At 41.2% G+C, this 72,089-nt stretch overlaps 2 protein-coding genes across 3 annotated transcripts; both read right to left on the bottom strand.

Annotated features, from left to right (window-relative positions):
• Window positions 1–13,393: 13,393 nt before the first annotated feature.
• On the bottom strand, window positions 13,394–34,855 carry MS4A14 (membrane spanning 4-domains A14). The gene is made up of 8 exons (XM_047072084.1): window positions 34,721–34,855; window positions 33,283–33,411; window positions 27,321–27,371; window positions 25,351–25,500; window positions 22,657–22,755; window positions 14,339–15,613; window positions 14,145–14,278; window positions 13,394–14,084 (listed from the first exon to the last, which is right to left on the bottom strand). Exons 1-8 carry the CDS (start codon window positions 34,853–34,855, stop codon window positions 13,394–13,396), a joined length of 2,664 nt encoding a protein of 887 aa, XP_046928040.1.
• Window positions 34,856–41,428: 6,573 nt separating this feature from the next.
• On the bottom strand, window positions 41,429–65,074 carry MS4A7 (membrane spanning 4-domains A7). Of its 2 annotated transcripts, none has more exons than XM_047071082.1 (7): window positions 64,883–65,074; window positions 55,815–55,974; window positions 51,077–51,211; window positions 49,306–49,362; window positions 47,373–47,579; window positions 43,782–43,883; window positions 41,429–41,866 (listed from the first exon to the last, which is right to left on the bottom strand). In XM_047071082.1, exons 1-7 carry the CDS (start codon window positions 64,888–64,890, stop codon window positions 41,843–41,845), a joined length of 693 nt encoding a protein of 230 aa, XP_046927038.1. In that variant the 5' UTR covers window positions 64,891–65,074; the 3' UTR covers window positions 41,429–41,842. The 2 variants fall into 2 exon arrangements, with proteins under 2 accessions (XP_046927038.1, XP_046927037.1); XM_047071081.1 differs by lacking the exon at window positions 41,429–41,866 and adding an exon at window positions 42,406–42,696.
• Window positions 65,075–72,089: the final 7,015 nt, after the last annotated feature.

The raw sequence follows: 72,089 nt of genomic DNA, 5'->3' as shown, positions 1-72,089 counted from the left end.
AGAGAGAGAAAGGAGCTAAAGGTGTACTTGAACAAATCATAGCTGAGAACTTCCCTGATCTGGGGAAGGAAAAAGGCATTGAAATCCAAAAGGCACAGAGAACTCCCTTCAGACATAACTTGAACTGATCTTGTGCATGACATACCAAAGTGAAACTGGCAAAATACAAGGATAAAGAGAAAATTCTGAAAGCAGCTAGGGATAAACAGGCTCTAACTTATAAATGTAGACCCATAAGACTAGTGGGAGACCTATCTACTGAAACTTGGCAGGCCAGAAAGGAATGGCAGGAAATCTTCAATGTGATGAGCAGAAAAAAATATGCAGCCAAGAATCCTTTATCAAGCAAGTCTGTCATTCAGAATAGAAGGAGAGATAAACCTTTTCCAAACAAACAAAAACTGAAGGAATTCATCACCACTAAACCAGCCCTACAAGAGATCCTAAGGGGGATTCTGTGAGTGAAATGTTGCAAGGACCACAAAGTAGCAGAGACATCACTACCAGCATGAAACCTACAGACATCACAATGACTAAACCCATATCTTTCAATAACACTGAATTTAAATGGACTAAATGCTCCAACCAAAAGACATAGGGTGTCAGAATGGATAAAAAAAACAAGACCCATCTAATTGCTGTCTACAAGAGACTCATTTTAGAACTGAGGACACCTTCAGATTGAAAGTGAGGGGATGGAGAACTATCTATCATGCTACTGGAAGTCAAAAGAAAGCTGGTGTATCCATACTTATACCAGACAAACTAGACTTTAAATTAAAGGCTGTAACAAGAGATGAAGAAGGGCATTATATAATAATTACAGGGTCTATCCATCATGACAGCTAACAATTATAAATGTCTCTGCACCAAATATGGGAGCCCCAGAATATATAAAACAATTAATCACAAACATAAGCAAACTTATTGATAAGAATGTGGTAATTGCAGGGGACTTTAATACCCCACTTACAACAATGGATAGATCATCTAGACACAGTATCAATAAAGAAACAAGGGAATTCTGAAGGAAGATGGCGGCGTAGGAGGACGCTGGGCTCACCGCGCGTCCTGCTGATCACTTAGATTCCACCTACACCTGCCTAAATAACCCAGAAAACCGCCAGAGGATTAGCAGAACAGAGTCACCGGACCCAAGTGCAGACGAGAGGCCCACGGAAGAGGGTAGGAAGGGCGGCGAGGCGGTGCGCGCTCCACGGACTGGCGGGAGGGAGCCGGGGCGGAGGGGCGGCTCGCCGGCCAAGCAGAGCCCCCGAGTCCGGCTTGCAAAAGCGGAGGGGCCTGACGGACTGTGTTCCGACAGCAAGCGCGACTTAGCGTCTGGGAGGTCATAAGTTAACAGCTCTGCTCAGAAAGCGGGAAGGCTGGAGGACAAAGGGAGGGGGAGCTGCGGAGCCCCCGGACGACAGAGCTCAGTTTGGCGGGGAACAAAGGCGCTCTCCAGCGCCATCTCCCCCGCCCATCCCCCAGCCAAAATCCCAAAGGGAACCGGCTCCGGCCAGGGAAATTGCTCGCTCCGCGCGAACACCCAACTCTGTGCTTCTGCGGAGCCAAACCTCCGGCAGCGATCTGACTCCCTCCGGCTGCACAGGGCCCCTCCTGAAGTGGATCACCTAAGGAGAAGCGAGCTAAGCCTGCCCCCCCTGCCGCCGTGCACCTTGCCTTCCCACCCCAGCTAATACGCCAGATCCCCAGCATCACAAGCCTGGCAGTGTGCAAGTAGCCCAGACGGGCCACGCCACCCCACAGTGAATCCCGCCCCTAGGAGAGGGGAAGAGAAGGCACACACCAGTCTGACTGTGGCCCCAGCGGTGGGCTGGGGGCAGACATCAGGTCGGACTGCGGCCCCGCCCACCAACTCCAGTTATACACCACAGCACAGGGGAAGTGCCCTGCAGGCCCTCACCACACCAGGGACTATCCAAAATGACCAAGCGGAAGAATTCCCCCCAGAAGAATCTCCAGGAAATAACAACAGCTAATGAGCTGATCAAAAAGGATTTAAATAATATAACAGAAAGTGAATTTAGAATAATAGTCATAAAATTAATCGCTGGGCTGGAAAACAGCATACAGGACAGCAGAGAATCTCTTGCTACAGACATCAGGGGACTAATGAACAGTCACGAGGAGCTGAAAAACGCTTTAAAGGAAATGGAAAACAAAATGCAAACCGCCACAGCTCGGTTGGAAGAGGCAGAGGAGAGAATAGGTGAACTAGAAGATAAAGTTATGGAAAAAGAGGAAGCTGAGAAAAAGAGAGATAAAAAAATCCAGGAGTATGAGGGGAAAATTAGAGAACTAAGTGATACACTAAAAAGAAATAATTTACGCATAATTGGTATCCCAGAGGAGGAAGAGAGAGGGAAAGGTGCTGAAGGGGTACTTGAAGAAATCATAGCTGAGAACTTCCCTGAACTGGGGAAGGAAAAAGGCATTGAAATCCAAGAGGCACAGAGAACTCCCTTCAGACGTAACTTGAATCGATCTTCTGCACGACATATCATAGTGAAACTGGCAAAATACAAGGATAAAGAGAAAATTCTGAAAGCAGCAAGGGGTAAACGTGCCCTCACATATAAAGGGAGACCTATAAGACTCGTGACTGATCTCTCTTTTGAAACTTGGCAGGCCAGAAAGAATTGGCACGAGATTTTCAGGGTGCTAGACAGCAAAAATATGCAGCCAAGAATCCTTTATCCAGCAAGTCTGTCATTTAGAATAGAAGGAGAGATAAAGGTCTTCCCAAACAAACAAAAACTGAAGGAATTTGTCACCACTAAACCAGCCCTACAAGAGATCCTAAGGGGGACCCTGTGAGACAAAGTACCAGAGACATCACTACAAGCATAAAACATACAGACATCACAATGACTCTAAACCCGTATCTTTCTATAATAACACTGAATGTAAATGGATTAAATGCGCCAACCAAAAGACATAGGGTATCAGAATGGATAAAAAAACAAGACCCATCTATTTGCTGTCTACAAGAGACTCATTTTAGACCTGAGGACACCTTTAGATTCAGAGTGAGGGGATGGAGAACTATTTATCATGCTACTGGAAGCCAGAAGAAAGCTGGAGTAGCCATACTTATATCAGACAAACTAGACTTTAAATTAAAGGCTGTAACAAGAGATGAAGAAGGACATTATATAATAGTTACAGGGTCTATCCATCAGGAAGAGCTAACAATTATAAATGTCTATGCGCCGAATACCGGAGCCCCCAAATACATAAAACAATTACTCATAAACATAAGCAACCTTATTGATAAGAATGTGGTAATTGCTGGGGACTTTAACACCCCACTTACAGAAATGGATAGATCATCTAGACACACGGTCAATAAAGAAACAAGGGCCCTGAATGAGACTCTGGATCAGATGGACTTGACAGATATATTTAGAACTCTGCATCCCAAAGCAACAGAATATACTTTCTTCTCGAGTGCACATGGAACATTCTCCAAGATAGATCATATACTGGGTCACAAATCAGCCCTTCATAAGTTTACAAGAATTGAAATTATACCATGCATACTTTCAGACCACAATGCTATGAAGCTTGAAGTCAACCACAGGAAAAAGTCTGGAAAACCTCCAAAAGCATGGAGGTTAAAGAACACCCTACTCACGAATGAGTGGGTCAACCAGGCAATTAGAGAAGAAATCAAAAAATATATGGAAACAAACGAAAATGAAAATACAACAATCCAAACGCTTTGGGACGCAGCGAAGGCAGTCCTGAGAGGAAAATACATCGCAATCCAGGCCTATCTCAAGAAACAAGAAAAATCCCAAATACAAAATCTAACAGCACACCTAAAGGAAATAGAAGCAGAACAGCAAAGGCAGCCTAAACCCAGCAGAAGAAGAGAAATAATAAAGATCAGAGCAGAAATAAACAATATAGAATCTAAAAAAACTGTAGAGCAGATCAACGAAACCAAGAGTTGGTTTTTTGAAAAAATAAACAAAATTGACAAACCTCTAGCCAGGCTTCTCAAAAAGAAAAGGGAGATGACCCAAATAGATAAAATCATGAATGAAAATGGAATTATTACAACCAATCCCTCAGAGATACAAACAATTATCAGGGAATACTATGAAAAATTATATGCCAACAAATTGGACAACCTGGAAGAAATGGACAAATTCCTGAACACCCACACTCTTCCAAAACTCAATCAGGAGGAAATAGAAAGCTTGAACAGACCCATAACCAGCGAAGAAATTGAATCGGTTATCAAAAATCTCCCAACAAATAAGAGTCCAGGACCAGATGGCTTCCCAGGGGAGTTCTACCAGACGTTTAAAGCAGAGATAATACCTATCCTTCTCAAGCTATTCCAAGAAATAGAAAGGGAAGGAAAACTTCCAGACTCATTCTATGAAGCCAGTATTACTTTGATTCCTAAACCAGACAGAGACCCAGTAAAAAAAGAGAACTACAGGCCAATATCCCTGATGAATATGGATGCCAAAATTCTCAATAAGATACTAGCAAATCGAATTCAACAGCATATAAAAAGAATTATTCACCATGATCAAGTGGGATTCATTCCTGGGATGCAGGGCTGGTTCAACATTCGCAAATCAATCAACGTGATACATCACATTAACAAAAAAAAAGAGAAGAACCATATGATCCTGTCAATCGATGCAGAAAAGGCCTTTGATAAAATCCAGCACCCTTTCTTAATAAAAACCCTTGAGAAAGTCGGGATAGAAGGAACATACTTAAAGATCATAAAAGCCATTTATGAAAAGCCCACAGCTAACATCATCCTCAACGGGGAAAAACTGAGAGCTTTTTCCCTGAGATCAGGAACACGACAGGGATGCCCACTCTCACCGTTGTTATTTAACATAGTGCTGGAAGTTCTAGCATCAGCAATCAGACAACAAAAGGAAATCAAAGGCATCAAAATTGGCAAAGATGAAGTCAAGCTTTCGCTTTTTGCAGATGACATGATATTATACATGGAAAATCCGATAGACTCCACCAAAAGTCTGCTAGAACTGATACATGAATTCAGCAAAGTTGCAGGATACAAAATCAATGTACAGAAATCAGTTGCATTCTTATACACTAACAATGAAGCAACAGAAAGACAAATAAAGAAACTGATCCCATTCACAATTGCACCAAAAAGCATAAAATACCTAGGAATAAATCTAACCAAAGATGTAAAGGATCTGTATGCTGAAAATTATAGAAAGCTTATGAAGGTAATTGAAGAAGATTTAAAGAAATGGAAAGACATTCCCTGCTCATGGATTGGAAAAATAAATATTGTCAAAATGTCAATACTACCCAAAGCTATCTACACATTCAATGCAATCCCAATCAAAATTGCACCAGCATTCTTCTCGAAACTAGAACAAGCAATCCTAAAATTCATATGGAACCACAAAAGGCCCCGAATAGCCAAAGGAATTTTGAAGAAGAAGACCAAAGCAGGAGGCATCACAATCCCAGACTTCAGCCTCTACTACAAAGCTGTAATCATCAAGACAGCATGGTATTGGCACAAAAACAGACACACAGACCAATGGAATAGAATAGAAACCCCAGAACTAGACCCACAAACATATGGCCAACTCATCTTTGACAAAGCAGGAAAGAACATCCAATGGAAAAAAGACAGCCTCTTTAACAAATGGTGCTGGGAGAACTGGACAGCAACATGCAGAAGGTTGAAACTAGACCACTTTCTCACACCATTTACAAAAATAAACTCAAAATGGATAAAGGACCTAAATGTGAGACAGGAAACCATCAGAACCTTAGAGGAGAAAGCAGGAAAAGACCTCTCTGACCTCAGCCGTAGCAATCTCTTACTCGACACATCCCCAAAGGCAAGGGAATTAAAAGCAAAAGTGAATTACTGGGACCTTATGAAGATAAAAAGCTTCTGCACAGCAAAGGAAACAACCAACAAAACTAAAAGACAACCAACGGAATGGGAAAAGATATTTGCAAATGACATATCGGACAAAGGGCTAGTATCTAAAATCTATAAAGAGCTCACCAAACTCCACACCCGAAAAACAAATAACCCAGTGAAGAAATGGGCAGAAAACATGAATAGACACTTCTCTAAAGAAGACATCCAGATGGCCAACAGGCACATGAAAAGATGTTCAGCGTCGCTCCTTATCAGGGAAATACAAATCAAAACCACACTCAGGTATCACCTCACGCCAGTCAGAGTGGCCAAAATGAACAAATCAGGAGACTATAGATGCTGGAGAGGATGTGGAGAAACGGGAACCCTCTTGCACTGTTGGTGGGAATGCAAATTGGTGCAGCCGCTCTGGAAAACAGTGTGGAGGTTCCTCAGAAAATTAAAAATAGACCTACCCTATGACCCAGCAATAGCACTGCTAGGAATCTACCCAAGGGATACAGGAGTACTGATGCATAGGGGCACTTGTACCCCAATGTTCATAGCAGCACTCTCAACAATAGCCAAATTATGGAAAGAGCCTAAATGTCCATCAACTGATGAATGGATAAAGAAATTGTGGTTTATATACACAATGGAATACTACGTGGCAATGAGAAAAAATGAAATATGGCCTTTTGTAGCAACGTGGATGGAACTGGAGAGTGTGATGCTAAGTGAAATAAGCCATACAGAGAAAGACAGATACCATATGGTTTCACTCTTATGTGGATCCTGAGAAACTCAACAGGAACCCATGGGGGAGGGGAAGGGAGAAAAAAAAAAAAGACGTTAGAGTGGGAGAGAGCCAAAGCATAAGAGACTGTTAAAAACTGAGAACAAACTGAGGGTTGATGGGGGGTGGGAGGGAGGGGCGGGTGGGTGATGGGTATTGAGGAGGGCACCTTTTGGGATGAGCACTGGGTGTTGTATGGAAACCAATTTGTCAATAAACTTCATAAAAAAAAAAATATGATTCCTTCACTTCTTGGCTTGTACAAACTGGAAATTACTCCAGAGTCACTCAATAAACACATGCTGAATTTCCTTGAAAAAAAAAAAAAAAAAATAAAGAAACAAGGGCCCTGAATGATACATTGGATCAGATGGACTTGACAGATATATTTAGAACTCTGCATCCCAAAGCAACAGAATATACTTTCTTCTCGAGTGCACATGGAACATTCTCCAAGATAGATCACATACTGGGTCACAAAACAGCCCTTCATAAGTATACAAGAATTGAGATCATACCATGCATACTTTCGGACCACAATGCAATGAAGCTTGAAATCAACCACAGGAAAAAGTCTGGAAAACCTCCAAAAGCATGGAGGTTAAAGAACACCCTACTAAAGAATGAATGGGTCAATGAGGCAATTAGAGAAGAAATTAAAAAATATATGGAAACAAACGAAAATGAAAATACAACAATCCAAATGCTTTGGGACGCAGCGAAGGCAGTCCTGAGAGGAAAATACAGGGCAATCCAGGCCTATCTCCAGAAACAAGAAAAATCCCAAATATAAAATCTAACAGCACACCTAAAGGAAATAGAAGCAGAACAGCAAAGACACCCCAAATCCAGCAGAAGAAGAGAAATAATAAAGATCAGAGCAGAAATAAACAACATAGAATCTAAAAAAACTGTAGAGCAGATCAATGAAACCAAGAGTTGGTTTTTTGAAAAAATAAACAAAATTGATAAACCTCTAGCCAGGCTTCTCAAAAAGAAAAGGGAGATGACCCAAATAGATAAAATCATGAATGAAATTGGAATTATTACAACAAATACCTCAGAAATACAAGCAATTATCAGAGCGTACTATGAAAAATTATATGCCAGAAAACTGGACAACCTGGAAGAAATGGACAAATTCCTAAGCACCCACACACTTCCAGAACTCAAACAGGAAGAAATAGAAAACTTGAACAGACCCATAACCAGCGAAGAAATTGAATCAGTTATCAAAAATCTCCCAACCAGTAAGAGTCCAGGACCAGATGGCTTCCCTGTGGAATTCTACCAGACATTTAAAGCAGAGATAAAACCTATCCTTCTCAAGATTTTCCAAAAAATAGAAAGGGAAGGAAAACTTCCAGACTCATTCTCTGAAGCCAGCATTACTTTGATTCCCAAACCAGACAGTGACCCAACAAAAAAAAAAGAGAACTACAGGCCAATATCCCTGATGAATATGGATGCAAAAATTCCCAACAAGATACTAGCAAATCGAATTCAACAGGATATAAAAAGAATTATTCACCATGATCAAGTGGAATTCATTCCTGGGCTGCAGGGCTGGTTCAACATTCATTCACAAATCAATCAATGTGATACATCGAATTAATAAAAGAAAAGAGCCCTATGATCCTGTCAATCGATGCAGAAAAAGCATTTGACAAAATTCAGCATCCTTTCTTAATAAAAACCCTCAAGAAAGTCAGGATAGAAGGAACATACTTAAACATCATAAAAGCCATTTATGAAGAGCCCACAGCTAATACCATCCTCAATGGGAAAAAACTGAGAGCTTTCCCCCTGAGATCAGGAACACGACAGGGATGTCCACTGTCACCGCTGTTGTTTAACATAGTGTTGGAAGTGCTAGCATCAGCAATCAGACAACAAAAGGAAATAAGGAAATCAAAGGCATCAAAATTGGCAAAGATGAAGTCGAGCTTTCACTTTTTGCAGATGACATGATATTCTACATGGAAAACCCGACAGACTCCACCAAAAGTCTGCTAGAACTGATACATGAATTCAGCAAAGTCGCAGGATACAAAATTAATGTACGGAAGTCAGTTGCATTCTTATACACTAATAATGAAGCAACAGAAAGACAAATAAAGAAACTGATACCATTCACAATTGCACCAAGAATCATAAAATACCTAGCAATAAACCTAACCAAAGATGTAAAAGATCTGTATGTTGAAAACTATAGAAAGCTTATGAAGAAAATTGAAAAAGATACAAAGAAATGGAAAAACATTCCGTGCTCATGGATTGGAAGAATAAATATTGTTAAAGTGTCAATACTATCTAAAGCAATCTACACATTCAATGTAATCCCAATCAAAATTGCACCAGCATTCTTCTCAAAGCTAGAACAAACAGTCCTAAAATCTGTATGGAACCACAAAAGACCCCGAATAGCCAAAGTAATTTTGAAAAAACACCAAAGCAGGAGGCATCACAATCCCAGACTTTAGCCTCTACTACAAAGCTGTAATCATCAAGACAGCATGGTATTGGCACAAAAACAGACAATAGACCAATGGAATAGAATAGAAACCCCAGAATTAGACCCACAAAAGTATGGCCAACTAATCTTTGACAAAGCAAGAAAGAATATCCAATGGAAAAAAGACGGTTTCTTTAACAAATGGTGCTGGGAGAACTGGACAGCAACATGCAGAAGAATAAAACTAGACCACTTTCTTATACCATTCACAAAAATAAACTCAAAATGGGTGAAGGACCTGAATGTGAGACAGGAACCATCAAAACCCTAGAGGAGAAAGCAGGAAAAGACCTCTCTGACCTCAGCCGCAGCAATTTCTTACTTGACACATCCCCAAAGGCAAGGGAATTAAAAGCAAAAATGAACTACTGGGACCTCATGAAGATAAAAAGCTTCTGCACAACAAAGGAAACAATCAACAAAACTAAAACGCAACCAACGGAATGGGAAAGGATATTTTCAAATGACATATCGGACAAAGGGCTAGTATCCAAAATCTATAAAGAACTCACCAAACTCCACACCCGAAAAACAAATAATCCAGTGAAGAAGTGGGCAGAAGACATAAATAGACACTTCTCTAAAGAAGACATCCAGATGGCCAACAGGCACATGAAAAGATGATCGTCACTCCTCATCAGGGAAATACAAATCAAAACCACACTCAAATATCACCTCACTCCAGTCAGAGTGGCTAAAATGAACAAATCAGGAGACTATAGATGCTAGCGAGGATGTGGAGAAACGGGAACCCTCTTGCACCATTGGTGGGAATACAAACTGGTGCAGTCATTCTGGAAAACATTGTGGAGGTTCCTCAAAATATTAAGGATAGATCTACCCTATGACCCAGGAATAGCACTGCTAGGAATTTACCCAAGGGATACAGGAGTACTGATGCATAGGGGCACTTGTACCCCAATGTTTATAGCAGCACTTTCAACAATAGCCAAATTATGGAAAGGGCCTAAGTGTCCATCAACTGGTGAATGGATAAAGAAATTGTGGTTTATATACACCATGGAATACTACTTGGCAATGGAATACTACTTGGCAATGGGAAAGAATGAAATATGGCCTTTTGTAGCAACATGGATGGAACTGGACAGTGTTATGCTAAGTGAAATAAGTCATACAGAGAAAGACAGATACCATATGTTTTCACTCTTACGTGGATCCTGAGAAACTTAACAGAAAACCGTGGGGGAGGGGAAGGGGGAAAAAAAAGTTAGGGAGAGAACCAAACCATAAGAGACTCTTAAAAACTGAGAATAAACTGAGGGTTGGTGGGGGGGGAGGGTGGATGATGGGTATTGAGGAGGGCACCTGTTGGGATGAGCACTGGGTGTTGTATGCAAACCAATTTGACAATAAATTTCATATTGAAAAGAAAATCAACTCTTCCAATTTTATGAAAACCTAACCTAGGTTAGGTTTAGTAAGGTTTAGGTTTAGTAAGACAGTTAAAAAAAAAACAACAATTAGATTTCCTTTAAGTAAACCATCAGTGCTCTGGCTCCCTATAGCCTTTTCACCTGGTCTTATAAACAGCTCCTTCACACATTTATATTCCTTTATTGGCTCCTAAACACATTTGATTTTGTCAGCTCTAGACTCAAACTCATTGATGGGACAGTACAAGGTACCTCAAAAAGGGGAGCTGAGGGAGAGATTGCCTTTGAAAAGCAGAGAAAAGTGGAATTCTTGCAGATTGGAAAGTTGCTGTGGGCCCCAGGGGGCTTTAGGGGCCTCTGACTTACTCCCTAGAATCATTCTCAGTGGGACGGAAAAACCTCTCAGAAGATGGTTTTTATCTTTCTTACATTTTTACATTGTAAGTCCAGACCCTAGACACTGTATTTTTGCAATTCTGGAAAAAGATCCTGTATTCCAAGTGTGGTACAGAAGCATCAAATTCACAGGACACTTAGGGTCAATATGAACCAAAGCAATGAGTTTCTCAGTGGTAAGTGGTGTGGACTAGCCACAGGAATCACCTCTCCAAGGACTTGCACTATTTTAAGACCCCAAGACCTTATGGTACATGGTGCATCAATGTGTGTGTGTGAGTTTGTTGGATGGGTATGGAGGAAAATGGGCAGAACTGACTGCATGGGTTGGATTCTTAAAGAATATGATGAAGAATTACAAATATTTCAGTCCACACCCAAGTTTGTGGACTGAAACGCATCACATAAGCACCATGTAAACATGTGCTAATCTAGCTGAAGCAAAAGGGAGATTTATTACTCAGAGTCAGTTGAATACAATCCTACCCTTCCACAGCCTCTTTTTCTCTTCCCTTTGTCTCTCCACAGAAGGGGATCACTCCCCTCTGTGCCTACGCTGCCCGTTTTATCTCCCCCAGTTCACAATCATGCACCTGTGGTCCACCAGGTTGTCCCTGTGGGCCCCTGGAGACGTCTCTGTCACTCTGCAGCCCAGACTCTTGGAATTACAAATCCTCTGGCTGTGTTTGAGGGATGAGTTCAGGTCCCCCTACTTCTCTGCCATGTTGGATTCTTCTCCAGAGCCAGTTGAATACAAAGTGGCAACCATTTAGGAACTGGAGGCCAACTCATGTAGGGACCTAACCAAGGTTGAACCAACTTGGGAAGCTCAGGAGGCTAATCCTTACTACAGAGGCAAAGGCAACAAGGAGCAGATTACCAGTGTCTCTGGCTCTATGCCTCATTATTCTACTGCACATAACTTCACTCACCTCTAAGTGGAGAGTTTATGTTTTTAAAAATGACTGAATGCCTTTGAAAAAGACTTGAAAACAAGTTTTTGTGTGGGATTCTTGTGAAGACACAGATATGACCCAGTATGGGGTGACTCACAAGGATGTGAGAGAACTAAAAGAGTGTGAGATTTCAAAAAAGAAGGAGGTTGGAGAGAGATCCCTGGAAATACTTATCTTAGACTTTTTGAAATGGGAAGAAAAATGCAGAAGCCAACAAGCGAGATGAAGAGAAAGGAGGGTTACCAGGTCCAAATGTATCAGAGAAGTTGAGGAGAAAGAGGATTGAAAAAATGTTATTAAGCTTGGAGGATACAGGGTAACTGATGGCTTTTCACCAGAAAAATTTGACCATCAAAGGTCAATTTTCTTTGACCATTGAGGATGAAATTAGATGTGTGAGTGTAGTGAGTTAGGAGTGAGTGTAAGCATATGGAGGGGAGTAGAAGTTTGCTCAGTGTATCACAGTCTGTCCTACTTTCTGTTTTGACATCTGCATCCCTGCCCTCCCCTGCCTCCTACTTCCCTGTCTCTAAGTATGTTTTGTTCTCTCCCTGTCCACTACTTCTGTACTCATTGCCACATTATACCTCGTTAATAACTGGGCAAACTTAGAGTATATATCCTCCACGTAGATTTGCAGAGCAGGGAGTAAAGTGGGTGATTGGAATCGGCAAACCAGGGGAGTGGTGGGATTGATTTTTATTTCCCACAGACTCTTTTGGTTTTGCACCTTTTGAGAGCCTACACAGACTTCTTTCTGGTTGACTTACTGAGCCCCTGTAATACACAGAGTGAGAGGTGAGGAATATTAGCGCCATAGAAACCCAGGTCCATTAAGTATTAAGGTGTAAAACAGAAATAGACTCATAGAGAAGAAACCGTGGTTGAGGTGGGTGGTGTGAGAAATAGGTGAAGGGGATTAAGAGGTACAAACTTCTGGTTTTGAAATAAATAAGACGTGGGGGTGAAAAGTACAGCAGAGGGAATATAGTCAATAATATTGTAATAACTTTGCATGGTGATAGGTGGTGACCACACTTGGCTGTGGTGAGCATTTCATAATGTATAGAATTGTCAGATCACTATGATGTACACCCGCAGCCAGTATTGTATGTCAACTATACTTCGGTAAAAATGTATTAAGCTGTAAAATGAGTTGGCGATCATAACACCGACAACAAAGTTTAAATGTGAGTAACTCCTTCAAACCCAGAAAATTCTACTATGGTGTTAATGTTTGTTGTCATTTTATTTTAGTTAAGGGCAAATCCTTTTGAGTGTTTTGCAGGCCCTTTGTTTTCTGGCGAGTGAATAGGTAGCAACCATACTTGAGAACATAGGTTGGAGGAGACTATATTGTTTTTCCTTATTTTGGTTGCATGCTTGGGAGCATTGTGGCATTTGGGTAGATTTTCCATGTTAGTCAGAGTCCTCAGATTGCTGTTGGTCTTTTGGGGAACATGAGGTAGAAGTTAAAGTCATATCATCTTGGTATGAAGCTGAGCAAATTGAAATGTTTTTTTGCACATCTTGTTCTGAATTTATATCAGACAGATAGGCCAAATTTGTGTCTTGTACTGAGCTTTGGCAGGAGAAACAACAATCTGGATTTTTGTCTTCTGACTGCTGGTTGTGTAGGTTTTGGTATTTCATGCTTTCTGGTTTGTTGTCTCTTATTTGCACGGTTTCTGTTTGCATACCTTCTTTTTGGATATCTGTGGATTTAAGGTCTTGTTCCACATCTTGATACTGACTGTCGTTGAATGGAATGCTTTGTAATTGCTGACGTCGAGTTATGACGTGCACATTTTGGGCTTCTTGGTATAGAGCTTTCTGCTTTAGGGACTCTTTCTCTAGTAGATCTTGGGTTTGCCAGGCTTGGGATTCCCACCTCAGGGAATGTGGCATTTCAAGTGCCAATTCTTGTGCTTTCCACTCTTTGTTTCTCCAGCCTTGAATTCTCCGGTCTTGGAATTGTTGGCTTGAAGATTGCCAAGCTTGGTATTCCTGGATTTGGGATTGCCAGTTTTGATGTAGCTGCTTCAGGGATTTCTCCTCTTGGGCCTGCAGGTTTTCAACCTCCTCATACTGGGGTTGTTTCTTGGGGGATGTCTCCATATCAGTCTGTTGAGCTTTATCTTTTCTGTCTTTGGGTTGTTCCTTTGGGGATTTCTCCTCTCGGACTTGCAGATCTTTAGTGTGCTCCTGTTGGGTTTGCTTCTTGGGGGATTTCTCCATATCAGTCTGTTGAGCTTTATCTTGTCTGTCTTTGGGCTGTTCCTTTGGGGATTTTTCCTCTTTGTCCTCTTGATATTTACGTTGTCCACTTGGGGATCGCTGCCTTAGGGATTGTTCCTCTAAGACCAGCAGCTGGTCTTTAGTTCGCTGATCTGAGGACTTCTGTCTGGTTTGCTTAACTTGGGTTTGCTTATCTATGGAGTGCCTCTTTGGGGATAGCCAGTCCTTGATGTGCTGGTCTAGGGATTTCTTTCTTGGGGATTGCTGGCCTTGCATTTGCAAGTCCTGGGATTTCTGTTTTGGAGTTTGCCAGCCTTTGTTTTGCCTGTATAAATCATGTGACTTTCGGGATTGCAGGTTTTCATTTTGCCAGTCTAGGGATTGCCACTTTGTGGATTTCCTGCTCTGGAATTCCTCCTGAGATTTCCATTCTTGGGTCAGTAACATGACTTCTGATTGCATGTCTTGGTATGATACACGTGCAAGTTGCTGGTTTCGATGTTGAAGATCTAGGGCTTGCTGATCTAGGCGTTGTATATTAGAGGACTGGGCTGCATGAAATGCTGGGGCTGCAAGTACCATGGATTGTGCTGGCAGAGCCTGTAGTTGGGAATGCAGATCTTGGTAAAGTATGCCTTCAGATGGCGGCTTTTGGGATATCATGTCTTGGGATAATATATTTTTAGATGGCATGTCTTGGGCTAATATGTTCTGGGATGGTGTGTTTTGGGATGGTGCATATTGATATGGCATGTCTAGGGCTTGTGTATCTTGGGATGGCGTGCTCTGGTATTGTGATTCTTGGGATGATATGTCTTGGTATGGCATGTCTTCTGATGTCAGGCCTTGAGACTGTGTGTCCTGGTATGTTGGGGCTTGAGATGCCAGGACTGGCAGAGCCTGGGGTGGTAACATTTGGAGTTTTTTTATGTAACTGGATGGGAAAACTTGGAGTGGCAAAGCGCGGGACTGCAGAAGTTGGGTTTGATTTTCTGGGCGTTGTGCAATAGCAGATTTTAGGTCTTCATCTTTCAGTTGTTTGGCATATGGGATCTTTTCTGTGGACCTTTCCAGCAATGTGGGAAGCAAAGGTTTCAGCTTAGGTCTTTCCTCATAAACCTGTGAAGGTGGAGAAATACTTTTCTGTTGTTCATCTAGCATAGACACAGAAGATGTGTAGTAAGTTTTACTGCTTCTCCTCCTTGAATGTCTGAAGGCTAAAGGATTTCTTGTGACTCTTAACTTGAAGAAAGTATAGCCTCCAATGAAAACAGGTTGTATGTTTGTTGTTGAATCAGCAGTGGAGGACTGTTCTTGAAGCTCAAATTGTACTGCAGTATTTTCTTCAGGGACAGAGAGTTCACTCTCTTGAGTAACATCCGAAGGCAAGAAAAATACAATCTATAAAACCAAGGGGTATAGAAAACATTAATGGAATAATCAATCACCTTGGATGTTCTTTTCTTCTTGTATTCCCAAATTATTTTTCGCCTCTGCCTTAAGACAGTAGGGAGGATACAACATCTACACAAGGAGTTAGAAAACAAATACCAGTACTAACATTGTCTTTACCATCGACTCACTGGTTTTATCACTATTTATCACTATTACCTCAAATATCGAAAAGGGGAATTTGGTTAAGATTGTCTGAAACATTCTTCCCATACTTAATATTATAAAGCTTCTAAGAAATTTAAAATAATCTTCTCAGCATTCATATATTCAGTTTTATAATGATTTACTGTTCACCTGCTAGGTGAACTAGATACTGGAGATCAAAACTAATTGGATGTGGGCGTTGTCTATAAGGTGCTCACAATTATAGGTATACCAAGATATAAATAGACAGTAATACAGTTTAGCAAATGCTATTATAGAAATAGGTGCTAAGTGCTTTATGGGAATGTAGAAGTCATGACCTAATTCTGAGGGCCAGGAAATTGCTTCATTGAGGAATGTTTGATCAATGTCTTGATGGGTGGACAGGAATTCCTCGGGCAAAAAGGTAAGATGAAGTAAGATAGGAGTCAAAATGCAGGTAGAAGAGGCAGTGGGTAGAAAAACAAGGCTATGATGCAGCATAGCGTGAAGGCAGATGATAAACAGATATTGTTGGGTGGTATGCTAGCTGCTATAAGTTGAATGTTTGTGTCCCTTCAAACTTCTACGTTGAAAACTAATCTCCAGTGTGATGGTATTTAAAGGTAGAATGTTTGGGAGAGGTATTAGTTCGGGGGTGGGGTCCTCGTAAATGGAATTAGTGCTTTTATAAAAGGGAACCCCAAAGAGCTCCCGTGCCCTTCCCTCCATGTAAGGACACAGTGAGACTACCAGCTATGAACCAGGAAACAGGTTCTCACCAGACTCTGAATCTACCAGTACCTTGATCTTGGTCTTCCCAGCTTTCAAAACTATGAATAATAAATTTTTGTTGTTTAAGCCACTCTGTCTTTGGTATAGCAGCCCAGATGGACTAAGATAGAAATTGATGCCAGGAAATGGGAGTGCTGCTGTAACAAATGTCTAAAAGTGTGGACGTATATTTGGAAATGGGTAATGTTTGGAGGCTGGAGGAGTTTTGAGTTCTACATACTAGAAAAAACTTATGTTGCTATGAATGAACCATTAAGGGCAATTCTGGTGAGAGCCCAGGAAGAAAAAAAGGAGAGCTGTAGATAAAGCCTTAGTCTTCTTAGAGAATGCCTAAGTAATCCTGAACGAGATGTTCGTGGAAATATGGACAATAAAGGTCATCCTGATGAGGTGTCAGACAGAAATGAGAAATATGTTGTTGGAAACCGGAAGAAAGGTGATCTTGGCTATAAAGTTGCAAAGAACATGGCTGAATTGTTTGTGTCCTAATGTTTTGTGGGAGGTAGAACTTGCAATAGTGAAGGAAATGATGGAATTTCATGTAGTAATTATTAATAATGAATGATAAATATTTTATGTAATAATGAAATTTAGCTGAAGCTATTTTTTTTAAGTTTTTCTTTCTTTTTTGAGAAAGACACAGAGAACACAAGTGGGGGAGGGGCAGAGAGAATCACAGGCAGGCTCTGTGAGCCTGATATGGGGCTCGAACCCATGAACTATGAGATCATGACCTGAGCCAAAACCAAGAGTCAGATGCTTAACCAACTGAGCCATCCAGGCACCCCTAGCTAAGCTATTCCTAAGAGGTGTTGAAAGTGAAGCTTGAATCCTTCAGATAGCTAGCTAATGGTAAAATATGAGAAGAGAGACATTACTTAAAAATGGAATTGTTAAGCAAAAAAGAAAGCAGGACCAAGTCCATCCATTCTGCAAAAAAAATGAGAACACTAAGAGTATGGCTGTGACTTGTTTGATAAGGAAATCGGTATAGATCAGCCATCTCAACAATAGCCAGAACCTATTCTCCAAGCAATGGAAGAATGACACCTAAGGTGATTCTGAGAGCTTCAGGGGCTGCCACTCCTACCAGGGGCTGACAGTTTAAGATCCCTGGAAGAAGAATGATTTCAAAGGCTAGGACCATCCCTCTGGTTCAAGCCAAGCCAGAATGCCCCCTCCCAGCGTCTCAGAGGTGGGCACCACCGCATGGGCTGCAACCAGCTGAGCCGTGGGAGTGTGACCACCCCCACTGAGGTTTCAGAATCTGCCATGTGACGGAGCACGGGCTTGGGGCCCCACCCCAGCAGAGCCACAGGCATGGGACTCCAGCCTGGAAGAGTCAAAGGGCCCAGGCAGAGAGCTACTGCAGGGGCAGAGCTCAGGCAGAGAGTTCCTGAGGGGCCTTCCTGCTGAGCCACGTGTGGTTGGAAGCCAGAGCATCCAGCCAAAGGGGGTCACTCTTGAGCCTTAAGGTCTGTTTGTCCTGTTAGGTTTTGGACTTACTTGGAACCTGACCTTTTCCCCCCTTATTTATCCCTTCTGGAATGGGAATGCCTATCCTATGCCCGTCACAACACCGTATTTTGGAAGGTTGGTGTCATAACACATTTGGTTGCACAGGCTCACAGCTAGAGAGGAATTTGCCTCAGGATGGATCTTACATTGAGTCTCACTCCTATCTGATTTAGATGATACTTAGATGAGACTTTGGACTTAGCCTTTGAAGTTCATGCTGAAACAAGATAAAGACTTCTGGTGCTGTTGGGGTGGAAATAATATATTTTTCATGTGAAAGGGCATGAATTTGGGGGACAGGCAGGGATGGAATACTATAGATTGAGTGTGCCCCTTCCAAATTTATAAGTGGAAACTTAATCCACAGCACGAAGGTGTTTGGAGTTGGGGCCTTTGGGAGGCAATTAAATCATGAGGGTGAAGCCTATATGAATGGGATTAGTGCTTTTATAAAAGAAACCCAGAGAGTGCCTTTGTCTTTCCCACCAGGTGAGCACACAGTGAGAAGATGGCATCTGTGAACCATCTGGCATCCACCAGGCCTGAATCTACTGGCCTCTTGATCTTGGACTTCCAGCCACCAGAACTCTGAGGACTTTTTCTTGTTCGAGCCACCCAGTCCATGATATTTTTGTTATAGCAGCCTGAAGGTACCAAGACACTAGGCCAGGAAATGTGGACCTTCCTTTACAGGTAAATGAGATCTATTGAAGTTTTTTTAAACAACTAAGTGACAGCATCTGATGCAACCTTTAGCCAATGCTTCCCAGTCTTTACTTTTTTTTTTTTTTTTGAAAGGGGCTGTCATTACAGCCTCGGTCTGCTGAGTTTTCCCATCCTGTGTCCTTTCTAAGGTCATCCATAGAGTCAGAATAGACTACTTGTTCTGTTTGATGAAGTGATTGGAACTCTGAGTGGTTAAATGACCTAATGATGGTTACCTCTCTGATTGATGGCAGGCCTAAAATAAAATGCCTGCCACATTCTCTTGTGTGATCATTGTCATTCCCCACCTTCTAATTTGTTTTCACATCCATATTTTATCACCATTGGAGGGATATTTATGTGAGGATAAATAGTACTTTAGGGGAGATTTATGCATTCTCACTTACCCTAAAACTTTTGTTTCATTTGAATTGTAATTTTTTTTCATTTGTTAAAAGAAAGATTTGGAGGCGTGCCTGGGTGGCGCAGTCGGTTAAGCGTCCGACTTCAGCCAGGTCACGATCTCGCGGTCTGTGAGTTTGAGCCCCGCGTCAGGCTCTGGGCTGATGGCTCAGAGCCTGGAGCCTGTTTCCGATTCTGTGTCTCCTTCTCTCTCTGCCCCTCCCCCGTTCATGCTCTGTCTCTCTCTGTCCCAAAGATAAATAAACGTTGAAAAAAAAATTTAAAAAAAAAAAGAAAGATTTGGAGGCATGAATTGGAATTTCTTTAACTTTATTCAAGATTTTAAGTGTATGATTTTAAATATACTCCTCTCTAATGGTAACAGTGATTGCCAGGTGCTGGACAGACTTCCAAAGTCATCTCAAGTAATTATTATGACATTCATATGAGATTATTTTCCTTGTTTTATAACTGAGAGAGCTGAGATTCAGAGATGTTAAGTAACCTGACCAGTGTCACAGAACTATTAACTGGTGAGGCTAGGAGTCATACACTGCAGTTGAATTCTAGGTCCTGCACTTTTCTCTCTCCTCTCCTCTCCTCTCCTCTCCTCCCCTCCCCTCCCCTCCCCTCTCATCTCTGATATATGCTTTATAATAACCACTTCAGTTACACCTTACTCTAGGGTGGCTATTACTGAAGACTATATAAAATAATGTTTCAGGCATGGTGGTTTGCACAGAGAAGTTGTTTGATAAATAACTCTTTCCTCTTCTTGGGATCAGGGTGCATATTACATAACATCTTTGCATTCTCTTTGTACTTTTCACATTGCCATGCCACTAAAAAATAACCCTTTCATGGGGGTGCCTGGCTGGCTCAGTTGGTTAAGCATCCGACTCTTGATTTCAGCTCAGGTTATGATCGTACGTTTTGTGGTCTCACGAAATGTGAATCATCAGTAGATAATGGAAAGTAGATGTAGAGACATAAACTAGAAGGTATGAGGGGCTGGAAGGAGGAGGAAAGGGGGAGTTATGTTTTATGGCGCAGTTTGTATGGGGATGATAAAAGAGTTTTGGACATAGATAGTGCTGATGGTTACACATCATTATGAATTAATTTAATGCCATTGAATTGTATACTTGTAAGTAGCTAAAATGATAAATAGTATATTATGTATATTTTGCCACTAAAAAAGGATTACTACCTGAAAGCTACAGAAATGAAGACAGCATGGAATATGTGAAAGGATCGACATGCAGATCAGTGGGACACAGTAGAGCATCTAAAAAGACCTCGTATAAATATGAGGTCATATGAGACCTCATATAAATATAAATATTTATGTGAGGTCAATTGATTTTCAACCAAGGTGCCAAGGTGATAGGGGAAGACATTGCATTTTTGACAAATAACGTTGGCATAGCTATATATCTCCATGGCAGGGGTGCGTGAACTTCTCACCTCAGAGCTATATAATGTGTGAAAGTTTACTTGACATCTGTTAAAGATCTAAACACAAAAGCTAAAGCTATAAAATTTCCAGAAGAAAATAGAGAAAAAAATCCTTACAGTCTTGTAGGCAAAGCCTTGTTGGGACATAAAAAGGACTAACCATAAAAGAAAATAAATCACAAGTTGTTATGTGAAAGAAACTATTAAGAAAATGAAAAGGCAAGCCAAGGCTGGGAAGAATAGTAGCAATACATATATCTCAAAAGAGGACTTGTGTTAAGAATCATTTAAGCTCTTGTAATTCAATAAGGTAATGCAATAAAAGTTGGCTAACAATTTAAAGAGACACATCTCAAAAAAAAAAAAAGGACAATAAACACATAGAATCTCATCATCATTTGCCATCAGGGAAATGCAAATTAAAACTACAATGAAATTCTACTACATACACACTAGAATAACAAAATTATCAATACAACTGGCAGTTCCAAGTGTTGCTGGTTATAGAGAGCAGCCATACCTCTCATATTACTTATAAGAATGCAAAGTGATACAGCCATTTTGGAGAACCATTTGATATTTTCTTACAAAGTTAAGCATCCATTTTCCATCCCATCTAGCAACGAGGTCATGGATTTGAGAAATGCAAAAGAGAAATGACACCATATGTCTACCCAAAGATGTGAACTCAAATGTTCATTGCAACGACATGCCCATCAGGAAGTACACGGATGAGCAAATTGTGGTGTGCCCTCACGTAAAAGGAACAAAGTATTGATACGTGAGACAGCATGGATGAATCTCATGAATATGCTGCTTAGTGAAAGAAGCCTAGACACAAAATGTACTTATTTATGATCCACATATGTGAAGTTTGAAAACATAAAAACTAATCGAGGTGATAGAGATACTGATTGCAAAGAGGTTCCAGAGACTCCTTTGGGGTGATAGGAATTCACTATATCTTGATTATAATGGTAGCTAAACAGGGGTGTACAATTTGTCAAAACCCCTTGAATTACATACATTTAAAATGGGTGCATTTTATTGTTAGTAAATTATACTTCTACAAAGTTGATGTAAAAGAAAAGTGGGGGAAAAACCCCACTTAACACGGGTCCTGGAATTGTTTTTTGGGATTTAGAGAGCAGGCTCAGGAACCACATTATTTAAAAAAATATTTTTTAATGATCACTTACTTTTGAGAGAGAGAGAGAGAGACCGACAGAGAGAGAAAGGTAGCACGAGCAGGGGGAGGGGCAGGGAGAGGGAGACACAGAATCTGAAGCAGGCTTCAGGCTCTGAGCCATCAGCACAGAGCCCAATGCAAGTCTTGAACCCACAAACTGTGAGATCATGACCCGAGCTGAAGTCGGAGGCTCAACCGACTGAGCCACCCAGGCATCCCTGGAACCACATTATTTGAGTCAGAATCCTGATGTTCTGTGAACCTGGAGAGGTTACTCTTTGTGTTTTAGTTTTTCATATGTAAAGGAAGGGAGTCTTGATGGTTTTGTTAGGATTAAGTTGGTGCTAAGTGATTATAACAGTGACTGACAGAGTAAACATTTGGTAAGTGTAAGCTGTAACAATTATAAATAACAGGAGCATGGCTCTTAAATATTTTTCTTCTCTGCCTCTCCTCTGGTGAGGGGATTGACTCACACAGCCTTGTGGCCCAGGGAGAAGCTCTCCGTGTCACAGTAACATAGGTTCCCATTAAGTCTGTTTCTCTTCATATACTGTGGCAGGGAGAGAAGGAGCTATGTCTGAACAGAGATGACTGGATAGCAAAGAGGGCAGGATGGCTGCCTCAAAGGGTGGAGTGAGCCAGCCATCGCTGTTAGTTAAGCTTGTCTCTCCTTGACCTGCCTCACCTCAGAAGTTGTAGTTCAACATCTGAGAATACTGCTCTGCCCACTAATAGGCTGGGGGTCACCTTGCAGTGTCCCCACAGGAACCCATTCTTGCAGTAATATCCAACGCACCTCATCGGAGGTTGTCCAGCACTTGCTTCTGAAGGAGGAGATAGTCACAGAGATGCCGAGCTCTACTATGCTGGTGACCAGTAAGACTGACAAAATTCCCTGCAAATAGTGAGGATAGATATATGGCATTTGGAATGAAAGCTGTATCATTTTAAAGGTAAAAGCCAAGGACTGTTTACATTGTATGACCAAGTAAGGAAGGGAAAACCCATATTTTAGATGCCCCTACAGCCATCAGTGACTGAACAATTTTCATCTTCTGTCTTTTTGACAAGCAGAGATAACAAACCCTAATGCCTGTAGGGGCCAGGCAACCATCCCAAATAAGTGAAATGGAAAGGGAGACAGTAGAGAATAAAGATATTCCTAGGATGTGTCCATTTCCCAGTTCTGAGCAATAGTTACTGTGTGGGAACAAGGACCCCATGAGGTCTTTCTTCTTTCCTAAGGAAGCTGGATATACAGATTTTTAATGTGAAAATCTCCAGCTTTTCCTTCACTTGTGGGAAGCAAATAGAGCCTATCTGCAGGCTGGATGCCGCTCACAGACTGCTGTTTTGCACACTCTGCTTCAAGGTAATAGATGAAGAAGCAGCATGTGAAATAGCATGGTGTCCAAAAGCTTAGACTGTGAAGACTGAAAGAGCTGGGTGCAGTCGGGCCAAACTTAACTTGGTCGCGTGACTGTGTCTCTAATTCTTGGTTTCCCTATAACCCATTCAGAAGCCTGGATTTCCCCCCATTTGTTGGTAAAACTGAAATATATGAAGTGCCTACTGTAAATTTGCTGTTGAACAAGACAGACCTGCTCCTGGTCATTGTGGGATTTGCATCAAATAAGGGGGGCAAAGAGTGACAAGTAATTAAACGGTTATTTTTAACTACGTTGCATTATCTGCCATGAGAAAGTATTGGGAGCCATGCACTACTATAATGGGAGATCTGAACAGGTGAGCCCTGGGAAGGGTAGAAGCGGGATCAGGATGGACCTCCTTAATGAAGTGAAATTTAAACCGAGGTTAAAGAATGAGGGGGAATTTTAATTGGGTAGGTGGAAGAGGGTAGGCACTGGGCTGGGGAACATTGGAAGCAGGGGAAAGCTCGTCTTATGGTCCTGGGACAGTAGGTATTTAACACATTAAGGAATTTGGGGAAGTGCCAGAAGTGTGGAGTGGGAAGGGTAATGGCGCGGAATAATGTTGGAAAGGTAGGCAAGGTAGGTGTTACAGGGTCTTGTAAGCCTTTTAAGATTTGGGTCTTAATTCTGTATTTCACAAGAAGCCCTTTAGTAATGTGCTCAGATCTGCATTTTTAAATGACGACTCCGGCCACAGTGTAGACAAGTAGATTTGTCTTTGAGACAGAAGATATCCATTCAGGAGACGTCTAGAGCCCACTGTTCTGGCTTGTGTGTGTGTGTGTGTGTGTGTGTGTGTGTGTGTTTTAAAGCTCATTGTGATGTTTGAATTACACTAAGGAATTGTGGAGTTGTATACACATGAGGTCTTGGAACGGATTGTTCATGATTCTGCATGTAGGCACTAATCCTGCAAAATCCCTAACTGTGCAGAACTGAAAATAGACAGCAGAGTTTTATAAATCTGGAGATTTAACCCTTTTGGTACACGGTTTCTCCCTGATTCATACCAACATAATGAACAGTAGTGGTCTCCTGTCCGCTAGAAAAAAGAGTAAGGAATTATATTGTATTCTTGGCCCAATTAGGACAGGATTGTGTTCCTTACGTAGTGTTCTAGCTTTCCTTAGTAAGTTTTTTTTTGAGTCTAATTCTGGAGTTGACCTCAGAATATATGGGATTGTTCTTAGGTTCGCTTTTACAGGTGATTATGAGGATTAAAAAGATCTCATATGCAGTGACTGGTAGTTCTTTTCTCTTTCCTCTTCATTTGGGGATACAATTTCCCATGATTCTATTTCATTTCAATCCAAAAGGTCAAGTCTCACTAACATCCTGGGACCAAAGCCTTTAAGATGTGGCTGATGGAAATAGAATGAAAGCCTAGTATGTACTTGGGGAAGTAAAGGGAGAGGCCTCTGGGAATCACTGACATGCATAAAAATAATGTCACTGAATACTTACTAGATAAATATTGAAAATTACACCTACAGTTGCATTTCCTGGCAAAGATACATCTCATCTGCTGTAGTGAGTAACATTGCTACATTTATGTAAAATAGTTTATGTTCTAAAATTATTAGAATACATATTAAGTGGCTTAAACACATTCTCCCACTGTATTTTGTTTTTAGTATTAGTTGAGTAAACTCTTTAGATCATTTTGTTCCTCTTTAATTCTAGAAAGGTAAAATTTAATCTAATCTACGTCCGTACTAATAGTAATAGCCAAAACCTATTTGACTGTTTACACTGTGCCAGGCAGTGTTCTAACTTAAGTAACCCTCAGAACAGCCCAATGAGGGAGATATTCTTATTATCTTCATTTTCCACACAAAGAAAACTGGGGCTTAGGCAAGTTACAGTATTAGGCCAAGGTCACAAGTGTGTAAGTCACACAAGCAGGGTTCAGATCCTGAATCACAGTGTCTTCTCAAGAGTCTGTTCAAATGCTGACTCGACTTCCATTATTAGAATCAAAATTAATGACTTGATGCATCGTGAACATAGCTCAGATAAGATCGTACAGAGTCACCGTATGGAGTAGGACCACTTACATTGAACAGGTTTCTACCTATAACACATATTCCTTCGAGGGAAGGCATCTGGCAGTACTTGTGCTGGTACCTGTAGCTGATAATGGTTAGAGTAATCCCAGCCACCGCAACCAAGGAACTGATGACATTCATGGCTGTGACACCTTGTCCCTAGAAAATAGGTTTTAAAATAATATTAAATAAAAACCAAACCAAATAAAAAATTTCTTGTAAGAGGTGCCTGGGTGGCTCAGTTGGCTTAACATCCAACTCTTGATTTCTGCTCAGGTCCATGATTCCAAGGTCATGGCATTGAGCCCCTCACTGGGCTCTGTGCTGAGCATGGAACCTGCTTAAAGATTATCTCTCTGTCTCTCTCTCTCTCTCTCTGTCTCTCTCTGTCTCTCCCCCCCACTCCGCCCCCTCCCCTGCTTGCACTCTCTCTCTCTCTCTAAAATAACAAAATAAAAAAATAATTTAAAAAAACATGTGCTTAAAAAAAATTAAAAAAAATTCCTTGTAAGAAATTCTTAGTGCATTTGTCTTTCCAAATACGCCTCAAGGATGAACTGTTCCATCAGGTCAGTATACTTAAAAGGCAAGACAACTCAAATTCTGATTCATCAAAGTCGGAAGACAAACTACGTTTTAGAATGAGCCAGGAAGCCACGAAAGGGAACGGGTAGAGAAGGAGTGCTGTATGGTTAATGCTAAAGAAGACATTCATTTTATCCTAATGCACCATCTTTCATAATCTACAAGCAAAATGGTGTGTTAGAAGATATCTTGGCCTTATAATCAGACCTAATTTTGAGTCCTAGTGAACTAGGACCTTGCACAAGGTAACTAATCTCTGGGAAGCTCAATTTCTACCTCGAGAAATGAGAATAATGTCACCTAATTTTAGGGCAGTATCCATTCATTTATTTATTTTAATAAATGTTTACTGTACCCCAACTATGTGTCCAGCACTGAATTAGGCCCCTGGGAGACAAAAATAAACACAGTAGATGAGGTCCTGCCTTCCTGTGGCTTATATTCATTCCCCCCAAGGATTCAAACAATAACCAACCAAATCACTAACATATTTACAGATTGCTACAAATTTGGACTGGGGTTTAATGATTTCCTTTCTTGATTTCAGTGTCCCAACATGGAAGGTATTAAAAGTCCAAATTGCCCTACCAAATTCCCTTTACTCACTCCATATACATATATATATATATATATATATATATATATATATATATATATATTCCTACTCACTCCATATATATATGTTCCTTTATAACTTGAATATATATATTCAAGGCATCCTGCCTGCCTCTGTCTACATAGCTCTCAGTGAGTCAGGGTTAGGTCTGCCTGTCCTTAGTTTATTCCTCAGCTCTTAAGGGAACCAATACAGAGAAAAGAACAGCATTGGGTCATTATCTGTAGTGTCTGTACTTATTTCTATGGGTGGAGAAAGATGGGGCTTTCCCATAGTTCCCCCAGAACTTTCCTATAGTCTGTAGCTATTCTTAGAGGGAAGTGGCAGAGGACCATAAAAAACAGTGTTAGAATGGCTTTAAGAGAAGGCTCACATATCCATAGCCTTAAAAAAAACACAAGTCATTGGAAGGTAGTACAGACTTTTAAGTGTCTTTTCTATGTAATATCTTATTAAATTCTCAGAATAACCTTTTGAAGAAGGTACTTTTCTCTTCAAGTTGACACAGCAATGAGTGATAGCCTTGATTCTATCCCAGAATGATCTGCTATCAATGTCAGACTCTTTCTTTCAGACCCTGGGCAGGTCCCCAAGAAAAACTTCTGTTGGTGGGGGTGAGAGCTAATGGTGATGTTGGCAGGTAGGGATGACCTGAACTGCAAATTTGATGTCTAAAGATTTTCTTGGGAGATCCTTTGTTTTAAAGGCTTTATATAGAAAGATGATGCAAAGCAAGCAGAAGGTTTTAAACTACATAGAAGTCATGAAAGTAACTTACCATACATTTTTTCCTCTCATTGATTGCTGTGATGTATCCCGTAATAACAAACTATTAAGAAGAAAAGAGATAAAAGTTAACAGGTAGTGTGTTTGACTCTCTTACAGTATAAATTCCTTCAGAGACTATATTGTAATCTCTATGTCTGTGAATCTCCCCAACTATATGGTCTTTCCCCCTGAGCATCAGGGAGGAAGGAGGGCAGGCACTGATGTAAGAAGAAATACTATGTTGGATATGCCCAGCACTGAACAACACCCCTTTGCCAGGGTCAGTTGGGAGAGGCAGGCCCTTCTTTAAGGTCCACAAAATACCACCCAGATGTTTGGCCCAGCTGGGCTCTACACAGAAAGGTAATCCTGGACTCTGGGCCTGGAAGAGGGAATGGTGAGCTGTGTCTGCTCTCATCAGATGGAGGAAGACGTTCAGGGCAGAACTCTCTAACGGCTGATATCAGGGCTGGAATCTAGTATAGTTATCTCAGCCACTTCTTGTATCTGGAACATAGAGTCTTGTACAACCCAAGGAAAACAGAGAACTCTGTCACCCAAAGTGGAGCCCCTTACTCATTTGAATATTCTGGGAATGAGAACTTCTGTCGGAATTGGTGTTGGACCTTGAGGACGTCTGGGTCTCAGTGTTCGGGACCTCAAGGTGACACACGGAGATCAGAAAGTTACCTTTGATTCCTCCCTCCACTTCACTGCCCACAACAGATCACCACTGGATCAGTTCTACCTCCAAAGCGCTCTCAAAGCTTCCCATCTCTTTCTATCTCCACTGCGGCCCATCTAGGTCAGGGAATCCCCTGGATTCTTGCAGCCTCCTTTCAACTGATTGTCCCAGGTTTGCTGTTACCATCCTTGAATTCGTTTACAGCTCAGAAAACCCAATGATGTTTTAAAAATAACAAGTCTTCAAATGTCACTCTCCTGTTTAAAGATTATCAGTGGGTTCCCCTTGCTCTCATATTAGAGTGGCCACATTCTTAATATGACCACAAGGGCTGGCACAACCTGGTTCCATCCTACAGTTTTGGCCTCATTTTGTGCCAGTGCCATAGACTCATTGGTCTTCTTTCTGCTGTTCTTTCCCATATCAAGCTTCTCACTCATGCTTTGCCTTTGCCAGGGGAGGCTTTCCTTGCACTTCACCCAGTGAACACCTATGTGCAAAGCACTTCGCTGACCTTGATGCCAGGTGAATGCCCCATTAAATCTTCACAGGGCATCTGGAACTTGTCTCTTAGAGTACTTAGTGCAAGTGAAATAACGTATCTGTGGAGTCATTTTTACTTTTCCACTTCCAGCTTCCCTATCATATGGCAAACCCCATCTGTTTCTAAGAGGAGCAATTCACCACCTCCCTAAGAGGGCCTTGTTTGCCTCTCAGCACCTACAACACTGCCAAAGATAGACTATGTGCTCAGTAAATATCTTCTCAGTGAAGAGTGGAGTTTTAAAGAGCAGCATGCCAGAACCTCACTAGAATCCATCGGTACAGGTCACACTGAGTCACACTGGGGAAATTCTGTTGTGAAATAAGGAGGTGGGGAGTTGGTCTTTTTGTTTCTCTACAGTGTGGCATGTGTAGTTTGAAGATTATAGTTCATATTATAGTATTTCTATTTGGAAAATGGAAATACTACTAGTTGTGTTTGACCTGGAGATTATAGAAAAAGCATGGAATATTTATGTTTGTCGAAAGAGCAGGTTTTTAATAGAGACAATAGTCTCATTTAATTATTTAATGAATTATTATTTAATTCCTTTGTTCATTGAGTTATGTCTACTATGCAGCATGGTTCTAGCTTCTGAGAATGTAACAGAAACTAAAATAGATAATACTTTTGCCATCTTGGGAGGGTATGTTCTAGTGAGGAAAGCTGTGTTGAGTGTACCCTTAAATATTGTGGCACAAGATTAGGAACCAGAGCTGTTGGGATTGAATGGAACTAGCAGTACACTAAGAATTATAATTATGGCTCTATAAATAACTAGATGAGTGACACTCATAAAATTGTCTCTGGGAATAATAAGGGGACTAAAGAACAACAGTCATCTTTAAAATTCTCCTTAAGCTATGAGAGTATATGATTCTATGAGTGCTAGCTAGATATGTTTAAATTATTATCTGTTCTTGAGATTTAAACAACATGGTACTAAACAACTAATGGGTCAATGAAGCAGTCAAAGAATAAGCTTTTAAAAATCCACGGAGACAAATAAAAATGAAAATACAGTGGTCCAAAATCTTTGGGATGCAGTGAAAGCAGTTCTAAGAGGGAAATACATGGTGATACAGGCCTACGTCAAGAAGCAAGGAAAAGCTCAAATAAATAATCTAACTTAACTTTACACCTAAAGGAACTAGAAAAAGAAAACAAAGTCCAAGGTGAGTAGAAGAAGTAAATAATAAAGATCAGAGCAGAAATAAATGACATAGAGACTAAAAAACACAATAGGAAAAATCAGTGAAACCAAGAGCTGGTTCTTGGAAAAGATAAACAACATTGCTAAACCTTTAGCCAGACTCATCAAGAAAAAAAGGGGAAGGATACAAATAAATAAAGTCAGAAATGAGAGAGGAGAAGTAACAACTAACACCACAGAAATACAAAGGATTATAAGAGAATACCATGAAAAACTATACACCAAGAAATTGGACAACCTAGAAGAAATGGGTAAATTTCTAAAAGCACACAATCTTCCAAAACAGAATCAGGAAGAAATGGAAAATCTGAACAGGCTGATTAACAGTAATGAAATTGAGTCTGTAATAATAATAATAATAATAATAATAATAAAAGTGAAAGTCCAGGACCAGATGGATTTACAGGTGAATTCTACCAAACATTTAAAGAAGAGTTAGTATTTCTTTTTCTCAAACTATTCCAAAGAATAGAAGAGGAAAGAAAGCTTCCAAATACATTTGATGAGGACAGAATTACCTTGATACCAAAGCCAGACAAAGACACCAAAAAAAAAGGAAGACTACAGGCCAACATCCCTGAGGAATATAGATTCAAAAATCCTCAATAAAAAAGGTGCCTGGGTGGCTCAGTCAGTTGAGCATCCAACTCTTGTCTTCAGCTCAAGTCATGCTCTTATGGTTTGTGAGTTCAAGTCCCATGTTGGGCTCTGCACTGACAGTGTGGAGCCTGCTTGGGATTCTCTCTCTTTCCCTCTGTCTCTCTCTGCCCCTCCTCCATTCTCTGTCTCTCTCTCTCTCAAAATAAATAAATAAATAAACTCTAAAAAATTATTTAAAAAATCCTCAACAAAATATTAGTAAGCCACATTCAATAATACAGTGAAAGGATCATTCACTGTGATCAAGTGAGATTTATTACAGGGATGCAAGGATCGTTCAATATTTGCAAATCAATCAACATGATACACCACATCAACAAAATGAAGGATAAAAATTATATGATTATCTCAATAGATGCAGAAAAAGCATTTGAAAAAATTCAATACCCATTCATGATAAAAACACTCAACAAAGTGGGTTTAGAGGAACATACCTCAACATAATCAAGGCCATGTAAGAAAAACCCATAGCTAACATCGTACTCAGTGGTGAAAAACTGAGAGCTTTTCTGCTACAATCAGGAACAAGACAAGGATGTCTACTCTCTCCACTTTTATTCAACATAATATTGGAGGTCCTAGTCAGAGCAATCAGGTAAGAAAAAGCAATAAGAGGCATCCGTATTGGTAAAGAAGAAGTTAAATGTTCACTATTTGCAGATGACCTGATACTACATGTAGAAAATACTAAAGACTCCGCCAACTCCACCAAAAACAAAAAACAAAAAAACAAAACAAAAACAACCAGAAGTAATACATGAATTCAGTAAAGTTTCAGGATACAAAATTAATACCCCCAAATCAACAGTGTTTTTATACACTAATAACAGTGCCCAAAGCCATCTACAGATTCAATGCAATCCCTATCAAAATACCAACGGCATTTTTCACAGAACCAGAACAAATAATACTAAAGCACTAAATTTGTGTGGAATCACAAAAGACCCTGAATAACCAAAGCATCTTAAGAAAGAAAAACAAAGCTGGAGGTATCACAATTTCAGATTTGAAGATACACTACAAAGTTATAGTAATCAAAACAGTATGGCACTGGCACAAAAGTGGACACATAGCTCAATAGAACAGAATGGAGACCCCAGAAATAAATCCATAATTATATGGTCAATTAATCTGTGACAAAGGAGATAAGAATATACAGTGGGAAAAAGACAGTCTCTTCAATGAATGATGCTGGGAAAACTGGACAGCTATATGTAAAAAAAAGAATGAATGAAACTGGACTACTTTCTCTAACACCATACACAAAAATAAACTTAAAATGTATTAAATATCTAAATGTGAGACCTGAAACCATAAAAATCCTAGAAGAGAGCATAGGCAGTAATTTCTTTCACATCAGCCATAGAAGCATTTTTCTGGACATGTGTCCTAAGGCAAGGGAAACAAAAGCAAAAATAAATTAGTGGGATTGCATCAAAATAAAAGCTTTTGCACAGTGAAGGAAACCATCAACAAAAATTTAAGAGACAACCTTCTGGATAGGAGAAGGCATTTGTAAATGATATATCCAATGAGGTGTTAATAACTGAAATATATAAAGAACTTCTACAACTCAACACCAAATAAAGCAAACAATATGATTTAAAAATGGGCAAAGGACTTGAATAGACATTTTCCCAAAGAAGACATATACATGGTCAATAGACACATGAAAAGATACTCAACGTTACTAATCACCAGGGAAATCAAAACCACAATGCGATATCACCTTACACCTGTTAAAATGACTAAAATAAGACAAGAAATAACAAGTGTTGACAAGGATGTGGAGAAAAAGGAATGCTTGTACACTGTTGGTGGGGATGTAAATTGGTATAGCTACTGTGAAAAATAGTATGGAGTTTCTTCAAAAAATTAAAAAGAGAAACACCATATGATCCAGAAATTCCACAACTGGTTATTTACCGAAAGAAAACAAAAACACTAATTCAAAAAGATAAATGTACCCCTGTGTTTATTGCAGCATTATTTGCAATAGCCAAGATATGAAAGTAACCTAAGTGTCCATCAATAGACAAAAAGAAAAGGAAGACGCAGTATATATACAATGGAATATTACACAACTATAAAAAAAGATGAGATTGTGCTATTTGAGACAGTGTGGACGGAACTAGAAGATATTATGCTTAGTGAAATAAGTCACACTGAAAAAGACAGATACCATATGATTTCACCTATATGTGGAATCTGAAAAAAAAAAAAAAACAACACAAAAAACAGATCCAGACCCATAAATACAGAGAACATACTGACAGTTGCCAGAGGGGAGGAGTAGGGGGAATGGAGAAATGGGTTAAGAGAAGAAGGACATACAGGCTTCCAGTTGGGGAATGAATAAATCACAGGAATAAAAGGCACAGCATAAGGCATTCAGTCAGTGACACTGTAATAGTGTTGTATGTTGACAAATGCTAGCTACACTTGGGTGAGCACAGCATCATGTATAAACTTGTCAAATCACTATATTGTACACCTGAAACTAATGGAACATTTTTTGCTGGCTATACTCAAATAAAGATTGTCTACTCTCAACCTCCATTTCCATATTTGCAAAAGAGAAAGTAGGATATTTACCCATCTGATCTCCCAGGTTGGTAGTAAGGAGCAGATGACTTACTCTACACACAGGGCTCTGGAAACTTTTAAACACTGTATGCCTAAGAGCAGTTATTACTGTGATGATGGTAGATGCAATGACCAAATGGAGTTGCTTCTCTTGCCACACAAGGGACTATCTGGTCTCCTTGGGGACCACATTCATGGGATTCTTCACCCTGGGACCTGACTTGACGCAGTTCAAACCAGTCTTGATAGTAATTTCGCAAAAGCTCCTAACTGGTAGTACTCACAATAAATGCTCCCCAGAATGGATATCCCGTGAGGAAAACGAGGGGAAATCTCTGGGAGAAATGGAAGTAATTGAATGCAAATATGGTTCCAACACCCGCAATGATCAGAGCAAGCAGGATCTGGAGAGCCTGGGAGGAGAGAAATGGGTACATGAGGTCACTGGTGCCCCAGCCTCTTGGGACTCTCCCGGGCCCCTGGGACATCCCACTATGCTTATGTCACGCCTCCCTCGACACGAATGCCTTCCTCTTCCGTTTGCCCACTGCCCTCAGAGCTTCAGAAAGTCCGGTGTCTCTTTCTTCTTCTCACTTACCTGGGTCCTACAGGTTCACGTCTTTCACTTTCACCCTTCACTGCTTATTATACCCCCTGTATTACCAGTTTACCTTGCGCCGGACAGATAGGAGTACATGTTTCCATATCCAGTCTGTGCTTTTGGAATTACGGCTCAGCCCCATTCTCTAAAATCTGTGAAGTTTGCTGATCTAGAGTGGAGGGGCTGGGGTGAGGTTTAAGTCTCGTCTGCTCTTCCGGCAAGGGCCTGTCCAGAGGTGAGAGTAACCCAGTGGGCTCACGGGCCTGTGAGCAATCTGCACCATTGGTGGTCTGGCAGGGCTGGTGGCTCTTCTCAGGATACAGCTTCTCCTCCAGCATTCTGGGTTTTTCCCCCAGCCCACACCTCTATGGCATCACCCAAAGTGGTACTTTTACTCTTGTACTAAAGATAGAGGCTGTATACATAGCCCTCCCCTCGGTACATGCATGACTGAAAAATGTTTTGTCTGTATGTCTACATTGTGGCTCACGGTGAAGCTTTGGAGAGAGTTTTCAAAGAACCCCCAATGCCTGGAACAGCACAAAAGGGGAAGTTTAACCTCTCCTCACATGGCTTTTAGCTCCAAGGGACATGCCACCACACCCTGAGGTCACCTCCTCAATAAAATATTTGGGGAAATTATACCAGTTTCCTGCCTTTCTCTCTGCCAGGATTCAAAGAACAGTATTAACTCCACATGAAACAGCCCTAGGATTTCCTCAGAGTTAGGGAAGTTATTAATTGCAGGGTTAAATGAGCCCCCCCCACCAAGAAACATTTCTAAGACATGTTCATAAATAAGACATTTCTAAGGCACTCTGCGTGCATTTCTAAACAGAATTTTTATTTCTCTTGTTCATCAAAATCTAGGAAAATGGTATTATTGGCTACATATTGGCTCTTCTGCTAAAGATCTGCTTATTTGTACAAGCAAATAACTTAGGGGTTTTTATGATTAATGAAGAAGGAAACATTGTAGGCAAAACGTGAGGGAAAAGAAGGGGAATCAAGTCCCTTCCTGAAAAGGAATCAAGTCCCTTCCTGTGTCTATTCAGACACACCTGGAAAAATAGCTTCTTTTCTCCCTTCCGAGGAAAACCCGTGGACAGGAGAGCACTTACCCCCAAGACTTTTGGCTCTCCCTTCAGGAAATCCAGCAGAGAGCTCTGAGGCTCATAGGGAAGGGCAGTCAGTACTGTTTCATTTGGTTGTATCATGATGTGGGATGATCTTTCGTCCTCAGATGAAGACTCCATGATTCAATGGCAGAGCTCTATTAGAAGAGTAAGTGATTGAAAAGCACAGCTAGAGTCATGGTCTTCCATTAGCCTCCCATGGAGTCCTTAGCAATGAGCCTTAGCAGTTGCCCTACTCACTCCTACCACCACAGAATCACAGTCATTGAGTCATAGAGTCTTAGAATTCTAGAGCACATCCAGCCCCTGGGATCCACTTGTCCAGAAGACCTACTTTCTTGTCAGTTTGTGTATAAACAGGTGGCAAACACACACACAAAAATAGATGGTGTACGTGAAAACAAATCCCAGTACCTATGCTCATGAGATATAAAGGAACTAAAACTTACGGAATGTCTATTCTGTTCTAGATTCTGTAGATAGTGTTTTGTTTTGGTATCTGTTAACGTTTAGTCTTTTAACAGTTCTATAGTGCTGAAACTGAGGTACAGAAGATTACATTGCCCAAAGTAACATACTAATGGGTAGGGAAAGGAGCCAGACTCCACTTGTCTGTCTCTAAAATTTGTGTTTTTTCCACCCTCTTCCGAAAGGCCTAAAGCTCATCCTACTCAAGGCCTTTCTGGTTTAAACAATACAAGTATGATGAAAGGAACATAAAGTGCCTTTTGGAATTTTGCTTTTCATGTTTAATTCTTTGTAGTCCTGTATTTGTTATGATTTTAAGTATTAAACCATAAAGGCAAATGGTTTCACAAACTCAAAAACCATGTATGTACAAATGTCATCTTGAGTATTTCCTAGTTGGTGGCAACCATGGCCAGCAGGGTCTCTCAGCCTCGGCACTGCTGGCATTTGGGGCCTGATAATTCTTGGTTGTGGTGACCTGTCCTGTGCACTGTAGGACACTTGGCAGCGTCTGTGGCCCCTGCTCATTAGATGCCGGTCCCACGTCCCAGCTATGACAACCCAGATTGTCTCCGGACATTGCCAGATGTCCTTTGGGGGTGGGGAACAAAATCATTTCAGGGTGAGAACCACTGATGTAGAGAAATAATTGCAGACTGTGTTCTCTGTTTTTTTTCCTGTTAAAATGACTCCTTTTCACATCCAGACTCCAAAGAGTATGTGTTTCTCAATACAGCATTTTTCTGCCAACATTTATTCAGATACATTTTAATTTAGGCGCCCAAAGTGCAACGCAACATTTTATTTTATTTTATTTTATTTTATTTTATTTTATTTTATTTTATTTTATTTTATTATTTTTCAAATTTACATCCAAGTTAGTTAGCATATAGTGCAACAATGATTTCAGGAGTAGATTCCTTAGTGCCTCTTACCCATTTAACCCATTCCCCCTCCCACAACCCCTCCAGTAACCCTCAGTTTGTTCTCCATATTTAGGAGTCTCTTATGTTTTGTCCCCCTCCCTGTTTTTATATTCTTTTTGCTTCCCTTCCCTTGTGTTCATCTGTTCTGTGTCTTAAAGTCCTCATATGAGTGAAGTCATGTGATTTTTGTCTTTCTCTGACTGACTAATTTCACTTAGCATAATACCCTCCAGTTCCATCCATGTAGTTGCAAATGGCAAGATTTCATTCTTTGGATTGCTGAGTAATACTCCATTATATGAGTATATGAGTATATGAGATATATATATAACATAATTATGTATAATATATTATTATATAATGTAATTATATAATAATAGAATAATAGATATTAAATATGTATTTATATATAATTATATAATATAATTATATGTAATATAATAATATAATATATATTATAATATAGTATATAATATAATAATATATAATATATATGTAATTATATATATATAATATAAGCACATCTTCTTTATCAATTCATCCATCGATGGACATTTGGGCTCTTTCTATACTTTGGCTATTGTTGATAGTGCTGCTATAAACATGGGGGTGCATGTGTCCCTTCAAAACAACACACCTATATCCCTTGGATAAATGCCTAGTAGTGCAATTGCTGGGTCATAGGGTAGTTCTATTTTTAGTTTTTTGAGGAACCTCCATCCTGTTTTCCAGAGTAGCTGCACCAGCTTGCATTCCCACCAACAATGCAAAAGAGATCCTCTCTCCGCATCCTCGCCAACGTCTGTTGTTGCCTGAGTTGTTCGTGTTAGCCATTCTGACAGCTATAAGGTGGTATCTCATGGTGGTTTTGATTTGTATTTCCCTGATGATGAGTGATGTGGAGCATTTTTTCATGTGTCGGTTGGCCATCTGGATGTCTTCTTTGGAGAAGTGTCTATTCATGTCTTTTGGCAAGGCAACATTTTAAACGAAACAAAGTGTGGGACAGGTCTGTACTTAAATTCTAACCAGAAGTGACAGATCACCAGAATCACGTGGAGAAGTCGTGAAAAGCATGCCGTGGCAATAAAAGGGAGGTGGACCCAGGGCAGTGCTGACTCACACTGCAGCCACACTCAGCAAGAAAAGCACCTGTTACCAACCATTGTGATTATTTGGCGATCAAGGAATTACAATAGATTAAGCATTTCGTAACCTGACATGTTGGTTTGCCATTCACACATAGATATTTTGTTGCCTTTTATTTAACATTTGGGGAAATTGTATGGGAGCTTGGGCTGACTAATAGCATATGGTTTTTCCTGTAAAATGATGGGAAAGAAGCGTCTTCATGAAGAATACCTGATTTTTAGGAAAGAATAACTGATGATAAACAGGAGACACTTACAATTTTATCTGCCTTGGTCCTTTCAAAAAAACACATCTCCTTTTATTGTTTTGAGCAGGTTATAGTTGTCAGCCTCTGCCTTTTCCCCCTGCTTCTTCTTAAAGATGGGTCCTTTGATAATATTTCAGTCTATGAATTCAGACCAGAAGGCAGAAACTAGCCTATTCCACGGAGAGGCGAGGTGAGAGGATCTCTGTGGGACAGCTGCCAACAGGATGATATTCTTTGGGTGGAAATGGTATTCCCTCTATTCCCTCTTGCTTTCAACCTGCAGAAGACCACTCTTAGCATTTGGCAGGAAACATTTAGCACTTAGCATGTGCCAATGCTGCTTTAAATAACATGAGATACTCCCTCCCTAGAGTCACCCTTGTGCACGTGCTACCATGTCACTCTCGCAACAACTTTGGGTGGTAGGTTTTATTATCACACCTATTTTAAAGAGGAGGAAACAGGTCCAACGTTAATGCTGGTAAGGGTTGAGGCCGAAATTTGAGCTTGGCTTTCCCTTACATCTTCCATGCAACAATCTAGTGTGTGTGTTCTTTTTTTTTTTTTTTTAAGTTTATTTATTTTGAGAGAGAGGGGTGCAGGGAGAGAGGGGGGAGAGAGAAAAAATGTGAGCAGGGGAGGGGCAGAAAGAGAGAATCTCAAGCAGGCTCCGAGCTGTCAGTATAGAGCCCAGTGTGAGGCTTGAGCCAAAATCGAGAGTCAGACGCTTAACTGAGCCACCCAGATGCCCCTGTATTCGTTTTTTTTTTTAATTACTATTAACTACCACAAATATAGTGGCTCAAAACAACACACAAATGTGTTATCTTACCATTTTCATGGATCAGCAGGGCCTAGCTGAGAGGCTTTGTTCAGGGTCTCACATGGATACCTATCATCAAGGTGTCAGACAGGCCGTATTTTCATCGATAGTCTCAAGTGGGCAAAACCTACTTCCAAGCACAGTCAGGTTATTGACAGAATTTATTTCCTTGTGGTTGTATGACTCACGGCCCTGGGTTTTGCTGGTTGGCTGCCCTCAGTTCCCTGCTTTCTCAACATGACCGCTCCCATCAGGCCACCAGGGAGTATCTTCACCCATGCTGGTTAAGATGGGAAGAAGGATAAAGAACTCGTGGTATGGATTTGAGTATGTGTGGCTCAGCCAGTAATTGTGAGTTACCTTTTGCGGAACCTGCGATTTTATTCTAAAAAGTTGAGAGAACACAGAGTTCTAATATGTATGTTAAATATGTGCAATGTCTGCTTAGACTTGGTCGAAAGTGTTCACTCCTTTTCTTGCCGAGAATTTATTAGACCTTCTTGGTAGTGGTTCTTGCCTGATTGAGTTCCCAAAGTGAATACAGTAGTGAGACAAAAGAGGGAGTAAAAAAAGACACCCAAATCCCTAGCTTTAGAGATTGAACAGATGGACACGCCATTTATGAAAGACGACCAGGTGGGGGGAGTGGAGGGAAGTTGCAAATGAAACACACAATGTCTTGACTGCACCTGCTGTCAGTTTGGAATATTATTCCAGATAATTCTGAATATATGCCAGATAGTATTATTTGAAATCTTACTGAAATCTTATTCCAGATAATTCTAAATATAGTTCTCCAGATATTCTTAAGAACCTTTCTGTTGCCAGAGAAACAAACAAATAAGAAATGGATCCTGGATTAAATATTTTAGGGGCTCCTGGGTGGCTCAGTCGGTTGAGCGACCGACTTCGGCTCAGGTCATGATCTCACGGTTTGTGAGTTTGAGCCCTGTGTCGGACTCTATGCTGACGGCTCAGAGCCTGGAGCCTGCTTCAGATTCTGTGTCTCCCTCTCTCTCTGCCCCTCCCCCACTCATGCTCTGTCTCAGAAATAAATAAACATTAAAATTAATTAGAAAAATATTTTATTGTGTTGCTTGGCTTACAGAACAAGGAAGATTCTCCAAGGCCCTCCACCCCCAATGTAAAAATACTAATACACACACGTTTGAAAACACACAAATAGGGGTTGAAAACCTCAGAAGACACTAGTAAGTGAGTGCCCTCGCTTCTAGATTAGTGGGGGTTGACATACAATTAACAAACAAATAAAATACATAGTATGTCAGATCATTGTGATTTGAGGAAAAAATAAGCAAGTGATAGGGAGAGAGAGCTGTAATTTTATGTAGGTTGGTGGGGGAAGTTTTACTGAAGCTAAGCTATTTGAAGAAAGACCCAAAAGAAGTGAGAAAGGAAGCCATGGAAATAATTGTAGGAAAAGTATTCCAGCCAGAGGGCCGACCAATGTAAAATTTATTTTTTAATATTATTTTTAATAACTTTTTAAAAATGTTTATTATATTTGAGAGAGAGAGAGAGAGGGAGGGGCAGAGAGAGAAAGAGAGAATCAGCACAGAGCCTGATGAAGGGCTCAAACTCACAAACCGTGAGATCATGACCTGAGCTGAAATAAAGAGTCGGACACTTAACCGACTGAGCCACCCAGGCGCCCCCTGATGTAAAATTTCTAAAGAAAGAATATGTCAAGTGACTGGAGTAGAGAGAGCAAAGGGGAATAGTTAGAGGTCAGAGCAGAAATGAGAGTTCAGATCCTATAAGGGTATTTAAGGACTCTGGCTTTTATTTGGAATGAAATGGAGTGGTTGAGCAGAGAAATGATATGATCTGATTTGAGATGGAAAAAACAAAATTCGCTCTCTGCCATGCAGAGAACAGACTGAGTGGTGTAGGTGCCCCACTAGGTGGCTCATTGCAATAATGCCAATGGGAGATGATGAACCAGAGTGCTCATGAGATGGTGAGAAGCAATCAGACTCAATATATTTTGAAGTTAAAACTAGCAAGTTTTAATGCTAGACTGGATGCGGTGTGTGAAAAAAACAGAAGAGCCAAAGATGACCCCAAGGTTTTTGGAAGATCGTGTTTTAAAGGGATTTGACTATGGAGAAGTGGGGGATGGCTCAATAACTAGATGGGCCAAGGGGTCCAAAGTAGCTTTTTCAAAAGTTTTTTTTATTTTATTTTATTTTTTTATTTTTTTTTCAACGTTTTTATTTATTTTTGGGACAGAGAGAGACAGAGCATGAACGGGGGAGGGGCAGAGAGAGAGGGAGACACAGAATCGGAAACAGGCTCCAGGCTCCGAGCCATCAGCCCAGAGCCCGACGCGGGGCTCGAACTCACGGACCGCGAGATCGTGACCTGGCTGAAGTCGGGCGCTTAACCGACTGCGCCACCCAGACGCCCCTCAAAAGTGTTTTTATTCAGTTATAACACAGAAACAAGAGAACACAGTTATATGTATATAACTCCAGCATCCAGATCAAGGAAAAGAATGTTTCCATGAGCCCATAGACCCTCTGGGTTCCTTTCCAGTAACTACCTACTCCCAAAGGTAACCACTATCCTAGTTCTGACACTTTTAGCTTAGCTTGTGTTTAAACTTTACATACACAGAATCAGACCGTATGTACTCTTTTTATGTAACCAATTTCTTTTTATTTATTATTACAATTTTTTAACTTTATTTTTTAGTTTACTCCAAGTTAGTTAGCATATAATGCAATAATGATTTCAGGAGTAGATTCCAGCGATCCATCTCCGATATATAACACCCAGTGCTCATCCCAACGTGTCTTCCTTAATGCCCCTTGGCCATTTAGCCCCTCCCCCACCTCAACCCCTCCAGCAACCCTCAGTTTGTACTCTGTATTTAAGTCTCTTATGTTTTGTCCCCCTCCCTGTTTTTATATGATTTTCGCTTCCCTTCCCTTATGTTCATCTGTTTTGTCTCTTAAATTCCTCGTATGAGCGAAGTCATATGATATTTGTCTTTCTCTGGCTGACTAACTTCACTTAGCATAATACCCTCCAGTTCCATCCACATAGTTGCAAATGGCAAGATTTCATTCTTTTTGATTGCCGAGTAATATCCATCTTCTTTATCCATTCATCCGTCAGTGGACTCTTTAATGCATGACCTTTTCCCCCCGAACATTATGTTTGTGGGATTTATCTATACAGCTGCATGTAATTATAGTTTGTCCACTCATGTTACTGTTTAGTACTCCATTGTATGAATATACCAGAATTTTTATTTCTCCCTTCTATTGTTTATAGTCATTTAGATAGTTTCCTTTTGGAGGCAATTATGTGTATTACTTATATGACCATTTCTGTACATGTTTTTGGGAAACACGTGTATGCATGTCTGTAGTATATTCCCCTGGGGATAGGACCCAAGGCCTTTATTGGGTCTTTACTGGGTAGGTGAGGTTGTTTATTCCAGTACAGTAATAAAATTATGGCTAATTTCTTCTTTGGTCTAGAACCTAGATGGGGAAGAGCATTGTGGTAAGTTATAATCTTTGAAGCCAGAAATTTCAGAATAAAGTCATTAAATGAGACAGAATATTGAGCCACATTCAATTGACAGACATGCATTTCATTCAATTGACAGAAACGGAGCTGTATCTTCTTGAAGTACTTTTAATTTAAAAGTTCTTGCAATCCCTACTATATAACATTTAAGCAATGTGAGTGTGAAAATAATACAGAAGTGGAGACTGCATAGCCATGTGACTTGGCCACTTTACACCAGCACAAGCGTGCACATTTTCTCCTCTTATTTAGGGCTGGGTGAACCACTTTCTGTTCAGTTTACCCACCTGGGATTTGAGAGACTCTTTCCTTTTCTTTTCTTTTCTTTTCTTTTCTTTTTTTTTTTTTTTTTTTTTTTTTTGAGAGAGAGAGGGAGCATGAGCAGGGGAGGGAAACAAAGAGGGAGAGAGAGAATCCCAAGCAGGCTCTGCACTGTCAGTGCAGAGCCCGATGCGGGTCTTGAACTCACTAACCATGAGATCATGACCGGAGCAGAAATCAGGAGCTGGACGCTTTAACGACTGAGCCACCCAAGCACCCCAAGAGATTACTGTTAAGAGCAATAAAATGACTCTCACTGAGCAAGTGCAAAACAAAAACCGTTTTTCTAAAGGTTTCTTTCAGTGTCTAAAGTAGCTGAAATTTCAGGAAAGTCTAACCACACTTTGCCAGGAGCCCTGGCTTTCTCCTTTTTCTTCTGAGGCATTACTCCTATGCATGACCTTGAAGGATTTTTGACATGTTGGATATGACCTTGTGATTGAGGCATGGAAAATGTACTCTGGAAAAGATAAAGTTTATTAGTGGGTTTTAAACTCTGATTTTGGAAGCTTTTTTTGATCCATATTTGAAATGCATTTCCCCCAAATGTATGGTATTAGCCTTTCCAACTTTACCAAAATATAAAATGCATCAGTATTAGTTTGAACAAATGCTATGCTGTGATCTGCTAATCATATTACCATTTACCAATAAGATCATAATTGAGTCATAATGTATTCCTTCCCTTGAAATAATTTCTTTTTTTTTGTCTTGGAAGGCAGGAGGTTTATTTTACACCGGTGGGCCCAGAGGAGATCATTCTCCAGAGATCTAAGCCCTTTAAATAATTTCTTTAGAAAAAAATGGGTTTTAGAGAAAAGACCAGCATTTTCGAATTGTAATGTCATGCCCTAAGAGGAAGTAAGGAAGAACACAGGACACCATCAGCAGAACAGAGATGCCCTAGTAAGATACGACTGCATTCGCAAGGGAACGGGGTCATGGAGACTCTAGGGAGGCAGGTGGCTGTGTTCATGACAAGAAGAAGGAGCCCATTCAGAGCCCATCAGCCTACATCATTTGTTCTCCTTGTGATTTTATCTGAGCCTTGGTTCTTTTATAAGGGGTTGGAGCAGGTGATTTCTTTCTTATTTTTGAGTTTATTTATTTTGAAAAAAGAGTACACATGGGGGAGGGGTAGAGAGAGGGGCAGGGAGAGAGAGAGAGAATCCCAAGCAGGCCCTGCGCCACCAGGGCAGAGCCCGATGCGGGGCTCGAACTCACGAACCACGAGATCATAACCTGAGCCGAAGCTGGACGCTTAACCGACTGAGCCACCCAGTCGCCCTTGGGGCAGGTGATTTCTAAAACCATTTTAGCCATTCTAATAAGCAGGTCTTCTGGTTTGCGGGCCAGAAGGCACTAGTAATCTCAGATACCAGTGTCATCGTGAAGGAGCCCATTCATAGAACTCTCTCCTCACTCTGAAAGTTGACTGCTACGTGAACCTCATTGCCTCCTCTTTCTGCCACTTTTTAGACCCGAAACATCACAGCTCCAATGTCGGGACCCAGCAGGTGTCATGTGACATGTCAGAGTACTCACCCCTGGGTTCTTGGAGTACAGCTGTTTCCACCAAAGGATGGAAGCGTAGGTAGCCGTTAAGAGTTCCAGCACAGTGAAAATGAGCATCACCACCAGCACCCCCTGTGAATCAAGACAGGAACAGTTGGTGCCATCAGCTAGCCCTGTGCCTGACTGAGAGGAGACTGGGGGTGAAGGCTCTAGCCGTGGAGAGAATGAGGCACAGAAGCAGAGAAATAAGCAGCAACGGTTTCCTCTCAGAACCGTGGGATCCCACCTTCTGAGACAAGAGTAACCCTTCCTTTATCGCTAGTTGTTTTCACTGGTGTGATGTTTCTAGTGTGGATTTGCTTTTACTTATCCAGAAATGGTCTCAGTTCATCCTTTCCATCTGAAATCTGTTTTTTTTTTTTAATTCTGAAATTCACCCCACTTATTTCTCTTTGCGCACGTCCTCTCTCCCTGGCAGGCTTACTGGGCTCACATTAGATGTGTGCTGGTTCTTTTCAGTTCGCTGCCTCCTACCTGTCTGTTAACCCGTCACTCATATCTTTCAGATTTTCACTGCGACGTGTTGTGCTCCATGTGATTTGATCAGACCTCAATTTCACTTCACTGTTTATTTCTTTGGATATGTTGAATCTCCTTTTTAACTGATAACACTAAATGGTTCATTTCAAAGATTATAATTTGCATTTCTAATCATACTGCTTAGTTCTTTTTCAAATCTACTTTTTTTTTCTTGCTGTCATGTTATCTCATGTTGGTTTTAATTCCTTTTCTTTATGTCTTTATTATTGAAAATATGTTTTCATTATGGTCTTCCAAATTGGTATATAACCTCCAATTCTTGAGCAACTAAACTTTCATATTTGCTGCTGTAACCCGTTTTTTTTTCTTAGGTTTTTCAAAATATTTTTCCTCTCAGATGATGTCAGTATATGGGTACGTGGGGGAGGATTTTTTTTTTAATTTTTTTTTAACGTTTATTTATTTTTGAGACAGAGAGAGACAGAGCATGAGCAGGGGAGGGGCAGAGAGAGAGGGAGACACAGAATCTGAAACAGGCTCCAGGCTCTGAGCTGTCAGCACAGAGCCCGACGCAGGGCTCGAACTCATGGACTGTGAGATCATGACCTGAGCCAAAGTTGGATGCTTAACCGACCAAGTTGTTTTTTTTTTAATTTTTTTTTTAACGTTTATTTATTTTTGAGACAGAGAGAGACAGAGCATGAACAGGGGAGGAGCAGAGAGAGATGGGGGAGGATTTTTTGATATGTAGGACAGACCCACTGGTTGGGTTTATGGATGACTCCCTAGATGGAAACTTTAGGTTTGATTCTGATAGAACCTCAGGAGATCCAGACCCAGGAACAGTTTTTAAGTGAATCCCTGTATTTGAGGTTCGTTTGTTTTATATGGAATTTGGATTTGGATACTGTCCATCCCTGCACATGGCTTGGTGAGATGATTTCATCCTAGAAACTTCTATGGTGGAGTTTCTTTAAGCTCCTTGGGATGTTGGGCAGAGTTTTCCTTGTCTTATTTTCATAAATAAGGTACATATTCAGTCTCTGCTTCTAACATTTTTGCAGGACACTCAGTGCGGGCTTGAAGAGCTTCAGATTTGTCATGGACATTAAAATGCCATTATCCCAGCTTGTAACACCTATATTCCCATCCAGGCCTCCCTGGTTTTCTGGTCTCAGCTCTTACTTGGTTGCCCGGCTGCAGGATCCTTCTTAGCTCCTGGAACCAACGATGCCTTTCTTCCTTGATCTTTTTCTGCCTCCCACCCTCTCTTCCTTCCTTCTTCCAACCTCAGATATATATCTTGAGTCTTTTGATGTGTTACTTTGCTCAGGTTATCTTTGTGTTAATAAAGAGCGGACATTTGGAGTCAAGTCCTACTGCAACTTCTCCGATTCTGCAGGAAGTTCTCTGGTTGTCTGAGAGTAGGAGTCAGTTTGATGTATTGAGTTTAGTTTCCATTGAGTTAAACCCTCATGCCCCAGCAGGGAGGATGTCTCCCTCACCCTCCTGGCTTTGCTCTGCACCAGGCTGATGCCATATCCTGGGCTTCCTCGCACTGATTTCTAACCAGATGCATTTCTGTGCCCTTCCACTTCCTCAAGCTCCTGCATCAGGGGGGTTGCTTTTGGCAACCTCTGGGTCACACAGGCAGACTCACAGAAGTCTGTGAGTCTGGAAACTTGCACACACGTTCTGGGATTCCTGAGACACGTCCAAGGGAATAGGAGAGATTTCATCTATCTCCCTGGCTCCTGCTAGAGGAGTCACAAAGGAAGAAAATTTTCTCCCTAAAAGGCCAAAGTTTATGGTTTTAAAACTATGAGCCTGTATATAGAGAATTGACGAAGCCAATATTTTTATCGTCAACCACTGGTGACCATCCAGTGTGGGGGGAAAAGTGGCAAGAAAATGTTGCAGAGATGATGGCATTTCTGCTAGGATTTGAATCCGTTGGAGGCTCATCTCCCAGCCCCTTCTCACTCTGCCAGCCCAGCTGGGCCAAAGTATAATTATGTGTTTGGGCTTAAAAAGTCCAAATTCTGTAGCTAACAATGTGGATAAAATTCAAATAAAGAGGGCTATTTCTGCCTGCGTCGAGGGGGGAGAAAATGCCTTTTCAACAAAGGAGGCACTCCGAGAGCTAAACCTATTGAGAATGGGATGTTTTCTATGCAAGAAAGACTGCTGACCTTATCTTCTTTATCCACTTATCTATCCGTGGACTCTCAGGTTGCTTCCGTATCTTGGCTATTGTAAATAATGCTGCGGTAAATACATGGGTGCATATATCTTTTCAAACTAGAATTTTTGTTTTCTTTGAGTCAATTCCCAGTAATGGAATTGCTGGATCGTATGGTATTTTTATTTTTAATTTTATGAGGGACTTCCATACTGTTTACTACAGTGGCTGCACCATTATACATTCCCACCCAACAGTGCACAAGTTTTCCCGTTTCTCCACACCCTCTCCGACACTTGTTATTTCTTATTTTTTTGATACTAGTCATTCTGATAGGTGTGAAGTAATAACTCACTGTGGTTTGGGTTTGCATGTCCCTGCTGCTTAGTGAGGTTGACCATCATTTCATGTGTCTGTTGGCCATCTGTATGTCATATGTGGGATAATGTCTATTCAAGTCCTCTGCCCATTTTTTAATTGGATTATTTGTTTTATTAGTGTTGGGATGTATAAGTTTTTATATATTTTGGACATTAACCCCTCGTAGGATTTATCATTTACAAATATAAGTTGTCTTTCTGTTTATGTTTTCCTTTGCTGTGCAGAAGCTTTTTATTTTGGTGTAGCCCCAGTAGTTTATTTTTGCTTAGTTCTCATGCCAGAGGAGACATGTCTAGAACCCACATGTCTTCTTTATTTCCTTTTTTGACTTGGCACAATGCATCCCCTATATTTTGCAGTCTGCCGACAGGACTCAACCACAGTTTGGGGTTTTTTTTTTTTGGTCTGCTTCCAGCCATTCAGATCAACAAGGCACAGACTGCTGAAAAAGCAGAGATTATGCAAAGGAGAGAAACTAAGAATTTCACGGGCAAGATATTCAGTCTGAAACTACTTACCGTCAGACTGACACTAGCCAGGAGACAGTCCTTGAATTCATAAGTTGAATAATAGTACCCCGAATAAGGCAGTGAGGATAGGTATTCCCTTTCTGAGTCACACGGTCGAGAGGCCGTCTCCAAGGCTACCAGGCTGTCAGCAAGGAGGAAGAGGCCTGCTCCAGCAGCTAGAGAACTCGCTGCACTTGCGGTCAGGGTGCTCATGGCCTGAGAAAGAAAATTTGCATTGGGATGTCACAACAGGAGCAGCATGTGATGCTATTAACCCTCCGTCCATTGTACTACATCGTTGCGTCCCTGAGTCTGTTTCCCTTGTAATCTGTGCACTCGTAGGGGGCACAGACTATGTTTTATTCACCTCTGTATCCCTCTTCACTACCTGGTTTATCACCTGATACAATAAGTAAATGTTTGTCGAGTGAGAGAATGCACACGTAACTCCTCCTCCGGTATAGGAGTTCTGGATCCTTGGCTGTCTGCAGCACTGAAGACAGAGATGGCTTGCTGACTTCCCCAACAGCCTTAGAGTCGTTCTATTGCTTTCAGCCCTTCTAGAATAGGACCTTTGGTCCCTCCTACACCAGTCTATGGCTTTTATTTCCATGAAAGGGAGAACTGGAGAAGCTAGAATACCTACCTATAGGTGGATCAGGCCCAAGAACCACGTTCACCACATTCTGATTTGGGTCATATTCTATATTTTGGGGCAAAGGGTTCTCGCAGAATATGATGCCTCTGCAAAGACACTGAGGTGCCGGACTCTGTGCCAGGTTCCCAGCATGTGCTCATTTCTCTTTGAACGTCATTCAAAGATACTGTGTGTCTGGGGGATGACTGCTCTGCCCTTCCTTCTCCCTTGGCCTGGGAGCCACGTGGCTTCAAGTGCTGAGTTCCCAAAGGAAGTGCCGATGGAATGGGCGGCGCCTTTGCCCAGAGCTGCCACATGCGCACTGGAGCCCACGTACTGTCTTGTGTCCTGCGTGCGGAGCCCACATCATGCTGGGTCATCCCAAGTATGGTTTTCCCTTTCAGGGTATTCAGGACGCTTGGGAAGCCACCTGTGAGAGCCACAGCCACATGTCCCTCTTCCCCATTTTATAAATGAGAAAACTGAAGCCCAGAAAAGGAAGGAACTTTTTCAAGCACACACGTGGGTCAGTGACAGATCTGAGACGAGAGTTTCCTGGTGCTGGGTCCAGAACTCTGACTCCATCCAGTGGGGTGAACTCTGTCCCCTGGTTCTGGGGTTTAGATTCTAGCTTCAAGTATAAGGAACATATACCAGCCTCAGAACACCATCTTCTGTGCCCTCAACCGTAGTTAACTAGATCTTGGATCTTCCTGAGTCAGGATGTGGCCCTTCCCTAGGTCATCTTTGTGAGTGTGTGGCAAGGCAGAGGGAAAGGTTGCTAGAGTATCAAAGACCCCACCCACACACTCCTGACTTTTGTCAGGAAAGTGGCTACAGTCTGTTAATTCCTTGTTTTCTGAGGGGGTGGGGGAACTAGCCACAGGATCTAAGCCCACACACCTCTGCCTCTGATCTTGCCGTTTAGGGAAATTGGCTCATTCTGAGACAGGTTTTTCCGGAAAAGGAAGTCTAGGTTCTAGAAGGTCATCTACCCTGTTCAGGGCCAAGCTAACAAACTGCAAAGACTCCATGGTTTATTTAAAATTGTCTACCATTCAAGCAACTGAAGTAAACCTTGAAATATGACCCAGGAGCACATTGCATAGGGGAAGAGTACTGGTCTAGGAAAGAGGGAATTTGGCGTTTACACCCAGTTCTGTCACCGGACCAGCAGTGAGAACTCTCTCCCCTGCTCAGAGCCCTATTTCCCTAAGCTGTCAAATGGACACTTTGAACTAGAGTTATTGCCTCTGAAGTTCTTTTTATTCTGGCGAGCTGAGATTCGACGGCTCTCATACTTACAAAGGGCATAGTTGCCTTTTTCCCAGAAATGATCGAGAGGGATCCAGTAATGGCAAACTGCTCAGAGAAGAGAGAAATGATCAGTTCAGTTGTCTTGTGGAAATGTGTGCACCATGTTACTATCCATCAATCAATAAGTAATGTAAAACTCTTAGAGAGATAACACCGTAGGAATGGTGTTGGTCCATATTAAGAGAGAGGCCTTATTTCTACTCTCAGGATGCTTAATATTGACTTTAGAGAAAGGGCAGATGCACAGAGGATTGGGATTTATGTTAGCGAAAATCACTGTGAGCTGAGGTGGCCTGGAGCGGAGGTATACGCAGAAAAAGAACAGTGCTAAGTCACGAGGTGGGAAGAGAGGAGGTTGAGGAAGACCAATGACTTGAAGGGATATGAAGGTGGGAGCAGCCGACAGAAGCACGTAGGAAAGGGGCTCCGATGACAGAAGGTACAGAAACACGTGAGCTTCAAGCACTGGTGTAGGGGGCCTGAGTTAGACTGGGAGTTGAAGAAAGGGGGTGGTACAGGTTCAGGTGTGAAGAGTCTCTCATCCTGAAGCCCCAGAAGTCAGTATTTTAAGTTTATTTATTTACTTTGGGGGGGGGGAGCAGGGAGGGGCTGAGAGAGAGAGAGAGAGAGAGAAAACCCCAAGAAGGCTCCCCACTCAGCACAGAGCCCAATGAGGGGCTCGATCCCATGAACCATGAGATCGTGACCTGAGCTAAAATCAAGAGTTGGACATTTAACCGACTGAGCCACCCAGGTGCCCCCAGAAGTCAGTATTTGAGCCCAGTAGTGTAAGGATCTGGCTGGTGGAGGGAGAAAGTTCTAAGCTGGAACATTGGTTAAGCTTGTACCTTAGGGATTGGTAGTAGTCATAGACAAAGAGGGTCCAGCATGAGCTGTTCCTGCCTTTCATAAGGGAATGTGGGAGCTCAACCACTGATTAGAGAAGTAAGGATAAGTTGTGCTCTGGGGTCAGGAGCAGGGCTTCCCTGCATCACTGCATAGTTTGCGTTCACATAAAGGCTGTATCCATACAGAGGTGATGCCCTGTTAGAATTCATCTGCCCAGAATGTGTGATTTTTCCTCCTTTGTATAGGATACTACATGGAAAAGAAGTGGCCCTTTGTGGGAGGCATGACTAGACCCTGGCTAGTCTCCAAAGAAAAGGACCCCTTTCCATGAGCCATTAGATGGAAAGTAGCAAAAAAAAAAAAAAAAAAAAGTTTTCCAAATTCTCAGGGTTACTTCTGAACACATAGCAAGGGTGTCCTTGCTTCCCGTGAATCTTACCATCACCAGTTTGATTCTCTGCATACCTGTGGCATTTACCCATGGTGCTCATTTTATTTTAAAAATGATCTTTTCACTCTTTACCTGACAGGTGGATTATTCTTACACCGGAGGGAATGCAATGGCCTCATCAAAGACCCAAAGAAGAATGTGAAAAATCTTCTACTTTTCCAGAGGTCGGCTGTGAGGCCAGGTAAGAAGTGTTGTGCTGGTATGCCCACTGTATTACCCTCTTGCCTCCTGCCCTGGCCAGCTACTCCCTGGGATGGTGACACAGGAGGAAGGATTAGACTCCTCTGCTGCTCTTCCCAAATGGGAGAAACGTGACATGGGATGATGACAGAGAGAAAGCTAGAGGCCTTGGCCACCTGCTCCTTTCTCCCCACCTCTTGGGACTGAGTCACTCCATGATCTAGTACCCACTTAGTGTTTAAAGAGCATATCCTTTCTTGGAGACCCCATTCTACTCACACATGTAGCTGCTACAAATGGGTACCCAGACATCAAAATGGTGGAAGTTGTTGGCTTGAAGTGAGAAGAGTAAGGAGCAGAAACCAAAATCGCCCCCAAACTTGAAATCAGCAGGCAGCACATAATCTGTATAATCTACAAGAGAGAAGACGGAAAATTCTAGGAACATACTTTGAACAGATGAAAGTGATTATTTGAATGTACATTGTGTTTATAAGGAGTATAAAATATGCTATAATGTGTCATATTAAAAGGGGGGGGAGTATTACAAGGAGCCAGTAAGCATTCTCTAAGAGAAACTCATGTATACCTAACTTCTTCCTTTCTGATAGGATTAGTAAACTAGCAAATCAGGAAGTGATAATATATACATTTTAATTTTATTTTGAAAAATATAGTTGACATTTTTTGTTGTTGTTGTTCTAGGAAAAGTAGGTGGAGAAAATTGTTTTGGACAATAGTCCAGTTGGATGGATGTAGAAAGCAAACTTACCAAGGGAGAGTTAATAAAGGGCTCAATTTCAATTGAAATAAAATAAAGCCATAATTCATCTTACCTTCTTCATCATTGAATTTTGATAATAATTACTGTTTTTATGACACCAGTGGTAAGAGTCTACATTTGTTGAACACTTTCTACACTCTGGTTATTTATCTCATCTTGTTTATGGATGAGAAAAATGAGGCACTGGGAGTTTAAATAGCTTGTACGAACCCACACAAATGGCCAAGTGGAGGAACTAGGACTTAGCCTTATTACTTTGATCTAGAATCCACACTCTTACCCACTGTTTAATGCATATGCAATTAAAAGATGATACAAAAACATAGGAGAAATAATGTAAAGTCAAGAGAATTCAACCATTCATACAATTAATATTTATTGAATATCTGTCCTGTGCCAGCACCAGGGAAATGAAGCAGATGAAAGTCACTGCCCCTGGCCATGTATTATGTCCTTTACAGAGATGTTCCTTGGAAAGTGGAATTAGTTAGGAGCAAAGTAGTAGGAGGCCCGAGGAGTACTGGGGACAGAGTGCAAACCCTGTAGGGTTTTGTAGGCTATTTTATCAACTTTGCCTTTTGTTCTGAGTAAAAAGGGAAGTGAAGTGGATAATTTTGAGAAAGTGATTTCTATTTTTAAAAGATCATTCTAATGCTTGCCGCATCGAGAATAGATTATAAGGAAACAGAGCAGGGACATCAATAAGGAGGGCATTGTAGTAATTCACAGGTGAGATGATGCTGACTTGAAAACGACATTCATAGTAGAGGTAGTAAGAAGTAGTTGGATTCTAGTTGCACGATGAAGAGTAAGCCTCTAGGATTTACTGACAGTTTGCATGTGGATTATAGAAGAAAGGAATGAAGGTTGCTTCCAAGGGTTTTGGCTTAAGCATCTGAAATGATGGTGTTGACATTTATCTGAGATGGGGAATGTTGTATGAGGGGTGGGTTGGGGGACAAAAATGAGGATTTCAGTCTGGGACAGGTTACGGGAGAGGTGTAGATATCTCAGTGGAAACGTACATAGGCTGTTGGTTATAGGAGTCTTAACTTTAGAGGAGAGAGCCATGTAAGGGAAATAATCTTTTTCTTCCCAAGCCATCAGTGAAGATCATATTTAAAACTATATTACTGTGTGAGTTTACCACTGTAGCAGATGTAGCAACAAAATGGGGACTGAGCAATGGAGCACTCCAAATTTAGGGTCAGATAAATAAATAGAAATAATCAAGGAGTATAAAAGAAGCAGCCAAGAGGGAAGGAGGAAGACCAGAAGAATGTGATGTCCAAGAAGCCATATGATTAAAATGTTTCAAGTAGGAGAGGGTAGTCCGCTGCATCAGACACTTGTATTAGTTCAAGAACATTAACAGTGGAGACTTGGAAATTGGGTTACTAATGTGGAGCAAGGGGGACAAATCCCATTGGATGTGTTTCAAGAGAGAATATCATTCAAGAGGAGCTGGAAACATTAGACTTCCCACCCCATAGAGGAGTGTTGCTGAGAAGGCAAGTTGCTGGTGGGGCATTAGCTAGAGGGCCTGCGAAGTTATAAGTGTCTGTTTCTGCTATTTTGTTCTCAAGATAGGAGAAATTGCAGGAAGATTCTTTCCTCATGGAACTGATCACAAAACATTTGCAGAGAGCATGGGGAGGATTACTGGAACGAGTAATGAGGGATGGGATTCACTGCACAAGGGAGGCTCATCGTTAATTAGAAGTTGGGCATTTGGTTAGTAATGGGGAGGGGAAAGAGAATATATGGCACCTATGGGAGTAATTGCAGATGCGTGGCAGCTTGTGGACCTTCTCTCCAGATTGCCTCAGTTTTCTTAGTATGTTAGGAATCCAGGTAATCAATGGAGAAGGATTGAAACCTATTGAAATAGTTTTCTGGGATAGCAGGAAAGTGAATGGATGAAAGAAATATCGTGTTCTTTTTAAGCAGCTTTTACAGTCACTTTGAGGTTATGGTCATAAATCCAAAGTGGAGTCTGTGTGTGTGTTTGCCAAGGTTAGTTGCATGGGTTCAGGGGCAGAATAGGCAAAGGGGCAGAGTTAGAATTAAACCAATGTGGCAGTTTTTCCTTAAGGAGGACAAAGCTGTTGATCTTGGCTAGGTGAGGAAGGCTCCATGAAATAGGGATATTATCAGTAACTCCCAGAGAGGTTAGAGAAAGTTAGCATCGACATAGAGTTGGAGGGAGTGATCTGGAAAGATCAGAGGTGATGGACTATGGGATGCTTGAAATGTAGATAATGGTGGGTTTATTGCCGTTAGTATTGGTAAGGTCCAGGGTACGACTCAGGAAATGTTTGTCTATGGAAGGATGGGCAACATACCTGGGGAGAAGGGGTCAAGGAGCAGACAGGACATGATATTGGAGGGATCATATACATGAGTATTGAAATAGCCAAGACTTACGATACGAACTCTACCCTGGGAGTGATAGTGATTGAGGAGTCAGTATCTTGAAGATAAAAGGCACATTATCCAGGAGAGCAAAAATAGTGGCAATGACCTGGAATCCTTCTGTAGAGCAAGAGAACTGTGAGAATGGGGCTCTCTTGTTTTGTTTTGTTTTCTTTTCTTTTAACTGTATAGTTCATCTATTACCCTAAGTGTGTAAAATAGTGACTGGCACATTGAAGGTGCTCAAAAAATGACAGCTGAATGTATAAATGAATAAATGTATTTCCAGTATCTCTTACTGATTGCTGAAGCACACAGTGAAATGTGTTTGTGATTCTAGGCCATAGGTAGGCTAGATTGTAGGGAGCAGGACAGGTCTACACAGAACCAGTTGTTTGGAAGAAGTAAATTAAGGAGTGAGTATTGGTAAATGATAGTAGAATGACAGATGTTAACTGGTTTTATTTTCAAGCAACATAGTCATCAACTGATTTTTCTAAGGATGATCACTTTTCAAAATTGCCGCTACATCATTTAATGTTATTTTCTAAAACACTGATTGTTTTTAGGTTTTTACATGAAACTCATTCTTCTAAAATTTTAATTCTCCTATCAATTCGTGACTAGTCCTGATATTAGGATTACCTAAAAGAACTTTTGAAGTTTGTGACTATTAACAATTACTTGAAATAATTATTTGTTTCCAGTGCTCAAAATATAGGTAACATTTTTAAAAATATCTCTTTTGGGAGGAAGACTGAAGTAGGACTTTTCAGATACTACATAAAAAGGGTAACTATGTTGTTTTATTTTTCTTTTTTAAGTGGGAGTGAATTACTTAGTTGGATGACATGAGATTATTTTTTTAAAGTTTATTTATTTATTTTGAGGGAGAGAGAGAGCGCACAAGATGGGAAAGGGCAGAGAGGAGGAGAGACAGAATCCCAAGCAGGCTCCATGCTGTCAGCGCAGAGCCCGATGCGGGGCTTGAACTCACATACTGTGAGATCATGACCTGAGCTGAGACTAAAAGTCAGCCGCTTAACCAGCTACACAACCCGGGTGCCCCTGGATGACATGAGATTCTAAAATAGGAGCTTTTAGAGACTGAGAGGAGAGGACTGATCTAGAAGTGCCCCGAGAAGCAAAGAGACTGCCTTCACTTCTATGCCCAGAAGAGAGGGTCACAGTGGAAACAGTGCCCTTGGGAGCTAGGTTCCTGTTTGCACGATTGATGAGGAGGCCTTTGAGAAACAAATCCAGGAATGAATCGGATTATGCTGTTAACGGACCCTGAATTCTAAAGGACACAACCAGGCAGGTTTCCAAAGTCAGAAATGAATAGGAGTTGGGTCTTAAAAGGGGATAGTCAGAACCAGGTGGACATTAAAGTCCTGAGTATGAAGGATGACGACTGGGGACATTCGGATGTCTTACGGTGAGACAGACAGGGAGAAAATGTATGGTGAGGTTAGTCCAGATCGTCTCATCTCAAAATGGTTAAGAAATGAGCTCAAAATAGACAGATCTAATTTAATCACATTGAGTCAAATCATGTGCTTGAATCCAACATCTACTACAATAAAGACAAATGACAGGAGACTTTCTCATGTAGATTTCAAGTGGAGACCTAGTGGTTTTAGTTTATAGAAAGGCCTGAGTAGGACACAGTCTTCCCATAAAGCGCCATTTCATGTCCCAGTTGGCTTGGAGTCAGAGACAAAAATGAGAGACTCTCCCAGATCCACTGTAGATATGTAGTGTGGGTATGTTTGCAGTATTTTCCACAGTGTCTCCCTTCCAGTGACGTGGACTTACTCCAAGGACTGTAGTTTCTTTTTGCAGAGTGTTTGGTGGGTTGTCCTCTTTTTGGTAGCTGTGTCTAGGTTTCTCTCTTTTGGGGACGATGATGCCATTTGGAGTAAAGCTGTCAAAGGCTCCCTTGGTCTTGGGCTTTGATAGCATGATCCTGACGATGCTGGAAGAGGCAGTGAACTCAATTAGGTCCTGAGGTTCGACTTAAAGATATGAAACCATCTAAGATTTTTCTCCATTGTCCAAGAGGTGACCTGTCCTTTAGGAACGAAAGTTAATGTGGGGAGCAGTCTGGAAAGCTAGCGTGCTTGGCACAGTCCATCCATTGTGGACAGAAAGCGTGTCACTGGGAGAAAACTGTGAACACAATTGAGAGGTGAACCATTCATATAGAACTTTCCTTGCGGCCTTGAGTGGATTCACCTCGATGTCCTTCCAATGGCCCCTGCTTCCAACATCCCTCTCATTCCTGTGTACCTCTTCTTCCCCTGTGCCGCACTCCCACACCACACACCCCAGGATCGTACCTTTATGCTGTACCTTTGCTGCTCAGTCTTCCTTCATAGTCTCGTTTTCTTTCCATTAAGATGTTGATTAGCTGGGGGGCCTGGGTGACTCAGTCAATTAAGCATCGGACTCTTGACATCAACTCAGGTCATGATCTCAGGGCTCATGAGATCTAACCCCGTGTCAGGCTCCGCATTGAGCATGAAGCCTGCTTGGGATTCTCTCTCTCTCTCTCTCTCTCTCTCTGCCCTTCCTCACTCACACTGCCTCTCTCTCTCTCTGTCTTTCAAAATAATTAAAGAAACATTTTAAAAAAGATGCTGATTAACCCTATTCCACATCTCTTTCTTGTATAGGTCCTGTCCCACAGAGAATGACTCCCTTGCCCATATTAGCTTAATAATTGCTAATATGAACATTTATTTAATGCTTGCTGAATTCCAGGAACTAGGCCATTGTAACTCTGGTCTTTAAAGCAACTTAGGTGTTATTAACCTCACTGTATACATTGGAAACTCGGGACTAATAAGTTCAAGTTCAAATACACAAAGTGCCTAGCCTGGCACATTGAAAGTGTTTAATACGTGGTAGCAAATATAATAATAATCACTATTTTTAAGTTTACTTATGTATTTTGAGAGAGAGAGAGAGAGAGAGAGCTCATGCACACATGTGAGCTAGGGAGGGGCAGAGAGAGAGAATCCCAAGCAGGCTCTGTGCTGTCAGCATGGAGCCCCACGTGGGGCTCGATCTCATGAACAATGAGATCATGACATGAGCCAAAATCAAGAGGTCAGACGCTTAACTGACTGAGCCACCCAGGTGCCCCAAATATAAATTATTATTCCATGTTTGCACAAATGTCTCAACCACGTCAGTATAGCTCAGAAGCTTGTGATATTTTTCTAAATATCACATTAATTCTCCTCATCTTCCATTCTTCTTTCCTAACATTGGCAATTTCAACATAGACTCAAGGAGCATAGCATCTGCTGCCCACTAGCTCAGCAGTGTTTCTGGTCTCTGTGATGTGGGTAGCAGAGTCCAGCCCCTGGGATGCTCCTTAAGTCTGTTCTTAGCACAACATCCTCCCTCTTGAAAGTCATAGTTTGGATAAAGGCTTGTGATAATCTGGTGGTACCACAGGTCTCTGCTCCCTGATCCTTCCCTCAATGTCCGGGCTCTTTTGGGTGGGATGCATAACATACAAAAATTAGAACTGGCACCCACAATCTCATTACTAGTGAGGGTGATGGGAAAGGGCACTGGGCTGGAAGTCCAATGCCTCAGCATCTAGTTGCATGTCTGAGCATAGGTCTTGGAGTCCAGTCCCATGCTCATATTCTAGATCTACCAATTATTACTAAACTCACGATAAGCAAGTTGTTTTTAGCCACTTCATAGGTTCACAGTGAGGGAGAGATGAGGTGATGCATGTAATGGGTTCAGTATAGAGCAGGGCACATGATATACTTTCAATACCTATTAGTTATATCTAAAGCTCATTGGGATTCCAGCTCAGATATTTATTAGTTGGCCACAGGCAGGTTATTTTCCCTCATTTATCCTCAGTTTCATTACTTACAAAATAGGGATAAGAAGGCTATCATGAAGGATGCTTGTGAGGATTTGGATGAGGTGATTTAGGTGAGTGCCTTTTGTTGTGTCTCTGTGATCTTTATCAGGTGCTCCATTGTGCTCAATAAAAGGTTGGTGACCTCCACTCCATTTCTGCTCCTAGATCTGTGCCCTGGTCATTTCTCATGCTCTCTGGGCATCAAGTACCTTATTTGAAAAGTTATTAAAAACAAATTTCTCCCTGTCTAAGGAGATAATTTTCACTTTGGGGGATTTTGGAGTCTGGACAGAAGTATGGTTGAGGTAAGATGAACGAAGAGGGAAGTAGTGTTGACACTGAATCCTTTGCAGTAGATCTGGGGCAAAGAGGCCATGGATGAGCATTCCAGCACATCTTTAAGATGAGACTTAGCAATCCCTATCAAAATGACACCAGCATTCTTCACAGAGCTAGAACAATCCTAAAATTTGTATGGAACTAGAAAAGACCCCAGTAGCCAAAGCAATCTTGAAAAAGAAAACCCAAGCAGGAGGCATCACAATCCTAGACTTCAAGCTATATTACAAGGCTGTAATCATCAAGACAGTATGATACTGGCACAAAAACAGACACTCAGATCAATTGAACAGAATATAGAACCCAGAAATGGACCCACAAATGTATGGCCACCTAATCTTTGACAAAGCAGGAAAGAATGTCCAATGGAATGAAGACAGTCTTTTCAATAAATGGTGTTGGGAAAACTGGACAGCAACATGCAGAAAAATGAACCTGGACCACTTTCTTACACCAGACACAAAAATAAACTCAAAATGGATGAAAGACCTAAATAAGACAGGAAGCCATCAAAATCCTAGAGGAGAAAGCAGGCAAAAACCTCTTTGACCTCAGCGGCAGCAACTTCTTACTCAACATGTCTCTGGAGGCAAGGGAAACAGAAGCAAAAATGAACTATTGGTGCCTCATCAAAATAAAAATCTCCTGCACGGCAAAGGAAACAATCAGCAAAACTAAAAGGCAACTGATGGAATGGGAGAAGATATTTGCAAATGACATATCAGATAAAGGGTTAGTATCCAAAATCTATAAAGAACTTATCAAACTCAGCACCCTGAAAACAAATAATCCAGTGAAGAAATGGGCAGAAGACATGAATAGACACTTCTCCAGAGAAGACATCCAGATGGCCAACCGACACATGAAAAATGGTCAACTTCACTCATCATCAGGGAAAAACAAATCAAAACCACCATGAGATACCATCTCACCCATGTCAGAATGGCTAACATTAACAACTCGGGCAACAACAGATGTTGGCAAGGATGTAGAGAGAGAGGATCTCCTTTGAACTGCCGGTGGGAATGCAAACTGGTGCAGTCACTCTGGAAAACAATATGGAGGTTCCTCAAAAAATTAAAAATAGAACCACCCTATGAGTCAGCAATTGCACTACTAGGTATTTATCAAAAGGATACAGGTATGCTGTTTCGAAGGGGCACATGCACCCCAATGTTTATAGCAGCGCTATCAACAATAGCTAAAGTATGGAAAAAGCCCAAATGTCCATTGACGGATGAATGGATAAAGATGTGGTATACACACACACACACACACACACACACACACACACACACGTACACGCACATGCACACACACAATGGAGTATTACCCAGCAATCAAAAAGAATGAAATCTTGCCATTTGCAACTACGTGGATGGAACTGGAGGGTATTATGCTAAGCGAAGTTAGTCAGTCAGAGAAAGACAAAAATCACATGACTTCACTCATATGAGGACTTTAAGATGCAGAACACATGAACACAAGGGAAAGGAAGCAAAAATAATATACAAACAGGGAGGGAGACAAAACATAAGAGACTCAAATACAGAGAACAAACTGAGGGTTGCTGGAGGGGCTGTGGGAGGGGGGATAGGCTAAATGGGTAAGGGGCACTAAGGAATCTACTCCTGAAATCATTGTTGCACTATATGCTAACTAGGATGTAAATTTAAAAACTAATTAATTAACTTAAAATTTTTTTTTTAATTCAAGAAGATGAAGCTTAGATTTTCCTCTATGTCAGAAGCAAGACAGGGCTATCCACTCTCCCCACTGTTATTTAACATAGTACTGGAAGTCCTTGTCACAGCGATAAGACAACAAAAAGAAATAAAAGGAATCCGAATCGGCAAGGGAGAAATAAGACTTTCACTATTTGCAGATGACATGATACTTTACATAAAAAATCCAGAAGACTCCACCAAAAGATTGCTATAACTGACACATGAATTTAGTAAAGTTGCAGGATACAAAATCAACATACCGAAATCTGTTGCATTTCTGTACACCAGTAATAGAAGCAGCAGAAAGAGAAATCAAGGCATCAACCCCATTTACAATTGCACCAAAAACAATAAGATACCTAGGAATAAACCTAATAACCACAGGGGTGAAAGACCTGTACTCTGAAAACTATAAAAAACTGCTGAAAGAAATTGAACATGACACAAAGAAATGGAAACACATTCCATTATCATGGATTGGAAGAACAAATATTGTTCGTATTATTAAAATGTCTAGGGGCGCCTGGGTGGCGCAGTCGGTTAAGCGTCCGACTTCAGCCAGGTCACAATCTCGCGGTCCGTGAGTTCGAGCCCCGCGTCAGGCTCTGGGCTGATGGCTCAGAGCCTGGAGCCTGTTTCTGATTCTGTGTCTCCCTCTCTCTCTGCTCCTCCCCCGTTCATGCTCTGTCTCTCTCTGTCCCAAAAATAAATAAACGTTGAAAAAAAAAAGTCTACATTACCCAGAGCAGTTTACACATTTAATGCAATCCCTATCAAAATACCAAACATTTTTCACAGAGCTAGAACAAATAACCTTAAAGTTTATATGGAACCACAAAAGGCCCCAAATAGCCAAAGCAATCTTGAAAAAGAAAAGCAAAGCTGGAGGCATCACAATTCCAGGCTTCAAGTTATATTACACAGCTGTAGAGATCAAGACAGTATGGTATTGGGACAAAAATAGACATATAAATCAATGGAACAGAATAGAAAACCCAGAAGTGGACCCACAACTATACGATCAATTAATCTTCCACATTGCAGGAAAGAATATCCAGTGGGAAAAAAGTCCCTTCAACAAATGGTGTTGGGAAAACTGGACAGCAACATGCAAAAGAATGAAACTGGACCACTTCCTTTCACCACACACAAAAATAAATTCAAAATGGGTTAAAGACCTAAATGTGAGAAAGAAAACCATTGAAATCCTAGAGGAGAACACAGGCAGTAACCTGTTTGACATTAGCCATAGCAGTTTCTTACTAGATATGTCTCCTGAGACAAGGGAAAAAAGCAAAAATAAACTATTGGGACTTCATCAAAATAAAAAAACTCTGTACAGTGAAGCTCCCATCCCTACAGAATGGGAGAATATAATTGCAAATGATAAACTGATAAAGGGTTAGTATCCAAAAGATATAAAGAACTTATAAAACTCAATACCCAAAAAACAAAGAATCCAGTTAAAAAATGGGTAGAGAACATGAAGATATTTTTCCAAAGAAGACATACCCCAAAAAACAAATAATCCAGTTAAAAAATGGGCAGAGAACATGAGTAGATATTTTTCCAAAGAAGACATACAGATGGCCAACAGACACATGAAAAGATGTTCAACATCACTGATCATCAGGGAAATTCAAATCAAAACGACAATGAGAAAAAGAGAGGGTACTATCAAATACCTATCCTATACTAGGCACCATATTTGCCTTTGGAGATTTTGAAAAGCTGCACAAAAGATTTCAGAACGTAAGAGATTTCAAATCTGAAAAGAGATTTCAGATATATACTATGTGGTAGAAAAAAATGTAAATATGGAATAAAATATTTTTGGAACTATAAAAAAAAAAACTACAATGAGATATCACCTCATACCAGTCAGAATGGCTAAAATTAACAGCAGAGGAAACAACAGGTGTTGGCAAGGATGTTGTGGAAATGCAAACTGGTGGAGCCACTGTGGAAGACAATATGGAGGTTCCTCAAAAAGTCAAAAATAGAGGGGCGCCTGGGTGGCTCAGTCGGTTAAGTGTCTGACTTCAGCTCAGGTCGTGATCTCATGGTTTGTGGTTCGAGCTCTGTGTTGGGCTCTGTGCTGACAGCTCAGAGCCAGGAGCCTGTTTCTGATTCTGTGTGTGTCTCTCTCTCCACCCTTCTCCTGCTCATGCTCTGTCTCTCTCTGTCTCTCAAAAATAAATAGTTTTTCAAAAAGTTAAAAATAGAGCTATCCTACTACCCAGCAATTGCACTACCAGATACTTACCAAAAGGATACAGAAATACTTATTCAAAGGGATGCATGCACCCAGATGTTTATAGCAGCATTATCAACAATAGCCAAATTATGGAAAGAGCCCAATTTTCCATGACTGATGAATGCATAAAGAAGATATGGTGTGTGTACACACACAATGGAATATTACTAAGCCATCAAAAAGAATGAAATCTTGCCATTTGCAGTGTCAGCGATAGAGCTAGATAATATTATGCTAAGCGAACTAAGTCAGAGAAAGACAAATACCATGTGATTTCACTCATGTGGAATTTAAGAAACAAAACAAGTGAACACAGGGAGGAAAAAAGAGAGGAAAACCAAGAAACAGACTCTTGACCATAGAGAACAAACCGATGGTTACCAGAGGAGACATGGGTGGGGTGGATTACATAGGTGGTGGGGATTAAGGAGGGCATTTGTAGTGAGCAGTGGGTGTTATACGTAAGTGTTCAATTGCTAAATTCTACACCTGAAACTAATATTATACTGTATGTTAACTAACTGGAATCTAAATTTTAAAAAAAAAGAAAGAAAATGAGGCTCAGAGAGGGTAAATAGTTTGCATAGCACTGTATATCTAGCATATGATGGAGGCAAGCCTTGAACCTGGGCAGTGTAATGCCATTGCTCTTCTGTGGGTGGGTGTGCTGTGCCCATCTAGCCACACATGATGCTCAGCCCCTCTGTCTTCCCTCCCTTGTAGCCAAGGTCCGTTGACTACCACTCTCCATATTCATCCACAGGAGGTCTTCTGACCTTGGAGATTTGTTCCCATATTCTGGAAACTTGACTTCTGCTGCACTCCTGTGGTTTGCTAGCCCAAATGTGCAAGGCAAAGACTGGAAGGGCGGTTCCCAGGTTCTGGGGGAGGAGGAAATGGGGAGTTGCTGCACCATGTGTAGAGAATTTCCACTGTGCAAGATAAGTTCTAAAGATCTGCTGTTAAGCACTGGGCCTTCAGGTAGACATACTGGACTGTGCATTTAAAAATCTGTTAACCAGTAGATCTCACGTTACGTGTTCTTACCACAATAAAAAACTAAAAGAATAAAATTGAGAAGAAGGAAGGAAAGAAAAAAGATTGCCTCCCAACTTCAGGATTTAAAAACAAAAGTCTCTGTAGTTCTGGATTCTTTCCTATAGGATTCCTTCCTATATTTTTCAGTCCTCATACCCAGGGACTACAGGATCTTCTGGGTTCTAGTCCTGAACATCTAGCCAGGACCCGGATGCCTGGTTGGTACCCTTACCAGATTCTCAATAACATGTCTATTTATTTTCTTTTATTATTTTTAATCATTTTGTTTAAAAGAGTGTATCACATAGCAATTACAGCCAAAATAGGGAATACATTTTGAAGAAGAAAAGGAAGTTCCTTAAATCTCAGCTCCCACCCAATAACTAGCGTTTCATACATATCCTTTCTACCCTCATTTTCTCCCTGTCTTTCTCTCTGTATGTTTACACACATTCATTGTTCTACATAAACAGAGTGGTTCTATACATGCCATTTAGAAATCTTTCTGCGCTCAACATTAGTCTGTGGACATCTCTGACAGTCATGTATGCAGATAATAAAACTCCTAAACTCAAAAGCTACGTGGTAAATTCTGCTACCTGATACAGTGTGGATGAACCTTGAAGACAATATGCCAAGTGAAGTAAGCCAGTCACAGAAGGACAGATGTTGTCTGATTGCACTCCTGGAAGGCACTCAGAGTACCCAAGTCCCTCAAGACAGAAAGTAGAGTGATGGACACCAGTGGCTAGGAGGAGAGGGAAATGTGGAGTTAGTGCTCCATGGTCATGATCTTGGGCTTTCCGTTCCGAAAGATGAAAAAGTTCTGGAGTTCAGTCATGGGGATGGTTGCACGAGAATGTGAATGTACCACACCAGCGAACTCTACACTTATAAATGGTTAAAATGCTAAATCTCGTGTTACGTATATTTCATCACGAGAAAAAAGCCACTGTATTCAAATTAATAGACGTTTCAAGATTCATTTAACCAGTCGTGTTATTTAGGTTATTTCTCTCCCTCTCTCTCTCTTCTTTTTATTATCATTATGAACAATGCTACAGTGAACATCTTTGCACTTCTGTGGTGCCTCGCCTGTTCAGTCATCTGCTTAGAGTAACATTTAGAAGTGGATTTACTGAGTTTAAGGCTATGATAACTTGTATTGCTGCTTTTTAGAGGGAATGCTGTAGAACCAGGATTCTGTATGGTTTCACAAGAAGTCCCCAGACTAATGCCATCATCTTCAGACTCCACCCTCTGAGAGGGATACTTTGTCCCTCTACATTCAAGTGGAGGAAAACTTGGGGTGGCCCACCACATTTCCAGATGGTTCTAAAACCCCCATTTTGGAGATAAATCATAGCTTAGAGGACTGCTCTGCATACAGCGATTTTCTCTATGACAGAAATAGATTGAACAACAGGCTCCTAATGCAGGATCCAGGCTAATTGCACAGTGTTTTCCGAGAGCATATTCTGTGTAAGACTGAGCAACATACCAAGAAATGTGGAGAATTGTAGAAAATTGTCACCTCAAGTCTTGGAGGAAACCTAAGGATTGTTTCACCCAATTCTCTTGTTTGGAAAGTGAGTAAACTACAAACCGGAGCAGGGAATTGACTCACCAGTTCATGCAGGTGCTCGGAAGAGAGAGTAAGAATCTGATTCCTGGCTGGCAATTCCAAGGACAGTCATCTCCCCCCAAAGTTCAGGATGCAAATGAACATGCCCACCTGTTCCTGGAGCCCAGTCCTCTGAGTGGTGGCTGGCGGGCCAGCTTTCTGCTTGGGAGCTCTCAGCCAGAACCTCCTACTGGCTGTTCCTGCCAGAACACTGTTGGTCCTTTGCTCTCCAGCCTCTGAGACTTCCTGCCCTTTTCTCAGAATAGTAGTTATGATTACACAAGATATGGGCTTCACTGTACTTACATTCAACACATGAAAAATACCTCTGGTTCCTCTTTATAAATTTCAAAGTTTGGAAAATAACACAGACTACAAGTAACACCTAAGAATAAAGAGCTTGTGAAGACTGGTGATGGTCCCAGTTAGAATTTATTCCCCGCATTCGTAAAAGTAAGTCAATCAGTTCTGTCTTCGCCTGAGTTTTCTGCCTACTAAATAGGGATGGACAATAATAATTCCACTGTTGGCTTTTGGGAGAATCAAAGAGAAAGGATGCGAAAAGCTTACAAAAACCAGGCACTCCATAACCAGTGATAACAATGATGTTCATTTTGGATTTGGGAGAATTTATATATTTCCCCATTTCCCAGGCTCTTAGGGCAGACTGAAAGCAACGTATGGGGACTTGCTGTCCAACTGTCACTTCTCTGAGTGCCTCTTTGTTCTGTGCCTCTGGCTTCATCTCTTTGTGCTCTGGGAAGTCCAGGCACATCTTGGGAAGGATTCAGTGGGTGGGGGTCAGAGGCAGAGCCCCTGGCTACGTACAAGCTCACATTCTGGGAAGTACCGGGTGTTGGGGGGACATTGTTGCCACTTGTCAAAGCCTTTTACGGCTGCTTGCACAGCACCCTCTGCTCAGATCATTCTAGGGAGTGTGGCCCGCAGCAACGGCAGGCAGCATGACGTTCTCCATACTTTCTCAGTTTCCTGATGGCGGCAAGGCTGTCTGCTGGGACAGGAGCAAACCTAAGCCAGGGGTGTTTAAGAAACTCATAGGATACTTGGAGAGAATTTTAGTCCAATCCTTTTATTCTTCAGATGAGGAGCCCACCACAGGTCACTCATCACGGGACTAGAATCCAAGGCTTTTGGTAGCCGGGTCCAGGTGTGCACCAGGGCAACAGTCTGTCACTTTGTTATCGTCTTCATCCCCATGGCCAATGTCATCGTCACTGAGGCAAACCCTCGTGGTCCAGACCTTCCTCGGGTGTGCTGACTACTAAACAAGTTGTCAAAGGAGGATGCTGGTCATTGGGCTTCTCTCACATCTCTTCTAAGTCTGAGAAGGAATTCATGGGAAAATCAGTTAAATATCCGGTCAGTTTTCTCATATATAAAGGGATAATGAAAAGGTTTTCAGAATTTTTGTGAGGATTCAGTCATATATTGTCACGTATGTAAGTCTATATACTGTGCTCAGCAGAGAGTCTTGACATATATTAGAATTCAAAAAAATCTGTATTCTTTGCCCAACATCTTCTCCCACCCCCTTTACAGAAAAGTGTATTTCAGGTCTCAATAGTTTTTCTACATTAACTCTAAATCCATCCTCCTGGGTATTGATTGAAGTATCCTTAGCCCTTTGCAGAGTTCTAGTGCTCTAGACGGCAAACGATTCATGGTGCTGAGCTTGCTCCAAGGGTGCAGACTAGTGATTTCCCAATTTTCCACCCTCTCCACCCCAGGCTGACTGTGAAGTTAGAAAACATAGAAGTGGATCTCAGATCTCTATGACCTTGAACAGAGATGACTGACATTTTTTTTTCTCCAGAAATAGGGGACTCTGACTACCCAGGAGAGGTTCCCATAGCACGGTTCATTATTCTCTTTGGGATCTGAGCTGCCCTTTTCTTTCTTTCTTTTTTTAATAATATATATATTTATTTATTTTTTAAATTGACATCCAAGTTAGTTAGCATGTAGTGCAATAATGATTTTAGGAGTAGATTCCAGTGATTCGTCCCCTACATGTAACATCCAGTGCTCATCCCAACAAGTGTCTTCCTTAATTCCCCTTGCCCATTTAGCCCATCCCTCCACCCACAATCCCTCCAGCAACCCTCAGTGTGTTCTCTATATTTAAGAGTCTCTTCTGTTTTGTCCCCCTCCCTGTTTTTATATTATTTTTGCTTCCCTTCCCTTCTGTTCATCTGCTTTGTGTCTTAAATTTCACATATGAGCGACGTCATATGATATTTGTCTTTCTCTAATGGATTTCGCTTAGCATGATACCCTCCAGTTCCACCCATGTAGTTGCAAATGGCAAGATTTTGTTCTTTTTGATTGCCGAGTAATACTCCATTGTGTGTGTGTGTGTACCGCGTCTTCTTCATCCATTCATCTGTCAATGGACATTTGGGCTCTTTCCATACTTTGGCTATTGTGGATAGTGCTGCTATAAACATGGGGGTGCATGTGCCCCTTTGAAACAGCACACCTGTATTCCTTGGGTAAATGCCTAGTAGTGCAATTGCTGGGTCGTAGGGTAGCTCTATGCTTCATTTTTTGAGGAACCTCCAGACTGTTTTCCAGATGAGCTCCTCTTTTCTGTCTTCCTGCTCAGCTATCCATAATGTAGATTTTCATCATCAGTGAGCAAGTTGGGTGCTCAGGGGGAAGAAGAAAGATAACAAAGAGGAAGCCTAGCACCTAAATAAGAAATTAGTGCATTCCCAAGAATCTCCAGCAAAATTTTTCTTAAGTCTAATTGGCTAGAACCATGTCACATTGCCATTTCTATCCACAAGGAAGGCTAGAAAATACCGCTGTGTGCGTGTGTGTGTGTGTGTGTGTGTGTGTGTTTAGCTGTGCACTACACCATTCTTGAATAAAGTCACCATGAGTCTGTAAGAAAGATGGGGAGACCCAACAATGAAGAAGCAAATTATCTTCTTACAATTAGTGTTGAATTTGCAAGATAATTTCTATTGATGTATGTGTATTCATCTTGGTGAGCTAGATTCCTTGTAGGGGTCACATAAGCTGATTATGAACTCATTTGAAGATATAGCTGAAAATATTTGAAAAACTATGAAACAACACATTTAAGACTTTATAAGATTTCTTTCTATTCTCTTAAACCAAATGGTAGCTGTGTAAGGATATGAAACCATTTTACTATCACTTAGCAGATATTATTAAAAGGCATTTGAAGGATGCCTGGGTGGCTCAGTCGGTTAAGCATGTGATTCTTGGTTTTGGCTCAGTTCAAGATCTCACGGTTCATGGGTTTGAGCCCCACATTGGGTTCTGTGCTGGTGGCATGGGGCCTGCTTGGGATCCACTCTCTCCCTCTCTCTCTACCCCTCCCCCGCTCAAACTGTGTCTCTCTCAAAATAAATAAATAAACTTAAAAAAATGAATTTGGAAGAATTTTATATTTCATTTTTAAACACACACACACACACACACACACACACACACCCCTACATTATATCAAATTTTAATGGCATTTTAAAGACAAAAATTTCTTCATCAGTTTTTTCCTATAATTTTGACTAGCAATTAATTTTGAGTGTGAAAGGTAAATATTTCTAGGAAATAAATCAAAACTGAATATAGTGTCTCACAACAACTGATTCAACCCACTGAAGCTGATAAATGATTATAAATTTTGAATAGTAAGACTTATTCTAAACTCATTTTCCCCATCAAGAGTGCTAGTTTTCAGTCTTCAGTTTACATAACCACTATGAAACGGCCTTCTTAGCAGTTGGAAAAACCCTGACTTTCCCCACTCAGTGATTTCTTAATGAATTTCCTCTCTGGGGTATTTCCTTACAGGCACATGTATAAACACAAATCAGATTTCTTGCTTGCTTGCTTGCTTGCTTTCTCTCTTTCTCTCTCTCTTTTCCTTCCTTCCTCCCTCCCTCTCTCCTTCTTTTCTTTTCTTTTCCTTTCCTTTTCTTTTCTTTTCTTTCTTTTTCTTTTCTTTCTTTTTCTCTTTCTTTCTTTCTTTCTTTCTTTCTTTCTTTCTCTGTCTGTCTGTCTGTCTCTGTCTCTCTCTCTCATGTTTGGTAGCTCTGATGATGTTTATTTTACTCTTTGACACATGTCAAATCTTACCAGATAATGGGATTAAAATCTTATGAACTTTCTGATTCAATATACATGTGATGTGAGAGTCTTAATATTGACTTTTGAAAAGCTATCTTATTGATATGAAATGTCACCTTCATTTTAAGTAAGTGGGATTCAGACAAAACCCCTTCACCACTTAACTGATTATAATCATACTAATTCTTGGCATTCGATAGTCAACTAGATTTACTGCTACAGATAATTTCTTATTTATTTAATCTATAATGATTTTCATTTAAAATTACACTTACTTGTGATTATTTTTATTGTAGTAAATAATACTGCCCCAATATGTATAGTGATGACATTATTTTAATGCATTTATTTAAGTAGAAAAAGTGAGTTAGTTAAAATAGGTAAATTACTACTGGTGTATAGTCATGTTTCTTTAATTATAGAATTTGGGGATACAGCACTTTTTCTGAGGAAGAACATCCCAATTCTCCTCTAAGGAGCATCCCATGGTGTTAAGGAATTTAACAGCTCAATTCCTCAAGCATGAGTATAGTAGCAATACGAAGAAAAGAAAAATAAGATAGCACTTTTTCTCTTTGGCTTTTCAAAATCTTTGTAACTTGTACTTGAAAAAGCGGGATTCAAAGAATGCAAAGAAAACAATCTTATTCTTTCCCCACAGCAGTTCTGTCCAAACATCCTCAATAGGACTGCATCTCCCCAGTTTCTTATTTAAAATCTAAGGCAAGTTGCTTTCAGGGAGTAAAGAGTTCAAGCCACTTGAGTATTTAAAATGTACTGTTGTACATAAGAATCAAATTTTATTTTTTTTAAATATGAAATTTATTGTCAGATTGGTTTCCATACAACACCCAGTGCTCATCCCAACAGGTGCCCTCCTCAATGCCCATCACCCACCGTCCCCTCCCTCCCACCCCCCATCAACCCTCAGTTTATTCTCAGTTTTTCTTATGGTTTGACTCCCTCCCTTTCTTTTTTTTCCCTTCCCCTCCCCCATGGTCTTCTGTTAAGTTTCTCAGGATCCACATAAGAGTGAAAACATATGGTATCTGTCTTTCTCTGTATGACTTATTTCACTTAGCATAACACTCTCCAGTTCCGTACACAATAAAGAAATTGTGATTCATATACACAATGGAATACTACTTGGCAATGAGAAAGAATGAAATATGGCCTTTTGTAGCAAGGATCAAAATTTCAACTGTCATTTACTGTGAAAACACCTCTCAGTTTGGGTCTGCTTTAGACAGGACACCTCCTTCCTGGAGGAAAGAGTACTCTCTCTTTTTATCTGACACTCCTCCCCAGCTTGCTAAGGGAGATTTCTGTTCCTTGCAGACTAAGGGGCAGAAATGAGGAGAGCTGAAGGGCAGAAAACATCTTCCTCGATTGGTACCTTCCCACCTTGATGTCAGGCTGGTAGGGGTTGAGCGCACTGGGGGTCCATCACTGAGATTCCTTGGCTTGGCGCCTTTGGGATTCCAAGGCACTTATTAGCTAGGTGCTCATGATTCCCCCTACATCCCACCCCAGACTGTCCATCGAAAATCTCCAGTCTCATTCTCTTCAGGTCTCCTTGCTTCACCTGATGTCCCTTTGCAGCAAGGTCTAAGACCACTCAGGTGGTTTCTTTCACATGGCTTACATGTGGAAGGACAGGCCATCCCAATACTATTGTTCCCGCTTAGCTGTGGCAGACAGACTCTAGGGTGCTCTATTGCTTCCTGCTTCCGGTGTTCTGGCCCTTTTGGGATTGCTTCCCCCTGAGTATAGGCGAGACCTATGACTTGTTTTGAGTAAATAGAATACAGCACAGTGACAGAATGTGTGTGATTATGTGCATGTGATTACATGATCACATTACAGGAGGCCAGCATGTCTTCCTGGCATCTCTTTCTCTTTCTTGCTGGCTTTGAGGAAGCAGGCAGCCATGTTGAGGAGCTCCACGTGGCCAGGGACTGTGGGCTGCCTTTAGGAACTTAAGAGTAGACTCTAACCAACAGCCTACAAAGACTTCCAGGCAATTACTCAGGGGGAAAAAAAAAATGGTGGGCAGGGGGTGGGGTGGGGCTCCGTCCCTCTGTCCTACAGCTGCAAGGAATTGGATTCTGTCACCAACTGGGGAAACTTGAAAGTGAATCCTTCTCCCAGACAAGCCTCAGTTGAGACCAAAGCACTGCCAACACTTTGATTGCAGCCTTGTGAGACCCTGAAGCAAAGAACCCAGTTAAACCGTGCTGAGTCCTGACCTATAGAAACTGTGAGATGATAAAGCCATGTTGCCTCAAACCTCTAAGGCTGTGGTAATTTGTATGCAGTGATAGATAAATACACTGGCCATCAGGGTCAAAAGCCCTAGCCCTGGGCCTCTTTTAGTTCCTTGAGTGTATTAGACTCAAGTCTATCAACTTCCCCAAACTGTGAGGCTCCACATTAAGTTCCCCCCGGGGGTCCCCTTGCCACTTGTCTCTGAGCCTAGAGATGAGGGAGTTCTCCTTCCTTCTCCTACAGTGGGAAGAGGGAGGGCGGGAAACTCAGAGAACCGCCACGATTTTCTTCCGGTTAGATTGTCAGTAAAGTTTTCAAGTGACAGTCTTTGCTAATGAAATTCTCTGAGTTTCAACTCCATATTTAAATTTCTTTTATAGGCTGGTTGAGAAAACCATTTTTGGCTATTTCTTTTGCAACTTCTGCTCCGGTGAATGGCACTTCCGTTTGTAGACAGGGAACAATCATCAAGTAAGTCCCCTGGCAAATCAAGAAGGGGGTGGTGATGGTGCTGGGAGTAGTCCCCCCAAGTGCAGGAAGTAAGGGGAAGCATGGCCTGTAGAAATTTTTAAAATAATAACAAAACTGCCATCCGCCTTATAACATCCACGTGTAAGCAATTCTAAACAATACCGATAATAAAATACTCTTCGGGGGAAAAAAATCTTTCGTTGATCTAAATTCTGAAATAAAAGCGGCCCGTTCCTGGGCAGATCCCTCCCACCTGCTCCGTCCTTGGCAGGACGCGGGGCCATCTATTGGAACCTGAGCACAGTCCCCTGCTGTGTGAGTCCTGTAAACATCCGGAAGGGACAGCTTC

The sequence above is a fragment of the Lynx rufus genome, unplaced genomic scaffold (genome assembly GCF_022079265.1).
Source record: "Lynx rufus isolate CCGP_SWC_20201006 ecotype Redwood Valley unplaced genomic scaffold, mLynRuf1.p SCAF_9, whole genome shotgun sequence".
Classification (NCBI taxonomy): domain Eukaryota; kingdom Metazoa; phylum Chordata; class Mammalia; order Carnivora; family Felidae; genus Lynx; species Lynx rufus.
This window is presented reverse-complemented; position numbering and strand designations above follow the sequence as displayed.

Excerpts from the sequence above, each read along its gene's own strand:
- MS4A14 (XM_047072084.1), bottom strand. The coding sequence starts at position 34,855 with ATGGAGTCTTCATCTGAGGACGAAAGATCATCCCACATCATGATACAA. Across the intron at positions 25,501-27,320 it reads ATGAGAGGAAAAAATGTATG|GGACAAGGTGTCACAGCCAT; the intron begins GTAAGTTACTTT and ends CCTATTTTCTAG. Across the intron at positions 15,614-22,656 it reads GCTGGACAACCTCCGATGAG|ATTGTATTTTTCTTGCCTTC; the intron begins GTGCGTTGGATA and ends TTGGTTTTATAG.
- MS4A7 (XM_047071081.1), bottom strand. Across the intron at positions 43,884-47,372 it reads TGGCTAGTGTCAGTCTGACG|GGGGTGCTGGTGGTGATGCT; the intron begins GTAAGTAGTTTC and ends CTTGATTCACAG. Across the intron at positions 42,697-43,781 it reads TGTACTCCAAGAACCCAGGG|AGTACATTTTCCATGCCTCA; the intron begins GTGAGTACTCTG and ends TATCTTTTCCAG.